This window comes from Diadema antillarum, unplaced genomic scaffold (assembly GCF_040938485.1).
Source record: "Diadema antillarum isolate AM-2024a unplaced genomic scaffold, OU_Dant_1.0 seq00001116_RagTag, whole genome shotgun sequence".
Lineage (NCBI taxonomy): Eukaryota > Metazoa > Echinodermata > Echinoidea > Diadematoida > Diadematidae > Diadema > Diadema antillarum.
Genome location: NW_027271930.1, coordinates 73,360 through 145,448, shown reverse-complemented (window position 1 = coordinate 145,448; position 72,089 = coordinate 73,360). Strand labels below are relative to the sequence as shown.

Genomic DNA, 72,089 nt, shown 5'->3' with positions numbered 1-72,089 from the left:
TGCTTCGGTATAAGTTCACGTATACCTTCGTAGTATTTTTCGCATTTTTCTTTGGATTAGTACTGGTACTCCCTTCGTTCATCTCTACCTTCCTCATTGCAGATACATGTGAAACATTCTGTATTTTGCAGCTTTTGATTGCATTTTCCTTTCCGATGCGTACATTTTGAATTTACTCACGAATGACAAGCAGACACAGTGATAATAGACAATGTCAGACAGTAATTTCAGGAGCCTCTCAATTCATAATGTAATAGGATGAACTAAGGAAGAAAATATCTGAGATGCCAGCACCCCGGCAATGTCAATTTGCTATCATTTCCATTATTAGGACATAACCTGACATTTAAACTACTAGCATTCACATTAAAGAAAACTGTTATTTCTCTCCCTCTCTACGTCTTCTATACACAATGTTTCTTAACCCGTTGTGTGCTTTGAATTCCGATTGGCACAGAAAATCATGGCGTTGTACACACTGTCCAAAGTCCGCGGCACAGAGAGGGTTAACTGTGTCATCCTGTTCTCGGGGCTGGAATGTAACCAATAAACTATTGCTCAAGGGAACACAGTATGTCATGTAATGATTCTATGAGGACAAAATATCTCGAGGCAAGAGGTGACTAATAGCTCAAGAATGATTATTTGAAGAGAATAATTATTTTGGGCATTATGTATTTTTGCTGACCTTCTGTCTTCATCAGCGGCGATGAAACTTCTAGAAGTCTCACACCTACAAATTCAATGGACAATCCCCATCCTCATCACTTTGTCGTGGCAAAGATACTGAAATGAATTGGGGTAAAATTTTGAGAAAAAAATACGTAGCAGCTTGATAAGAGGTTATTGGCTATGGTTGATAAGTATGAATTATACGAGCTGCATCTCATTTGGAGCCGCAACACGATTTCATTTGTTATTCGGCAGTGTTTGGCGTATCGAGATTCCCAAAGATGTCCACATTTTAAGCGATGAAACCGTAAGCTTTTTTTACGAACTCCTTACAACAGTCTAAAAGAGGATTGGGCTGCAGAAAGGCCTTTTCAAGAATGAGCGAGGTCGTTCACTTTGAAAGGAGACAGACATCGAATCCTTTGTATATTTTGCCGGATTTGTTGAAAGCTAGTTTCAATTCTCCTGTCTCTGTGGAGAATTATTTACCGGTGTGATACAAATTATGCCTGGGATAAGTCGGGCGGGTTTGCACTACTTCATCCATTTCACAGGGGCCAAGTGAAACAACGTGTATATATCATGTACCCCAGTAGCATGGGTCCTAAAGACGATAGTATCAGCTGTTGTGTCATTACGCCAGAGGCCTGATTTGAATTTCGCGTGCGACACGTACCACAGGAATTTTAGGGATATTAGGGGAGGGTCGATGTTATTGGATAGTAATGAGTAAATGGCGCTCGTTAGTTCATGGCATCCCGGGTGCACTCTGTGAACATTCCGTTCCTAAAGTCCTTCCTTCGATGGAATGGACCTCCCTTTTCAATCTCATGGATGTTTCGTGTTTTCATTAAGTTAGATCGCAGGGCGTGAACATTGTAGAGCAAAGGAAATTGATCTACTCCTGCAACGTTGAAGTTGTTTAATTGCGAATTCCCCTTCTCGTTTAGTGAGCAATGATTAATGAAGAAAAAAACCCGACATTACTCTGGTGCCGTTCCCAGCACTTCGGCTGAAAAGAATAAGAAGAAGAAGAAAAATATACATGTATAAGCTCAGTTTATCCACAATTTTCCAGGGAGTTTTTTTTTTGAGTAGGGGTAGTTGGCATTCACTCTAATCCCTCATTAGGAGTAGTAAGATGGTATTCCATTTAAAAGAAACTCCGTGGTACATGCTGGGAGTTTAAGAATGACATGGAGAAAGTACTGTCTGAAATCGGTCATGATGTTCCCAACAACGTTTTCCTTAAAGGAGGTCAATTTAATCACAAAGCTTGCAGGGGCAATTTTTCAGTACTCTGTGAACATAATCAGTGGATTTCATGTCATTCCAGACTAGTTCACCGTTTCCTGCAGGATCAGCAGGGTTCATCTGTTATTTAAATGGATATTTTCTTGATTACCCAACTTCGCATAAAACGTCGAACTGGTGGTTTATTGTGTTGGAGGAAGTACGGTTCATGAAAGTAGCTGTTATAAAATGGGCTTTAGAATCTCTGCAATCTGATTGGTCAATATTGTCATGCATTGATTTTTACCGATCCACATTGAGCCATGCGTCCGGTAAAATCCGAACGCATGGCTCAAGTCTTGTACAGTGTTGTAAGTATACCGGACGCGTTATGGGGAAAATGGTTGTATTTCATATATTGAAGAGCCCATTTTATAACACAAATGATGCACAGACCTATTTCGTGGATCAGTGAGAATTGGATGCTCTCGTTTAACTTTGGAACAGTCTGAAACCCACTCGCTGCGCTCGTGGGTTTAAACAGTTCCAAAGTTAAACTCGCGCATCCAATTCTCACCGATCTACTCTGTCCTGTGCATCATTTGTATAATACAACTTAGCAGCTAAAAGGCTCGGTCACAAATGCCTGTACGAACTGCTACGAACGCCGTACGAACGTTTTTAGACAACTTCGTAAGATCTTCTGAGGAAGGACGTACGAAACCAGCTTTCGTAGACCGTTCGTAGACCGTTCGTAAATTCGTAGTCTGGTCGATGGTCTTGTCCAAGATTTTTTTTTTAACTTCGTACGAAACCCTCTCTTCGTAAGGCGGGAGTAGGAACGTCGTACGAACATTGTAAGAACTACGCAAGATTTTGTAGGATCGAGAGACAATTCTAGAAGCCTTGAATTCTTACGATGATTGTAAGAACGTCTTAAGTTGTTCATAGAGGGTTCTTATGTCTTTCGTAAGATGGCCGTAAGTCTAACGAAAGAATAAAGCTACGGTCACAAAGCTTTGTACGAACGATGCGAATGTTACTGTTCTTACGAATTCTAGAATTCGTAGAGATTCGTAGATCGGATACAGATTCTTACGGCCTTCTTACGAATTTCGTACGAACGCTTTTTAATTCGCAAGAACAACTTAAGACCTTTTAGAGAAACGAAAGGATTTTCAGTTATACAATGGCCGTAGAATTCCAAAGTTTTTCGTAAGAATGCCTTGAGTTATTCTTTCGTCAGTCTTACGGGCATCTTACGATTTCTTTTTGTCGTAAATTGGTCGTACCTGCAACTCACGGCACTCTTAAGTCATTCGTAAGAAAATTTTGTGAGGTTGTTAAAAAGACGCTGCCATGTCCTGTCGAAAATTATGTAACATTTGAAAGAATTTAAGGCTTCTAGAATTGTCTCTCGATCCTAAAAAAATCTTGCGTTGTTCTTCCAATGTTTGTACGACGTTCATACGGCCGTCTTACGAAGAGAGGGTTTTGTACGAAGTTAAAAAAATCTTGGACAAGACCATCGCCCTTGCTACGAACTTACGAAAGGTCTACGAACGGTCTACGAACGCTGGCTTCGTACGGCCTTCTTAAGAAGATCTTACGAAATCGTCTAAAAATCGTTCGTACGGCGTTCAGAGCAGTTCGTAGAGCCATTTGTGACCAAGCCATTACAAAATTTTCGACAGGACGCAGCAGTGTCTTTTTAACAACCCGACAAAATATTTTAAAAATCGTAAATCTTCTTACGAATGACTTGAGAGTACCGTAAGTTGCACGTACGACCATCTTACGACAAAAAGAAATCGTAAGATGACCATAAGTCTGACGAAAGATTAACTCAAGGCATTCTTACGAAAAACGTACGAATTCTAGGGTCATAAATCATTTCATTTCTAAAGGTCTAAAGTTGTTCTTGCGAATTAAACAGCGTTCGTATGAAATTCGTAAGAAGGCCGTATAAGAATCTGTGCCCCATCTACGAATCTCTACGAACTCCAGAATTCGTACGAACAGTGACATTCGTACGAACGCATCGTTCGCACCAACCTTTGTGACCGTAGCTTAAAGGGAAGCAGTCCTGAGATTTTCACTGTAATGATAATTAAGAAGAGTAAAAAACATAACCTTTCACCAGTTTATACGCGTGGAAATGAAAAACTGTCTCCGTACGCAATTTTTGAAAAATAATTCCTGCAAGCGATCGTGTAAGAGCCGGCAAAAAGATGTTACGTAGTGCATGCCCTACTCAAGTTCAAGTTCAAGTTGATTTTATTTCACTTCCAACAAACAAATAAGAAATACAAAGAAACACTCATATACACAGACGTCATGAAATCAGTACCACAATGCGATGAACAGAATAACATTGTAAGAGAAATATAGGTAAATTATCAACAGAGATACAAATATCTCACCAAGTTGACAGCCGTGCCTCTAAAAACCAATTTAAGTGTTGAAATGATTAGTTGCAATTTTATCATATAATGTGAAAGTTTGTGGTTTTATTATTTCAAACAAAATATTTCAAGCTTAGATTTATATAATTCATAAAAAATTAATATTGTTAACATAAATCTATATGTATTTTCAAACCAAATATACCATGAACTTGACATCAAATAGGCACGGTCCTTTTCTAGCTGCCGTCCGTGTTGCATACTTCTTAGCGTAGAAACCACTCTCGCTCGCGAATTCTTACCATACTAATGTACACAGTACTCCGTCTAGCTGATTTTGCCGAAGATAACCTGTGCATGAGAGAGTCGAATTCTTCAAAGAAAATATTGTTTGTATCTCAATATTTCTGTAAGTAGTCACATATCGCCTTTCCTCTAAAAAACCCCCCAAAACTATGACGTGAGCCGGGAAGGGTTAACACAGGGGGTCGTAGGGATATGATTTCGCTCCACTTTGCCGTGCATGTCCAGTCGGCACTGGCAGCAGCTAGCTCAGTGGCACTGTACTGCAGTCCAACCCCGGCTGCAGCCCCACGGTAAATGAAACATAGCTAGCCACTTTCCTTACCTCTCTACGCTTTTTTCCCTCGGTTTTCTTCGAAGTCGGTGCTCGAGGTGTTTCTGTTTTATAACTCATGTGAGCAAATGGTCGGGATTGCATCTGGCTTCAGGAGTTTTCTCGGTTTATAACCGAGGGCCACAGCCTGCCGGTCCACGTAAAAACATCGTTTCTCAAATGGTCCACGCCCAGGTAGGTCACAACACGATATCGAGATTTTGCAGGCCCTAGGTTTCTTATGTTCGGCATCGTTGTACCGAGATTTCCCAGCTATATAGCTCACCTTTCACGATACTTTTGTGGGTCTGGACGGAAAAAGGATTTTCCTGGGAAATTTTCTGCACGATTCGAGCAAAACTACTGATGTAAGATAGCCTGACCAGACGACGCTGAATGCGGTCGCCCCTATTTACTAGCAGGCCTGTAGCTGTTGTAGCCGTTTCTACCTACAATCTGTACGTACTAGAACGTATGCATGAGCGGCGACAGGGCTGCAGCTGCGCTTGTGATACTAGTAGACTGGAAAAGTGTAAAGGGCAAACCGCGTACGGGGTATCTACCGTAGATCTAGTTGTACCGTCCACACGTGTACTGTGCGACTATAATACACAATACACACACACACACACACACACACACACACACACACACGTCACACACACACACACACAACGTAGAAACAATGTCAAATACTACTACACGTAGTAGCCACCGACGTATTCATGCATCCGGGTAACTAGGGAGCGTACGGATAACGAGCAGAACACGGCTGGAAGAGTTGTGCATCGATGACGTCTGACTCTCCGCCAGGATTTGCTCATTAGCATATTCACCATGCAGATTCACACTTTTTCAACCAAAATTTACGAGCTTATTTGGTGATTTGAAAGTTTGTTTTCGGTGAAAGTAGTTCATTGGAGGTACCAACAACAACATATTTTTTTAGTTTCGTGAGGACTGCTTCCTTTTAAGCAAGAAAAACGACAAGTGTGTTGCGACATATCCATGGACTTTGAAATGGGATATCGATTCTTTACGATACTGCATGGAGACACATGGATCTTGTCACGGACTTTAAGAGAATGGTGTTCTCGTGTTATGCCACATCTGACTTCCGGTTTTACAGCAACAGGAATAGAAAGAGTGATGCTCCATATACTTTGGACATAGGAATAGGGCTTTAACAAACAGTGTGTTATGAGAACTGCAAAGATATTCAGATTCGTAACATGGATGATAGGAGCTGAGAACGTCAAGGGAAATGAACCGAGGCAATGATCACAAATGGATGGCGTCCCCATACCATCCACGTTGGAGAGAGAAATTCTGGCGTCCTTGATCATAACGTATACTTAAGATGTAACTTTGGTAGTTGAGGAGTTAAGGCACATTTGGATGCAGACGTTCATAATTCTTCGCCTTCAGGGGATCGAAGGGGCGGTAGGTGCGGAGGATGCAGGGCAGCTGAGAGAAAAGAATTGATATCAAGGGGACAGCGAATGCCTCGGGCGGGCCGTGTGCGATTATTGTGAAAGAGTGAATCTGCGTCAGATGAAATAATAGACTGCACTGCATCTAACTCGTCTGTTATTCTATGTTCTTGTTTCGGGTTTTCTGCAGTGCTAGCATACTATGCGAGCTTGCACACAGTGTGATTTCATATTGTCACATTTATTGCGACGCACTTTTCATCTTGATTATTTCATTCTTCTTTTTTTTTTTTTGGGGGGGGGGGGCATTGATTAGCCATGGATTGCCTTGTGTCAATAATGAATCAATGTCGGAGCTTTAAGGGGGCTCTGAAATATTAGTTACCGACTGGATAAACATGATTACAACTGTACGTGATAGCTGATTTCGTGATAGTCGACTACTTGGAATATATTTCCTTGGGCCAAACATTCTGGAATATTCTCCTTCGGAGAGCATTTTCGTGTGACTAATTGGAAAACGATACCAAACCTAAGCGTTTGGTTTTTGCAATGAGGCGTACAAAGACAGTAATTAGGAGAAACAGCCGATAATAAAATAATTGTTTAAGCACTGCAGCCCTGAGCGTGATGTCGGCTTGGTGACGGTACTGTAGAAATGGCTATAAGAACCTAGGATTTTACCATAACGCTGACAATATTAAACTTAACTAATACAATGTAGCAGTTGATGTCTGCCGTCGGAAATGCACAAAATGATCTAACTTCAAGGTTTGGCAAGCTTTTGCGGTAAGATGATTGATCCAACGAAGAAGTTAAGACCCAGTGCATTTCCAACTTTCTGAATGTGAAATTCTACATGTTCCCCCTCACGCCAAGCATTATTTACTGATGAAGCTGTAGCGCGGATGTGACATGAACATAAAATATCTACAATATGTCACTAATTGTACATGTTGTACACATATACAATATGCCTTTCATTGTATACATGTGACTACCATAAAATGCCACCCATTGTACAAATAATACAATGACCACCATAATTTATACCATCCATTATGACCAAAGTTTGTCATTTATTGTATGACATATCAAATTCATCACTAGTACGTTACTAAATTCCTTATCAATAGTTGATAGTTATCAATGTAACTAAACAGTTGCAAAGCAAATTTCCTAATACTGTAATCACAGTTTCCATGATTATATTCCGGATTTCAACCCTGTATCTATGATGATAGGCTATTCAGCATGATACAAGATGCCTGCCTTACTTTAATTCTCTTTTCATACTAGGATAGATTGGTCGAAAGGATACAGTTAGTGCCCAAGGCATGTGTGTTCATAGTGCTAGACAGACCCAATTAAATGAACATTGTTCGAAGAGAGAAAAGTGTTACAGCCGACGTTTCTGTGTTTTCCTTTACCTGCTTTCCCTACGTAGAACTGGGAATAAGGGGGAGGGAAGGCAATGATCCAGCTTTAGGCGCCATCTCCCTCTTATCATTGTTACCCTGCTGTAGTCAATGACGTCACTACGAGGTACCTGTCTATTTGCGTGTTTCCGCACAAAATCACTGCCCTGGGAAGCCGAAAAAGACTCGTTTTCCTCATTGTAAAGAGAAGGAGGGGGAGGGGTGTAGCGAGTACCGTACCCAATAAGCGACGGTTTGCCCCAGATTGCGCTACATCGCACGCCAATTTTCTGCCAGACATCCGAATGTCCGACAGCTCCGTGCTCCTTCCTGATGTGTGTAAGTTCAGGTGCCTTGAATCGCTCCCCAGGGATTATATCACCCTCCTTTACAGTATGATTTTCATCCAGTCATTGCACTGATTTTTGCAGGCGATTCAATTTACAGACATGCACTCGCCGACGTTAAAAAAAGGGGAAAAAACAAGAACACCCCCCCAAAAAAAACACCTCGCACACACACAGGCACCACACACAGATGTAGCCTACACCAGCACACACACCCACACACACCCACACACCCACACCCACACACACACACACACACACACACTAAAAAACATAGAATAAATGTTAGTACCATTGGGTTTAAGGCGGCAGCAACAACCTCTCGCTGTATCTAAATTTCAACCTCTCTCTTTCTCTCTATCCACCTTAAACTTTCTCTTCAACGTTTCATCACGTGTTCATGTTCTATACGCCTTGAGCACTTTAGAGAGTAGATCTGGCTAATACAAGGGCTATATCATTATCATTATCATTATGTCTGCACAGAGACGCAAGGTCAATATTGAACGAGTGTGCATTATATGGAAGTATCCCCCTTCTCTGACATCTTGCTAATCGCACTTTGATGAGCAGCACTGCTAAACAATAAACTTAGTATGTTTGATTTTTACGTTTGAATGTTTGTTTGGTAACAGCCGACTGCTGGCGAAGTCATTATCAACATTTTTTTTTTTTTTTTGCCGAGATAGTTCTGATGTGTAGTGCATGCAGTGCGCAAACTATGTTTGTTTGCTTTGTCTTTCTCGTTTCTCAACAGGAGATGATAAAAGCTAATGGAAATCATAACTGATAAACGTACAATACATTGAAATCAAAAGGCCCATAAAGAGCACACTAAGAAGGATATACACACTACCAACGCGTGGGCGTATCACCGTCATTGAGTTAAGAAAAAAGCAGAAAAAAAATCGAATTCAATTCAATTTAACAACAGTCAACAACATGAAAAAACAACCACGAAAACACTATGTGATAGATGAACTAAGCCCCCACCATCCCTGCAGAAAGTAAAATGACAGCGTAAGATGGCAGTACCAGTCTACGTGATTGTGGTCGACGAAGACTAAGTGTGCAATTTCACACGGGGAGCCGTTAATAAAAACAGCGAAAAGAGTGCGGTATAGACTGCACTGCAGAAAAGGGTCAGGATAGTTCAATTTCAAAATAATCTCGAAGAGAGAGAGAGAGAGAGAGAGAGAGAGAGAGAGGGAGAGAAAGAGAGGGAGAGAGAGATTAAAATGGCAAGCCAGCTGATATTGGCTTTAAGCGAACCATAGGATTGATGCTGTCCCTGTTGGAATTGTTATTTTTGTGGGGATAAAAAGACAGCAGCCCGTGATGAATAGACGAATGATTATGAATTAGTAATTGTGTGAAAATGTTTGGATTGATGAGCAAACGGCCACAGTATTCGTTAGTCTCCCTCTCTATCTCTAATGGAAAACATTCCCCCAGTTCATGGAAAGCGTATAGTGTCCATATTCTCAGTGACTGAGCACGGTTTATGCATCAATGAAGGAAGCGACATTCACTCATGATGGTTTGGCAAACATTGACACTACGATGATTCAAGGAGTTGACAGGTTTATGAACTACATAATCCTGCTCTGTCTGTCAATCATAAATGATGCATGACATAAAGCTGTGATCAGTTTTAAAATAATTGTAGCACTAGAGAAGTCTGACTCACAATTGCGTTTCTTTTTTTTTTCTTGCTTGCGTATCCTCACAGCCACTCGTGAATTCTTAAATCGAAAACTGAAAAATCGATTCCCTCCGCTGATTCTGCTGATAATAATCATGTTGTGTGTGTGCTTTCTCGGACCAGTATAAGTGCATTTTCTGATTATATTTTGCACCTGATGTTTATTTGGGTGAATTAATCTTCATTGATTTCTCCTAAACATTGAATATATCAAAAACTTGCACTTGTTATTAATTTCACAGCATTTGTTAAATGAATGGTCAATGCCACTTTTTATTTGAGTGAAATAAAATAGTTGATAATCAAGTTTATAAGTCTCTACATTCTTGGCAATATACGACATGAGAGCTATCTCTGAGACTTAAACATTCCCTTTTGGCTATAATTATCATTTACAATATGTAATATATTTTGATATCAGTCATTGGAAGGAGATATCTAAATCATTTTAAAACGAAAGAGGAATGCGGCATCTTAACCAACAACTATCGCATCATTGAGTTAAGAGAGAGGGGGTACAGAAGAACGAAGAGATAGGAGAATTGACAACGATTTTTAAATGTAAAAAAAACCAACAACCCCAAACACAGACACAAAGACACACACATACACACACACACACACACACACACGCACTCACACACACTTACACACGCTGTGCCGCATTTATTCTTAAACCTGAAATGATAGAAGACTGTACAAGACAAAGTAGGTCATTGATGGAGAAGATGGTTGCTGATATGCCCCGTGGGATGAGGCGCCCTCTCGGCAAACCAAGGTAACTCCAGGGCACTGTTTCCGTCGAGAAGCGCAGCTGAATAATATTCTCTTCTGGCAGGCGTGGTCTAGTCCCTCCATATGACAGACGGGTTGAGAAAAAGAAAAAGAAAAACAACAAAACAACATCCCCAGTACAGTGGAGCATCAAAAACAATTAAACTTTGAACGAATAAACAAAACTTCATACTGAAATGAAATATTGAGAGGCTAATTCGGAGTATGGAAATGGAGAGCGAGCAAGGCTAGATCAATGTATATTGGGGTTTTCCCCCCTCTTTTTTAACCATGCATCTTTAATTACTGTATACTTACGATGCGACTACAATAGAGAATGAGGGCTTTATCCTAATGATGAATGATGTAATAACATAAACTTTCCATGCACAATTCATAAACAAACTTTAAACATAGAGAAGAGTTAATGAAAAAAATACTAGACCAATCCCCCTTCACACAAAACTAACAGGCAATCAAAAAGGACGTGGAAATCTTTACCTAACTTTTTTTTTTAAATTACTCTGTGTGTATGTGTGTGTTTTGATCTTTACCTATATAGACTTTACCTGAAACGGCAAATGAAGAAGAAGAAGATGGAGAAGAAGAAGAAGAAGAAGAAGAAGAAGAAGAAATAGATGAATAAGTAGAATTAGAAGTACAGAGGTGGGCACACTACGACTCAGTTCACGTTCGTTTTCAAGAGAATGATTTGAGAGAAAGATGTAATATGGAACACGGTAAAAGACTTGTTAGAATCAGCTGATTGATCTAGAGTCTGTACTTTGAATGGATCGAGGTGCTATTTGCACAGAGGTGACCTTCATTATACTCAGCCGCGTTCAGTAGCCGATTTCTCTGTAGAGTTAAATTCCAACAAAAACACCTGCTTTCGGCGTTGTAGCGCAAAACATGAGGCCAACTCGAGGATGGCATGCGAAGGCATGACACTGTATATCAGGTAGCGACAAAGCATGCTGGAGCCATGTTTGATAAATATACGTGGATAATAGGACGCGTTGCCAGGCAAGAAAAGGGCTCTTTCCTTGCTGCTTTGCCGCTGCCGAGAAAGCCTGCCGCTAGAGGGCCGTTGGAGCGCCGTGCATATTCATTGATTGCAGGAGTCTTCAAAATAATAGTGCGTGGGTCAGCGTTTAACGATTCTCAAGTATGCTACCGGTATGCTACCTAAAGGTTGCGAGCAAATTATTGCCTCTTTGTTAGCATTCTCTGGAAAGTGGACAATGAGATAAGGTCATGGCATTATAAGATTAATCTCGGTGAGTACGGGACGTGTGATGGGCTGTATGGAATGTCATTTCATTTCATTTTATTTATCTTTCCGTTACTGATGCCTAAGAACGATACTGGCACCTAAGAACGATAAACTTGGTCAAAACAGAGCGGTATACATTTCCCTAAAATACCCGGTACAAGAGAAGAAGGAACGCACACAAGAAACAAAAAATGACAAAACTCCTAAACAACGACAATAATTATTGTAACAGCCACGACAGTAGATTTACACAACGAGTATTTTATTAATGCTTCGTGAAATAAAGGAGTGAATATGCTTAAACTGTAAAAAGTGGGGATATATTTGTTTCAAAAGTTAAATCCTAATATCTGGGTAAGCGCCGGGGTGTCTTCCTAAACACTAAATTGTCACCAATCGTAATGGATCCATGTCTTGTGCAAGTTTCGACGCGAATGAAACACCATACGATAATCATTAGTTTCCTCTCAGTATGACGAAACGGCAGGGTTGGACTCACCAGTGAAAAAAAGTGAAGATTGAACATGTATCGAAAGTTATGGAAATCATATTCATTGCACGCCACTTACTTTGATTTGGAGATCTACCATGGCACTAGAAGTCGTGTCTATTATAAGCCAGGTTCTAAGCTGCGTGCTTATTAGAGATTACAAGATTCCTGAGGGATATGGTGGAGTCTAACCATAGATGTTTGTCACTCTTTGTGGCGTCGAAGAGAATATCAAATGAAAGATGAAGGCGTTTAACTCCCTTACTTCTTTAATCAGCATTCTGTCGTCTCGTCGTATAACACTCAGAATTCAACATCCGTTCTGTAATTACTAGTGAGGAAAGTATAGAAGGATACCTTGTGAAGACTGTTGTAGTATTATCATGAATACTGCTCCACCCCACTCGTCTCTTCCTAGAGCTATAAAGCATGATAAGGATGAACAAGGTTATAATCGTCTGCCACCATCAAGAGCACACCAATCGACGAAAATGGCAGTTTGGCCCAGAGAACACTACGGGACAGCTCTTGTTTGTCCATCCCTCTTGCTTTATTCCCCCTCTCATTCTTGTATTCGCTTGCTGAGACATCACCATGTAAATATCTCGCAATCACAGTTATGGACATGCCTTATAGAACAGTTATGTGCACAATAGACAAACATTTGCATATTTTGTAAAGAAGTGAGCAGCGAAACGCAGCGAAACATGACGCTATAAGTAAAGGTTTGTTGCACGATTTTCACACCCTTTTGTGTGTAACTAAAATAAGAGGAGGGGGTGATAAAAATATAATTTTGGTTAAATGTTTTTATTCCATGGACACAAAAGGCATAGTGAAAGACCGTGTTTTCAATGTCATTATCATGGCGCTGCAACACATAGCTCCACGGTAATATGTAGGTCACATTTTTCGCTGTTTTGCTCGATGTGAGGTTTGGGAGAATCCCTAGCGGTCGAGAGTTTACCGAGCCTAAGGAATTCAGACGCCATTTCCGCTCCATCATGCTCGCCTAAGCCCCGGGTCCACCTCCGACGAGGCTTTTAAAGCATGGGGGAAAAAGGGGGGAATCATCTGACAAAATTATTTCCGGTTAGTCTCTCGTCAATTTCCTGCCACTTGTATTTTTGGCACAAGTACTAGTATCACATCGATACATAGCCGTCGGTCAGGGAAGACCTTTGGTGTGTCTCCTCTCCAGCGGCTCTTGGGACACCCTCACAGCTGCATCATTTCCTTGCTGCTCAGCCGTGGACCATGAAACTTATGGGCTTGTTGTTAGCGACAAGCTTATCTAAACAAACTTGAGTTCATGTTCACCCTTTCGCCTATTAGGCCATCCTTCTACCGACTAATCACCAAATCCGGAAATGTGTAGCAGCGACGGTGATAAAAAAAGAGGCACGTACATCTGGGTATCATCGGAGAATGTGAGATCTACTGCACTTTCACTGGCAACAGTGGCGTAGCAAAACGTTTGGACGCATCTTTTTTATTCTCCACCCACATATTATTTGGGCTAATCTAGTGGAGCACACAATGTGCCATCTCCCCCTCCCCCGCTTTTTGCTGCACTTTACATTCTTTCAGATGTGTTAACACCATGGCCATCTCCATCTATTGGCTCTTACACATTGTTGCATGCTAAGTGTCCTACATTCAAAGACTAGGACGACTTTTCGTTTGTGGGACAAAAATTTTCACACGGACTAAGATGATAACGTGTTCTTTAAGCTGCAGTTGTGAATTGCGTACGTGCTACAAGTAATTTATAATCCCACGGGCGCTGTTGTCTTTGGATGGACATGCCGCGTGTGACGTAGGGGCTCAATGATGGATAGATGGGTGTCTCGGCCATATTGTCCTCATTCCGACATCCTCCCAGCAGTGATGATGGGTGATAATCGGCTCTTGAGAGCGCTCAAGATGCTGTCGACGTTTTCATGATTAATGTGATTGGAGGTAGGCCTACAGCGGGATCTGTGAAAAGAAGAAGAATGGGGTGGCAGGCACTTTTTAGATCGAGAGCTAAGCATGGGCAACGTTTGGACAGGTGAATGGTGAAATGGCGCCTTCGATAGTTTACCGGCAGGTACATGCTGCCTTTATCCATTTTCGCTATAAAATGGACATCAGATTGTTTTGACATGTCTGAAATCAATGCGTAGACCCGCTGTGTTGAATTTGATAAAATGTTTTGTAAATCTGATTTAAAAGACCGATTTATAAGTGGTTCTACTTTCCAGTACTGCAAAACGTTAGATGCAACTGGATTTATTTAGGACGAAATGATATGCTTAAAGATGGATAACTCATACAAAACCTATGTACCATTTTCCCGGAAAAGCGATTCACAGCAGCTGTCGTATATTGCAAGCCATGTGTATGGCTTAAATTCAATTTACAGATAACCTCGCCTGGTTCCCAGCCTCGAAATGCGAGAGAACATGTGAATCCTATATATAATACTTGCAGGTCATCTCAGACTTTCACCTATTCTTGTTTGTAGCAATATAGACGGACTGAGGCACTGTGAAAGATACGTCTTATTCAGGAACCCACGTCCTTATAAAACAGTTGGTCTATCGGCAAGGTTACCAATTCGACTTTGGTAACATTTTTTTTTGTATTTAAACCGTCTTTGTTTTCCTATGAAAAACAACAACCTGTACTGAAGGAAACACCATTAGGAAACACATTATTCGCTTTTCTGTTTTATCTTCTCAAACTTTAATACCTCATACGGGACATCCGAATTCCCGTTGCTTTGGCCTTCTCGTTCCACTCTTTAATCTGATCGTGCTAAACGTCGTAATTCAACTGCATTACAAATAAATCCACTCGGGGAGCAATTCATTTGTCATTACAGAGAGCATGTCCATTCAGACTGACGATACATCTTTCGTCACTCTACATCTCTGTCCCTATCTTCGTACCTTCCTCGGCTGACTGAGCCATAGGAATACTTGGTCATTTCTCATGTTGAGTCAAATTCCAAGTAGATGATCGTTAAGATCCAACGTCGTGCCCTTACCTTTCCAAACAAACATGTCCAAATTCTTGTTGTAATTATACAAGTATCTGGTTAAACTGGGCTTGTCTGTCTGTCCATGTTTGATAGTGTGTGTAGATGTGTGCACGTTGGTATGTGTTAATGTATGCTAAAACAGTAATTGCGTATCAAATTTTGAATGCGTTGCCCAGTCGCCAGTAGCTGCTAAAGCTCCGCGGTCTAAGCCATGTTCATCCTCGCTCGTCGATCTTTTACCTCCCTCTCTCGCTTGGTCGATGGCTGTCTGTCGGTTTGTTTGTCTCCCTCTCCTGCCCTACTTTACCCCTGCCTCCCCAAACTGTCCACGAGTGTGTTTACACACGGGGCAGATGGATGGGGGTAGTGAGTGACGTGCGAGAGTGAAGCTGTCAGTGTTTCTGTGCCTGCCGACGGTAAACTTACTGTTAATGGAAAAATCAGTGTCAGTCGTTTTCCCGCTTGTGATGACAGGATGAAACACGGTCATGCCATGTCGGGAATAAACCATCCTTTGAGGTCCCACTTTTCTTGACATACAGACATACAGGCCGCTCTCTGAGCCCATATTGTTATACAGTGGCTGTTCCTTCTTTTTATCAAACCCCTTTTTCCAGGTTTTTGTTTCCCCTTATGTATATAACTTGAATAGAGACATACTTCCACCCCCAGATGAGAGAAAGTTGTGAAGCTTTAACTTTTCATCTGGTAGCCAACCTCAATATGCTATTTTGATTAGTATCAATGGCGGGTTAAAATGTCTCAAATGTAAAAGTTTTAAAACGTCAACTTTGTCGTAACTCAGTGCACCTTTCATAGTTCCAAATACCTACATTTACAGATGATATCAATAAACAACAACACAATGGCCCGAATTCACGAAGGTGGTACAAGTGAAACCATGGAGCGCCATGTGTCGAACGGAATATTATGTTATGATATTGGTCAGTTCGTCGACAAAATGACCGTTTCGTTAAGGAAATGTTCATTTAGTTACAAAATGTCATTTCGTTACAAAATAATCATTTCATCGACGAAATGACTGATTCGTAACGAAATATTCCATGCGTCACTTGGCGCTCCATGGTTTTTGTCCATGGTTTAAACCATGGTTTCATTTGTATCACCTTCGTGAATTCGGGCCTATGTCTCCTTAAGATGCAGTGACACAATCCGTCAAGAGATATGGGTGATTGATTAACTATGTATTTCCGCTTATGTCTTGGTCTTAAAACCTCTTCTATCATTCTCTCACGCACTCATGTACACACTCACACTCACTCACTTGTACATACACGGACACACACACCCGCGCGCGCGCGCGCATACACACACTTACTATAAACTCATGGACATTGACCCACTAACTCACGCACACACACACTTACTCTTCTCTCACTCACTCAACCACACTCACACACACTCAATCACTCACTCACTCACTCACTCACTCACTCACTTTTTCATTCACTCACACTCAATTACTCACACACACTCACATATTTACGCACACACACACACACACTCTCTCTCTCTCTCCCTTTCTATCCCTCACTTGCTCCATACGCACGCACACACATACTCACTCAGAAATCACTCACTCAATCACACACACACACACAATCTCTCTCTACCCCACTCTCTCACTCACTCACACACTGACACATGCACTCATCCACTCTCTCTCTCTCTCTCTCACACACACACACACACACACTCCAGCCCTTCACATCTATTGGCAGCAGCAGCAGCAACAACAACAACAACAAACAAATCGCCACTCCATTTTGATATGTAAATATACACTGCTGTGAATTAGGTACGGCACTGACCAGATCACATCACATTAAAGTTTTTGCAGTTAATGGCCGACTTGAAGGAATGAATGAGTCGGGAAGGCATTTTTGACAATAAATTGCACACCTCTAGCTCCTGCTTACCGGCTTACTTTCGTTTTTCTAGAATGTGCCATAATCTCATCTGCTTTAGCAAAGGAATTTCTTGATTTTGTGAACCCATTGTCATATAGATATATCGCCACACTAGATTAGATTAATCATTCCTTTATAATCATATTCTCTATGTGCATGTGCTGTTTCCTTTGCGGTACAGTTACCATCTAATGAAGATTATCGGGGATGACCAAAACGTCCAGGGGTTTTAAAGCAAGTAATCTATATTCACCTACAATTTGTTGTCAAGGTCTCATGATACGTGATTAGACTTTTCTAACTCTTCTAACTTCTACAAAAGCTATTATGGATACATTTTAGTTATAATGATATATACAAACATACGTACATACATAACAGATAATCGATGCGTGTATTATGTACACACAACGTTAACGCAAAATAATACAACCATAAATTATGTGTTTTCGCTGCTTGCAGTGTGTAGACTTTCAGTTTTGTTTAAGTTCGCGTGATCAGCCACATTTAGTAAACAGTTCTTTAATTGATCTTTTCTGTTCTGGAAACTGTTCAGGATCTCAACTAAAGAATAAATAAAAAAAAAAACTTTGGTGAAATCAATGCAGTTGGATTATCACAAACGGTTGACTGATTAATCTTGTATATAAACTTTAAAAGTTCATGCACTAAACTACCTGGATTACATCACAGATTAGGTTGTTAGAATGATAACCGCATTTCCTGGTTATCTAAAACTGATTTTTTTTCTCTCTTTTTTTTCCTGATACCACTGCCCTAAAGCACTGCACTTAGAAACCATGTAGCATGGAGATACCATGAAAGGAAAAGGCTATAACCTGACTCGGTCTTATTGGGGAAACCCTGTAACGAACTGTGTACAGCTCTATCACCGACTGATCGTCATGTAAAGTAGGCACACACCTGAAAAATCTCGACTGGATTAGACTGTTACCGGTCAGCGCGCGCCAAGATGCACGATGCACATTTGTTCTCTGATCAGTGCTATTCGTGATTTTCGAATGTACCCCGGTGTGCAGCAAATGAATCGGGCCATCCACGAACCGGTTCTTTAAGTTGGATGATAAATCATACTTCAGGGCCCCGTTTCATGAAATAGTTGATATAATAGCAACTCTTGCTGGAATGGCAATCGTCGTGGTAACGACAAGAATCCAGCCTCCTGATTAGCTGCTGCTGCTATGGGAAATTGCCATTCCAGCAAGAGTTGCTATCCCTACATCTTTTTATGAAATAGGGCCCCGGTGTTGGTCTAATCCCGTTTGGGAGGCACACAGTGCCTGAAATGCTAATTCTCCAAACCCTAAATGTTCAAAATCAAACGATTCGCAGATCCCCATATCCAGAATGAACGAATGAACGAACTCAGAAGTATAACGATATTGTTGGAGGACTTTGAAGCTGGAACTACACACAAAGCAAAACAAAACTTAAACATTACAACATGCAATGCTATCGTTCACTCAATTCTTGTATGATGCCAGAACTATACTTCCTCAAGAAATTAATAACTTTGGAAGAAGAGATTACTAGATATACTTTACTACAAGTCATGTTGTACAGCAATTCAATTCAATTCAATTCAATTCAATCATAGTTTATTTCCAATCAACGAAAATCAAAACATAGTACAAAGTATACATGTCATGAAATGACATGTATTAGGATTTAGGCAGAATTAGGATTTAGGCAGAATAAGAAACACGATTAGGATTTAGGCAGAATAAGAAACACAGCAACACCATTCAGACACAAATTTATGCGTAAAAACATTCAATATGCAATATCATATTGTATAATGAGTGACTTTACATAAAAAGGGGGTAAGTAAGAATACGATATCCTCTACAACATTATAAGATCGCATAGTATCAATACAAAAATGAACACATAGTTAGTAGACCTTTCATAATGTCACACTGTCCGAAGTTCTGTCGTTTTGATGCAACTACCGATGCAATATTCAGCCACGACGGTCTCGGCAAGACGTATCAAAGAGGATACTTTCATGCCAGGGAGGTCTGCTGTCTGTAGATTTTAATAACCCTGTGTTTCATGCTGCTTGGTATGATTACGTGGGTGCGTCATATTTCAAATTTCAGGTTTGACATTCATACTGGTATCGGTTTGCATCAATATGAGCAATATATGAAATGTAAACTAATACTGGGAATATGGAATTGGATAGAGCATCCCGCCATTCATATCAATATTTGATAGGATTATTAAAAGAAGAAAAAAAAAGGAGTTTGTCGTTGTTCTTTGAAATGACTGCGAAGGTTTTCTTTAGAATAATGTACATTGAGAGCATTCAGGTAACTACTGGTTTGAAGGATATCATCACAAGACTGGCGATATCAAGCACACGAATGACTCATGATATCGTCAGATTGTCCGCTAGCAGACCATTCTCACATGACATGTCAGGGGTCGCGGTATGTGTTACAGTGTATGTGTGTGTGTGGGGGGGGGGGGGTGGGGGTGCAGCTCCCCCCCCCCCCCCGCTCTGCCGCCCCTTCAAGTTCTCATGATGTTTATTCAAGTCAGTTGCTGCAAGGTCCTGTTCAACTGCCAGTGTACATTCACTGGTAAAGTTCATACCACCTGGTGTTCCATTGATATCTGCTTCCCGTTTTAGTGACAGTAAATATCAATTCTCTTTTCCCGCTCGGTAAGTTTGTATTTTTTGTATGAAAATATAACGGCTTTAGGTTTGAATCTCAAATGTATTACAATTTAAAAGAAGCTAGACGCGGCGTTTGGACTTTAAAGTTGGAGACCTTGTAGCCGGCATTTTGACCCTTGTTCACAACAGTCTCGTGTCTGTGGAAATGATTGTTTAAAGAGTTAGAGTGTGGAATAACATTAAAAGACGTTTTTCATCCTGACAAACTTTCTTAGGAAGAGATACTCATAGAATCCTTATCTTCTTCCTTAAAATTGATTTTCATGATGACGCAATATATCTTCGTTCCTAACATTAGCGCAAATTTAATTAACCTCTTCACCAACAAACATCTCGTATTACATGCATCTTATGTGCTAACGAAAGTAATATTTGGTACCCCTGCACTTCTCTTTTTGTACCCTTATGTACATATGACACCAGACTTTGACTGTGACACAATATATACATACTGATATAAAACACATCACAGAGACACCGATGTGCCAATACTATGAAGTCATTAGTCATAAGAAGTCAAATATTGTAAGTTAAGCTTACATTAAGTTCATCTTACCATATACCTAATCAGTGTTGAGGTCATATTCGCATTCCAAAAGGAACACTAAGAGAACAGATTTTGATTTCTGTGTGTCTTACCTAGACATATTATACAATCTTGTCAAGCAGTGACTTACATCCCTGAAGTGATTTAGCTTTTATCATGCTTTGTCCCTTTGTCCCAGTTTGTTCAAGGAATAAGTATAGTTTTGGTTGAGATGGAGGGAATCCTTTTTTAAGTCTTTGAGGGATAATTACAAGCCAGTTGTGAAATATTAAAAATCATAGAATTCTGAGAGATACTCGAAGTTTATTTAATGAAATTCGGTTTTGAATTGGCTGAGACATTAAAAAAACAAAGAGGTCCTAATTGAAGGTGAGACCCACCTTTCTTTGGGACCACTTTGTTTTAGTATGTTTTTGGATATCTCAGCAATTTCAAAACAGATTTTCATCAAATAAACTTTGAATTTTATTGCAACTGGTTGACAAATTGCCCTACATCGACGTAAATGAGCACTGAATTGATCAGTGTTTTAGTAGTGGCCGTGATAAAAAAATCATGGGAATACGTACTCGAGCTTTGAATTCCTCTTAGAATTGTATGCTCTTTTATAATTTCATAGGTGGTTTCTAATTGTCTCGTAAAAGTTAAAATCTGAGACTTCCATTTCAACCAAAACTATACCATCCCATTAAAGAAAACCATATTTCCAAATTGACAATTAAACGTAAAAACGACTTGGCACGACAAGTCTTCGGCCATAATATTAGTCTTTTATATACAAAACAAAGGTTAGTAGGTCATGGCAGAAGAATTTACATTCTTATGATAGACAACAGTTGCCATGTTCAGGGAACAATGACTTTTACACAGGTTAATCAGCGATATTCTGCATACATATGCCGAAGCTGCATTAGGCAAACGTTCTTTTTTTTAAAAACAAACAATGTAGTATATTGTTAGGTTTTATGAACGACTAAAAACTATTACCAAACAGCGTAACTAGATGACACAGACCCGTATTCTGAGGTACGCAATTGCCTTTCTAATGAATGAAATGAAAGATGGGGAACCTTTTGTATAAAACAGATCCTTATGGAAATCCAATTTCATGAGAAGACTCCTTTTGATTTGATTACAAACATTTGCACAATCCGTGTAATTTTTTTTTCAAACATGATAACAAAGTAAGCGTATGCGATAAGTTTGAAATCTATGATTATGAAAGAAAATGTGACGTCCCTGTTTTATCCATGCATGTGGCAGCATAACGTGAACGTAAAAAAAAAAAAAAAATCTTTCGCTGTTTTAATGAAACTCCAGGTCAGAACACGGGCCAAACTTTCCTTTCTATGAGTTTCTCACGAGCGTGTTTAGCGCGAGCATACGGCACACTGGAGCTCGTTGCCATCCACGTATGGCCCGCACGGTAGTCCGCCGCCAGAGCCGCACACGCCCTCTACGGGGAAAAGGAGAGAGCTGTTTCCATCCTCGGTCATCGTGCCCGGTCGGGTGACGGCTTCCGAGTCCACACAGATGTAGGCCGTTCGCATCTGCAGTACGATAAACATGATAATAGTGTTTCTTCTTTGATAGACAGAACATGGTAATTTAAAGAGAAAACTGCCCTCATTCTTCCGTCAAAAATCAATCACAATTCTGATTAGCTATGAGTTGCTACTTGAGGACCCGCTCACACATAAGCGAAGACCGATCGCCGACTTTTCTACAACTTCTGAAACCACTGGGCCGTAGTTTATTGTCGAAGGTTGTTTTTAAGTCGATAAGATGGAGTAGTTGTCAGCTTTGCAAGCAGGTGTAGGGCTGCTTTAAGTTTTCAATGTTGCATCGAAAACTTTTAGTCGATCGGCATTTTTTTTGTTTTGTTTTTTGTCGTGAAACGGAAAGCAAGTTGCACAGATTGGTCGCCGATCTTTTAGGACTGAACTTTTTGCTGGCCCATGATCTGATGGGAAGAAGGCTTTCGGCCGACAACCAGATGTCGACCTATATCAAAGATTAATAGCCAGCCCTGTAATAACCACTGCACTTAACTACTCGTATCATATTTTGTACAGTGTCCGAGTGTCATACGTGCCGATACACTATAATATTGGTGCTTTCTGCAATCAATAATTTTCATGCTGGTTAAACTGGGTTAGATGTCCCCTTTACGACCTCTGAAACTTACGTTGTTGTGTCTACTAGCCATGAGAATTCCACCGTACTCCAACGTCCAGTTGGTCGGACAGCTAGCCTTCCCAGGGATCATAATGATGCCTTGTCGGCCGCTCGCCATGCAAGAAACACACGGAACATCCTATAGAGTGAGTAGAAATTGAAAAGTTATTACAGGTCTCCTCGTTCGCGCACCAGTGGATAAATGAAAGGTAGCCAATGTCTTTACCTTCTCTAGTATCACTGGCCTCTTTAGTCTTTATGACCATCGAATGTCTACTAATGGTAAAAGTTAATCTGACATCAAGATCTGGATATTGTGATGATTAAAGTGTTGCTATGGAGGTCCCATTTGTATTTGAGGGACCTAGTAGACTATTCAAAAATTATGAACTCTGCAATCTCCTGATCTTCAGAAGATTTTTTAAATCATTCAATTGCAACTGGGCTATCTATCATCTACCTATCTACCTGTCTATTTATTTATTTATTTATTTATTGATCTATCTATCTATCTATTCATATGTCTATCTATCTATCTATCTATCTATCTATTTACTATGTAATGGTATAACGACAAAGATAACCTTGAAAAACTTGCAATACTAATGTAATCATACATGAGAAAGAGGTGCCCTGTGTCTTTTTCTGCGCATGCGTTACGTCCCACACCTCGGTCCATGGACTATACACGGGGATAGGTAGGTTTTGATATCTTAACCATCTGGTCTCAATACCGGTCACCTCCCCAATATTACCCCTGACTTTATTTTACGATCCGTGCTTATTTCTGATTTCCAGAATGGCTCATTTCCTTTTCCCGTATCTCCTCTGGACTGGTTCCCCTGCAGTTAGCTACAAATAGCATCAATTCCTCCTTTCGTTTTGTTTTAAATCGTAAAATACTTTCAATAATGTATATTAACATGCAGTGGTTAAAGAATCCCGGCAAAAGGTAGCTCTCCTTCCTATATAAGGAGTGCTACTTCCATTTTGAATTTTCCTAAACAATAATTTTAGATTCTTGCTTCCAATACCTCAACCGCATATACGTATATACGATATATAACTTGAAACAATGAAGGAAAAACTGACCAGAAACAAATGATAAATAGTGAAAACTATGGAAAGCCCATTTTCTTTGTTCAAAGTTTTCATATATATATAATTATATTTCTTTGAGTGTACTGGTATCATTTTCATAATAAGATTTGATAGTGCTAGCGTTCTTAACTAGGAATAACGGTTGTGACCATTAAAAAGACAATAACACTATCATCCTCATCAAAGCTAAGCAGTTAGCATTAGAGTTAGACCTTGTCTTGAGGTGGATAACTTTTCAAAGTGCTGTGACAGTGTGAGTCCTTGAATGGCATACATACCACCATGTTGAACCCTCTTGATTGTGCGTTCAGCGTTTTCATTCACTCATGTTTTCAAGTCCCTGAATTATTCTTACATGCAGGTCAATTTTGCAGGGTAAGCTTTTGATATGTGGGGCGATGACAATCTTAAAAAAAATGGAATCTAAATTGGCACATGCTGCCCGATGAACTTAAAAAATATCCTCGTCTATGGATAATTGACAGTAGGCTTTGAAGTCCTTGCAAGTAAAACTGTACTCACGTGACCGTGTAAATCCGACTGGTCGCCGAAAGTGTTGCCGTTCCTATACTCCACGCTGTAGATCCTTGCTCGCGGCTCCTGGCGCCCAGGGACGACCATTCCGTATTCAGGGTCAGAGGTCATGCACAGGTAGTTGCTCCCACTTCCTTTAGCCAAGGAGAGACTGCTTCCAGAGGCCGCCACACCTATCCACCACGACAGATGCATGAAGGAAGACGTGGAGTTGATAGCCACATGTCAAAGAAAACAACAAAAACAAAACAAAACACAGTCATGATTTTATTTGTCAGATGTTGTTGTTGTTGTTGTTGCTTTTTTGTTGGGGGATGGTGGTGGTGGTGGTAGGGACTATATTATTAGAAGGAAAGCCATGTAAACGTGATGTACTTTAATATAAATATTATGTGAGATATAAAGCATGGAACAGTGATTCTTACTATCAAGTAATTTTATATGAGTATGACCTGAGTCTTCCTTTTGGATGTTAGAGGGATGTGCCACACACCAAATGACTAATTCGATTTCAGTAATCCTTATTATTATTTTTTTTTTCAGAAAGGAAAATGATCTCTTGTTATCCACAAGGTCTCTTGTCACTTTTTTTTAATTTGTCCTACTGAATTAGCTTTATCACAGGGATCAATAATTACCGGAATAGATGAGGGTCGAGGTATTGGGGCACTCCGTGACGCCCCAGCGAACGTAGGTGCTTCCTGGAGCAGACGAGTCTTTGTTGATCCCCGGAGCCACCGGCACGGTTCTACCACCGACCGACGACGCCATCCTACGTCCGGCACCAGGGCCCTGACAACAATATGCAAGAAAGACGAGTCTTTGCCAAGTGAGGAAACGCGTGAAGGGATCTAAGGAGCATGTGCTTCCTGATTATCGGATTTCGACAGATACACATGGCAGGATGTGAACTTGACCTTAGATTCAGGCATTGACCTGCCTTGCTGAGTAATTATTTGTCTTCGTCTTTTCCTCTCTATCTTTTGAGCATTATCACCATCATAGGCTCTACCTGCTATAATACAATCACAAATAAGGAGCATCTTTCATAAAAAGACAAAATGCGAAGAGGGGAATAAGCTCTGCTTTTTAGCTTCCCTTCCATTTTAAAAATCATTTAGTAAATACCATGGATCTTTGTTTCAAAATTCATCGTGTGTTTAAATAATATTTCGATACGTGAAGACGATATACAGTATATATGTATATATATATCTGCACGAATTTTTTTGTACACTAATACTTTTTGTTGAAAATGAAAAGGAATACATGGAAAATGCAACGAAATGAAATTGAAATAAGGTTGGTCGTGTAAATTTCATTTACGGAGAAGGCATGAGAACACAAGATATTTTTTGTTGTTTGTGTAAATGTTTGAATTAGTTTGAGTTCAAACTATTGCAAAATTTTGAAATTTGTAGAATTAAAAGAGAACAAGCAGTCACGATTGAATTACTAACATTCGGTTTAACCTTGAAATACGTTCATTGAATGAATGTGCTGTTTTGTCCGTTGGATTAGGTAAAAACAAAGATGGAAATTTGCTTTTGCTTTGATAAAATCACCTGATGATAAATTGTTTGTTAGTTTATAACTTTAACAACATCATTTAACTTTAACAACACACTAAGCAATGCGAAGGAAAGAATGTGTCACATCATGATCATTAAGATACAATCGAAGTTAGTGGAACTCACTCAGAGAAAAGCAAGACTTACACGAAATACTTTAACATAGTCACTGTTAATTGCTCATTGAAATGGGCACCTAAACTGTAATTCGTAGCTGTAGAATTCAATTTTGGTAGAAATGTCCTTCATCCCATTTAATAGGGGTGGTTGGCTGCATTTCAAAAAAAGTCTTGGGTAATCCACGGGCAATGCTGTTTGTTTCCGTTTCATTCCGTTTGATTATTTCCGTTAGTTTCAAAAGTTCAGATGACATCTGTGATAAGTCATCATGATGCTTATTGCAGTCTATGGGCGACTCCAGCGATGGAGAACTAATCGGAAGGAGCGAGAAGTCCATGTCGCCACCACGGAAATAGAAGTCCTGTTACACTTCAGGAGATAAATGCTCTCTCATTATCTACCAAGAACATCATGCCACCAATATTTAGCTTTCAAGGTCTGACCTGTATCTGTCAATCATCGGATATTGTTAGTCATGATTAGCCAACGCAGAGCGCCAACGCAGAGCGCCGCCGAAATACCAGATCAAAAATGTTCGAAGTTTGAATATCCAGTAACCTGATTGGATATCAGAGAAATACTTCGCGATCTAGGGGCGGACGTTGACAATCAGGCTTATGCATAGATCTAGCGGGGAAAAAAGTAATTATTTCATCCAAGGATTTGGGTTATGTGACATGTCCTTGTTCTCCATTACCGCGAATTAGAGGTGAATCTTTGTAGACAACCATTTGAATGGCGCCACAGTCCAAAGTGCACACAAATAATACAGCGGTCGCGGGATGGATAATAATGTATTTATTTTCCGCTGTTGAGAAGGATTGAACTTTCAATCATAGTTAGGGTTAGGTTTTTAGAGGGGCACATCATTGAAAATAAAATCCAAAACTGTATTTGTAAACAAAGAAAGTAAATACTAAAATATAAAAACATAGCAAGGAAAGACATATTGCAAACAACATAATAAAAATCATTATTATAATCATGATCGAAAATTTGCTTAATACGTATCATTTTGCAGCTGATTTACACCCAGACATAAAATTACTACAGACACATTACCTTTCATTCATTTTATTTAATTTCAATTATTTTATTTCCTAACAAAAATACAATTAAAGTTCAAGAATTTTTATATACAGTTATATGAAATCAGTGCAGTTCATTTCATATAATAAAAGGAAATTAAAATCTATTCCCTATCACGTGGCTAACTTTTCCTTATCATTCCACACCCCATTAGGTTTCATGTGTTTGTATGTATGGCAGACTAGACATTCATAATGAATTGTGTACTTCAGGACTGAAGGAAAACAGTTTTTTGTTTTTGTGATGTTTATACTGATTAGTCTAAATTATTGTTCTACACATCACAAACACTAGAGACTCGTGGGGTTGACAACTAACACCGCCAGGTTCCATCGTATTCCTCTTTAGCATTCTTTATTTTGAGTGAAAATGACGCATCGACCGCTATGTACTATGTTGTAATTCTTTTTGTATATATCCAAGCTGGACATTCTGTATTATTATATTTTGTGTATTTTCCATCGAGAAATACGAAAATAAAATTGAAATGGAAATGGAAAAATGCCATATGAAGAAAATGCCATGTGAATACAACTTCATCATAATCTGTTTTCAGCAAATCAAATAATGCGAAACATGTTTTTGCTCATCTTTGGTTTTATTCATTCTTACCTCTGACGAACGTTCGATGCATGTTTGCATCCTATCGTATACAGCTTGATAAAGTCATTCATTAGCACGCAATTTGAATGTATCTCAGAGAACTACATAATTGTTTGTATCACCTTGAGAAAAAATATGAATATGTTTTCGTCAATCGAAATAAGCTTTTGGGTTGATCATTATCTTTGTTACTTCCTGTAGACTCTGGAGAGTCGGCTCTTTAGTACTCTTATGTCGTGTTTCATTAAACTCATTGTTTCCATTGCTCTACTTTGACCTACTTCCATGACACCAAGGTCTTTTCTATCATTCTTTTGTTATTAACCGGCAATCTTTTGAAACAGTACTCTCACGGCCATTCACTAAAAACTTTGATAATGGTGTATCCTGTTCCCATTGTCATGTGGCGTTGTTTGCAGCACGTTTCCATTTTGATAACATAATTTACAATGATAGCCGCCTCGAAGAGTAATACACCGTGCAAAGAAAAAAAACCAACAACAACAAAAGAGAACTAAACAAGCAACGAGGTTATGATTTCTCAGTCGAAAAGTTTCTTATCTCAATTCTTTCATAGACCTGTGGCCCCGATTTATTAGGAGGCCAAACCTAATATCAAGCTACGATAATCATGATAATACAGCTACGACCAAATTGTGGGCTGCAGTTCTTGTTAATGCTCTGTAAATGAAGGGTATTGGTGATCAGGACACTTCTTGGCTAGGGGGAACAGACAGATGGACAGACAAGCACGCACACACACACACACACACAAACACACATAAACATAAATACATACAGGTGCATCAGGTTTGGTCGCCTTCTTCCATCAAATATTTCGACATCATTCTAGGGATGACCATTGGTCCACAACCGTCCGGATCTTCCTGACAAAATGACACATTATTTTAGTCATTGTCATCAGGAAATGAATAAGTTGATAGGTCAGTAGACGTGAGTTTGATTTTTTTCTCGTTTAACGCAACCAACACGAGTTTGTTTTTGGTCACCTCCATATAAAAACAGTTTCTGGAAGTTGAAGGAGAAACACCTGACAGTGTTGCCACTGACCATTACACATCATTGCTCATTCGGAAACGGGTATCGTTTTATTTGGGACAGCGATCGAGGGTTAACTCAAGAAAAAGTGCATACGTTGATCAGAAGAACAGGTGATTTTGGCTTAAGGTTTAGTTTTTATTGTTTTTTTTCTAACCTACTTTTTTGCTCAAAGAAAGATCTTATGAAGTAATACTTTTAGAGTGTATACTCTGACTAGATCTACTGTATTAATATTTTGATATCGATTCATCGACAGACAGTAGGTGTTGTCCATCATGCCATTGTTGGAAATCTTAGTATGTCTCAACAACGCCAATGTCATGCTAACTGGAATCTTTGATGTTAAAACTTTCCACGAAGGGCAGGAATGGGGGGGGGGGGGGAGGGAGTCATAAGTAACTAATCAAAATATAGACTCTGACTCATAGAGTTGGAAGCTGATTGGCTCACGTTGAAGCGACTTTGGATTCGCCCTTGGAACAATGTTCTGATCACATCGAGGATAAAAGAATTGCTGTGTAATGACCTCCTTCATCGGGGAAAGTGATTTGAACCCTTGAAATCCACACGCTCAAACACAAGCTTCCGGTGATGGTTGTTCCCTGTTTGCATTGACTGTCCTGTTGGGGTCAAATGACTCCAAGCTTAAAATGAACTTGTTTACCTCGTTAGAATGAATATAATGTACTTCGGCGCTACTCGCCGACTTTCCTGGGTATACGTACTAAACCTGATAGTGAGTCCCTGGATGAGCTAACCACGTGCACCTATTTTCCTGTGTTTTGCATCGACTGTGTGTTTTGATGTTTTGATGGATCTACTTTCATGGTTGAATAGAAACCACCCTCTTGATCGTTTTAAGGAAGTAGGGATACATTAAATTCTGCCCTAGCCTCTAGAAATTTATTTATTTTTATTCATTTATATATTTATTTATACTTTCGTGCGTAACGAAAGGCCAATCAACGTCGGTTTATTTGGTTCTACCCTAACATTGTAGAAACCCTAGAAAAATAGCCAATGCAGTGTTTGATTTGACTCGTTTTATGTGCAAAGCGCAGTACTTAGTGTGGTCATGATCCGCATTCACATGTGTTGGAAACGAAAGAAATCGGAGGACGAGGAGAAAAATGGACATAGAGAATCCAATGAATTTTACTTCGCTAGGACCAATTTCTCTTGACAACAGCATAAAAGAAGCTTTAAGTTTTAACACTTTTACCGTAAAAAGTTTTTTAATTCTGTTATTGTAGAAATATGACATTCTTGAAAGGCCTAGATTTATTTTTTTAAATTCATTTCAACATTTCTACATTTATCCCAATATAACAGTCTCCTTTATACCTGGGTGAGCTCTGTCTTCGCCTGAGTTGCTAATGACCTTTGAACTCCTCTTCCTTCGCCCCTTTTCGCTGTCTTCTTTTTCCTGCCCACTTTAGTCCCCTCAATTATTATTTTTTTCGACGCTTATCCTCGTTTGAGATCGGCTTCATGTATGTTTTGTGTATGTTTTGTTCATTTTTTTGTTTTGTTTTGTTTCCTCTATATTTTGATTTTCAGGCAATGTGTCCAGTTTCGTTAGTTCAGTGCATACATATAATTAATCATTGTTTATGAGGGGTATGCAAATTACAGGAAAAGCTTTTTAACAGTCTCCTCCATTCCAAAAAACTTTTCTTTCATTCAGTGAAATCACAGTAATATGATTGTATATTATCCTTACAAATTGTATTTTCCCTTATCATAAGAAATGATCTACATTGATTTTGTATACCTATATACATGCAAATGTTATGTTGTAATTACATTTTTGTTTTAAATGAAATAAAAAAAGATGATAAAAAAAAACCGTGAGTCCAGAAATGCATTTGTCTTGAAACAAGTAGTTAGGTACTTAGGACTTTAGATAAGAAGTGTTCGAGCCACTTTCAGCTGAGGACAAGGGTAAATTAGCATTCACTGAATTGTTTCGAATGGGACGTCATTTCTTTCAAACATTGACAAACGAGGTTGTTAAAGGGAAGATGCCCTCGAGTAGAAAAGGCATGCCTTTGGGATATGAATAGAGACGTATACATTGGCGCACGTTTTTCTTACATTGTGTATCATTACATAGGCGATTTCTGTGTGTGGTTATGTAGATGTGTATATAGGAGTATGATAGTAAATTGTTGATAGACGTCGAAAGACTTTTAATACACTCTTTTTTCTTCCTCTGACAGTCTTTCAAAAACCATGTGCATTACGGTTGATTCTGCGGTTAATGAAATAATTGTGGTCGACTGCAATATCCTTTCAGGACAGAAAACTCATTTAAGAAGTGACATTATAATGTTTCAAGTATTATTTTCAACAGTTACCAATTGTTTGTTGTGTTCATTATGTAAGACTGAGACATATTCAATTCAGTTAATGACTCTTACCAGTTCTGGGGGTGATTGATATCTTGTTGATGCAAACAACAACAACAACAACAACAACAACAACAACAGCCATGCGACAGCATCATTAAAGAAGAAATCCACGTCAAAAAATAAATAAACTTCCAAAGAAAGACAAAAAACATTCTCTACTGAACAATACAAAAAGGACAAAATTTGGATAAGAAATATGGAAGATATGACATTTTGAAGTTTCATGGTTTTTTTTTTCGGAAAACCTTTCTCTGACAAGTCCTTGTAAATATTCAAATGAGTGACTTGCTGATATCATACCCTCACAATTTTACATTTATGTAATATACATTGTATGAAATGCTAACAAATTGTTATTTTTAGCTAATATAAATAAAAACATGTTTCCATACCAATATATATCAGAATTAGCATCTGTTCTTTCTTTATTTTGGGTGGTTTCAAGGCAAGTTTTATATCTATACAGCCTAAAATATGAGATTTTTGTCATTTCTGTATACGAAATGAAAAAGAAATTGTGATAGCATGACATCGTCAACTAGCTGATTTGAATATTCATAACGACTGGTCAAGAAGTGTTTTTCCTAAAAAACTGTGAAAAGAAATTGCGAGTCCCACGTCGGAGGAAGATTTCACCGTTTTGCTGCCGTCTGCATTCAAACTCTGACGACCTACATTCACAACTGACAGTGAGCGACCATGTGGATGGGCACCTATTCTGTTTTTTTGTACTCTAAGGTGAAATACATTAGAACTCATCTACACAAAACATTTAACCAACATTGCACTATTACCCCTGGATTTGTCAGTTATTGTTTTGCGGTACACAGTTTAGCATGCGCTTTTGTAAAAACAGGTAGACCTTGGTTTCAATGCATTGTTTCACTTTGATTTCCAGTTCCCACGCCCATCTCTACAGAAATAAAAATTCGATGCGAACCGCCACCCATCTATAGGATGTACGACTCTTTTTGAACAATAAAGAGGTGTTTGTCTGAAATGTTTTATTTTGTTTTACGAAGATGTAAAGGACACACGCAAAGTTTCCATTAAAGAATCACTGAATTTTGGAGCACTTTCAAAACTATATCTTTTGAGATAAAACAATATCCATGAACAAAATTACATGATTTATCAGTGACACGTTGTAGTTACTGAAAATACTGTTTTTTTCTTAAATTCTAAAATATCAAAATATTTCCCCAACCAAATACCCATAAACGTGATCATGTAAGAGTTTGTTCCCCCAAAATAAACCGTTTGCATAACACGAAAGAACAAGAAAGCGAAAGAAATCGTACCGTTAATTCTGCCGTAATACAATTTGAGGTGTAGTTACATGGTACTTACCTTTAAAACTAGTCCCTATGGATACAAGAAAGGAAATAGGAACTATTCGACGTAAAGTTTGGAAAGGGCGGAAGAAAGAGAAGAATAATCTATGTACAGGATCAAGTGCTGGCTATTGGTCCTTTACAAAGTCTCAAGGATAGAATACACACTCCCCTGTTGTAAACTGGCCTTTTTATGCATTTCCTTGCAATATGCATTACTTGCGTGTACATGCATACATACATACATACTATACATACATACATTCATTCATTCATTCCTAAAATCATACATCCAACATACATATATACACCTAAACATACTCACATACGTATATACACACATGCAGTATAACTTGCGTATGCGTGTTTAAGGCTACCTCTGTTTAAACGTTACATTTAGACCTGAAATAGGCATAACATACAGCTAGCTACTTGATAAACATAGAAGATGTAGCCGAAAAAACCCAAATGTATAAGTTTCACTGTGATTTTTAGGTTTTCTCTTGAAAGCACAGTTATTTGAGACCCGTGATTCAGACGAAATGTGAATCAAGTAGCTCCCAAAGTTGAAGAAAAGTCATGACGGTGCTGTATTGCACGTAGACCTCGAAGATGTAGTAAAGTGCTGTGTCAAAATAAGGTCGGCCTGCCTTATAACTCCGGTCTCAGCAGTTTTGCCAAGTTAGTATCTTCACTATGGAAACCAGAGCCAAATGTTCTCAAGCGGGATTTGACTGGACCGGAGACGTCGGGAGGCTTCCGACAGCGAGGGGACGGTAGAGAAAGGGAACACTTGTATATTTCAAAATAAATAAAATAATGGCTATGTGTCCCACTGGCGCAAATTTATTAGACATGGTGATACTGATAGCTGCTTACACATCTCGTAACCGTCAGAAATATCATTGTGCTTCAATAATATGTAAACAAAAATGAAAATGTAGATGAGCCTAGTATCTATCTATTCACAGAAATATAGCCAATACTACAATTTAATAAGTAGATACGGTCACAGACTACTGCTAAAAAGAATGAAGTTACAATGGAGACAATGTTTTGGCGAAGGTGAGAGTATGAGCGTGTGAAAGCAACATGTTGGGAGCCTTAATTGTAACTAGCTACGACTACCTGGGACAGGTGCCTGTTCTTCCGGTAGCAAGGGACTTGCCCCAACGAAAATTCCCGCCATAATCCTCTTCATTTATAAAGTGATAGTAAATTAACCCAACCATAAATATGTTAATATAAGTAGAGTTCAGGAATTCATTCATCTGCAGTGATAGATTGTAGGCCGGTAGGTTTGGTGCCACAATGACAACAGTATCTCTCTTTTATTTGGGTTGAAATTAAAAACATAAGACTTGACGAGAGTGTACAAACCCTTCTCATCCACAGTTGCCAAGGTGTTGTTGTACTGGAAATGTATCCTTATCTATTTATTTATTTATTTCTAATTTTTACAGGAATTCCTTTGAAGGTTAAGTTAACAGTCCCTGACAGATACACACCCGAATATGGTGCCGTTAGATTCATGTATAATAATATGAAAATCAAGACCTCATATCTAAATGAAGTGAGGCTCTTTTTTTGAAACGTCACATGACCATGATGACCTTCCTCACCCACTGGTTGTTTGTTTCTCTTCCTTCGAGCTGCAACAATGAACCACGATACGATGGCACATCATGTGCCACTCCCTGAAATATTGCTATATTTTTGATCGTGTTTGGATTTGGGACAGGAATTGCAACCCAGTTCTCACGGAACCGGCTGTGATACCGTCAGCAAATAAATATCTACGTCCTCTTCAAATCATCAGGGCTCATCGATGACACCTTTCGTTTCCCGATAGATCCTGTACTTCAGTCAACAACGTTACGATTTTTTCTCTCTATCTTTTCTGATCCATGAAAAGGGCAGTCAGCTCTTTTTTTTGTTTTTTGTTTTTTGTTTTGTAAGAGTGGTCACGATGATTGATAAAACGATTCGGACCTCTGTATAGCTCAGAGCAATGTTTGTTTACATTGTTATAAATGTGTTTCATCGCGCTCGATCTGGTGACAGAAACCTCAACTCTTTTCAAAGCAACGCACAAACGAGGACACTTCCGATTATTTTCCGGGCATCGAAATAACAGTGGCTCATGAGAATATCAAAGCTCAACCTCTTATCGCACCATGAAAACATCATCACTGCGTTCAACACTCTTATATTAAGCTCACAGATGATAAAAATCCAAAGTGGAGGGTGAGGAATTTCGTTCTTTATAAACTTATCTCTTTCAGCCGATAAGACTGCAGCACTGTACAATAGTCTTGATTTGGGTAGCACAATTCGGACCGGCGTACGAGGCAAATGAGACATTCAGGAGCAATACTTTCCTATCACAGAAACAGCCCATGATTATGGTCAAAATCTTCGTGATTTATGACTGGTCACTCGTGACAGGACAACAACAGAATGCAACACAAGAATCGGAATTCAAATACAGTATTCTGGCAATTTCAATCCTGCAAAATATTTCCCATCAATGGGAAAACAGGCAAAGATGGAAGGGTTCGGTGTAAAAATGCTAGAGGTAAAAATGTCAGAGGTAATAATGCCAGAGATAATATTTCAGGGGTAAAATTTTCAGAGATAAAATGTCAGAGGTAACTTTTTCAAAGGCAAATGTGTTAGAGGTAATAATGTCATGACGACCGTTTGCACTACCGTGCTGCGTAAACAAATATTTAGCATGTTTCAGTTTCAAAATCATTAATATTTGCGCATTGATTGCATTGGACCTGATATCTTTAGTCCACATACAAAATTGAATCTAGATACCCCCTTTCTGATTTTCTCCAATTATTTCTTAACCTCTGCATTACTACCTCTGTCATTTTTACCCCTGACATTTTTATCTGGCACCGATGGAATTTGTGTACCCAAAGACGAGTCCATTGAGTACTACACACGATGATACTCAGTAACCGTTAGAAACAACAAAGCATTTGCTCCATGATAGGGTGAAAGAGAACTCTCCAATTTTCCCGGCTGACACGATACTGATACAAATCTTCATTTGTCTTCCTCGAAATAATCATAATGTAACTGCGCGGTGAGATTGAAGTTAGGAAATATAGTGCAAAATTAGTGCAGCTTAATGGTACAAGGTTTTATCGAAATCAGAGGTAATGGGAGATCAATAATTCTACATGCATGTAGTTTTCAACTCCTACATGTTTTGAATGACGGATGATATTGTTGCACATTTATAGAGCATTTCTAATTTGTGCCTGATTCTGATGAAAAACGTCCACCACTCTCTTTGTTTGAATACATACACTGTACTCTAATGATTGAAGCTGATTTGAAGATAACATGGCCATGCATTTTAAAATTACACAATGATTATGGTCGTGGTGAGAGTCGTGTGTTAGTACATGGAGAAAGCGTCTCCAATAACTAGTCCTTGATTCTATTCGAAGATTGGCCGGAGCCCTCCTGATGGAGCCGTGCCAGGCGCGTGTTTTTTACACAGATTACCAATCTGACCTCGGCATTCTGCTTATCTTTTCTCCGATGGGGTGGTTATCATTTCCCTACGAGCTTTGTCTCCTCCAGGTATAGGATAAAAGATATATGATAACCACGTGATTAAATGTGATGACAACAATGTCTATAATATACTTCAGTAAATCTCTGCTCACCTAGTTCGCCAACCTCAGTCGTTTTGTTAAATATTTATTACAATGCTAATAACTTGCTACTTCCACATCCTCTCTAAGTATCTAGCGTGAGTCCAAAGATTGACCACCATCTAAACGTATGCAGAAAGGGCTTATACATGAGAGAACACTCTCTTGCCGGCGAAACATTTTTTTTTTCTTCTGAATTTTATTGATATTAAAGAAGAAAGCACTCCCCTTTTTCACAATTTGCATGGCGTAAAGACGTCTGATCGATCATTGGATAAACATCGAAACAATTCAGAATCTGATACAACAGAAAATGAAGGAAGGAAAAGGAGAGAAAAACAAATTCTACCGTCGATCATTTTCGACGATAAAGGTGGTTCAAAGTATCATCCTCTACTCTATGGAAAATTAATGTTTCAAACCTTTACAATTTCATGTTTCTAACATTTGTCATTTTTAGTTTACTGTTGTAAAACACTAATTGTTAATTGATTTATTTAAAAGGTTATTGGGTATATGATAACTATTGATTTGGATAACTGATAAACCAAACTGATTCTAATCACGATTATCAAACTGCGTGGAAAAATTACAACCACCCCTAAATAATTGTAATCGATATTTATGCGAATTCTGTAGTCAATCGCCATTGATATAAACTTTGGAATGATTTTGCTCTATTATGTGTTGTGCTCTTTTCAGTCATGCACAGTGTGTGTGTGTGTGACAAGGTAAGCTGTGGATAAAAACGGGAACAAGGTTTGTTAGTCTCTGACGTAAACCTGAAGAATGGAGGTTGATATGCCATGTTGATCTTTGCAGAACTACTTCATCTTTAACTTGTGTACATCAACACTTAGAGCATTCTAGACAGATATTTTGTTATCATGATTCTGCGATAACTTCCGCAATCGTTGATTTCCAAGTTCGAACATCCTGTTTGGTAGCGAGTGCATCATGAATACTTATGACATCACACTGAATATCTACTCCGTGTTTTGTGTACCCTATTAATTGTTTGACGCCATCATTACGCAATAGCACCTATACTATCCGTCCAAGTGTTGTCGTAGAATAACACATAAAAAACAAGGAAATCGTTACTGTAGATGACCTTGAAATGGCTTGATTGTCTCTTCATTGGCCTCATCGTGACCCCGTTTCTCATGTTATACAAGGAAATAAAGTGGATCCTTCAGGCACGACAGAGCGAGACGTACCTACCACCCTAGCCGGTAAAAACAGATGTAATGGCGACATTATGTGCTGTGGTTCAGACGACCGAACAAAACGGAAGGGGAGATAACGGACGATGAGAAGATAAAGTCAAAAACAGGAAGTAATCAGCTTTAGGGCAGGATTTTTTGTGACGACGTTAAATAAGGAAAACCTTGACTTTCACGCAAGTTCAAATTGAAAGATATGGATTAATCAACATTTAAGTTAATTTGTCAAGCATAGTTGTACGTTTGAACACTATAATACATTCACAGAAAATAAGTTGAAACGATAAAATGAAATAAAAATATTTCGCGTTCTTTCGACGATTGAATCGAACTCATTCATATCTGTTAAGCATGCAACTCCAATACATATATAAATTAAAACACATGCACACACGAACGCTTCAACTACTTGACCTATACTTCTCCCGAAGAAGAAAGCTAATAATAATGAACTGAAAAGAAAAGGAAACGATTGGAATCTTCAAACTCAACTGTGAATGACTTCTTATGATAAGAATCATTCAACAGGCAGGACATTGATTACTCTGTTTGATACTGAAGGACAGGTCGTCTGAAAACAAAGTTATCAAGGCATATTTGGTTGTACTATTTATTCAAGACTACTTTTTTTATATACCCAAAACGAACGTCGTGTGTGTGTGTGTGTGTGAGAGAGAGAGAGAGAGAGAGAAAGAGAGAGAGAGAGAAAGAGAGAGAGAGAGAGAGAGAGAGCGCTGAAGCGAAATGTTTGTGTCTTTGTGTACTTTCCGATGTTTCCGTTGCTTTTGGAAGATTTGCTGGTGTTGTTTTTTGTTGCTGTTGTTCGTATTTGTATCTTTATCCATAGCTATATATATATACCTATATCTATATCTTTATCTGTATTCATATTCATATTCTCTCTCTCTCTCTGTCTCTCTTATAGATATAGATATAGATATAGATATATAGATAGATATATAGATAATTCTTAGTAAATTTATTCGTCATCAATTTATTTCGATTCCCTTCGTGGGATCCGCACATCACAAACACTGCGTTTTAGTGGGTCCCTCCATTTTTTCACCTAGCATGACTTGTCTTAAACTCAGCATTCATTGTTACGACAAGCATATTTGTTTAAAAAAAATGATAATAATTATTTGCCAATTGGTACCTTGTGAATTCGTATTTCATTAAACAATATTGAGTTAATTTTTAATTCAATCCATTGAATTGTTTCTCTGTTTCATATTCGTAACATTATTTTCACCTCTCTCATCCCACACTGTCTTTTCATTATCTTTCGATCTGCCACACTCACATCACATGTCTTGGTTTCTTCAACCCTTGATGTTTATTGTGTTTATTGTAAACATCGTCATGATGTCTACCTCATAATATTAATTTTGTTTATGTTTAGATGTACGTGTTGCCATATTATGTTATTGCATGCCATGGTTAGTCATGCATACAAACGCACACACAGTAGAAACAAAGCATTGTAAAAAAAAAAAAAAAAAACCCCGATCTGCATTACCTTCATTTGAATAATGCAGAAGTCACATTGGACTCATTTTTTTTCGTATGCAAATATCATTTGAATTGTAAACTTTTGTTGGAAATGAAAATAAAATGAAAATGAATATGAAAGTGTCATTATCGTATTTGCTAGGTCAGACCGCTGTCATGGTTTAAGGCATGATAATAGAACGGGATTCAATTAGCTTGTGTTTATACCTGCACATTGCTGAGTTCCATCCTGAACCGTTCCATGGCGATGGTCTGATTGAGAATCTTGAGGTCCTGAGCATGAATCAAATCTCGGTTTGACTCTAGTATAGAGTTTGCGTGACACAGCTCCACGTACACCGCTACCAGACCGAGTAGAGCGCCGCATGCAATGAGGACAGCTGCCACAGTGCAGTATGGGACCACCCACCTGTTAGGAGCAGAAAATTAAAAAAAAAGTCATATCAATAGCTTATCTACTACTTTGACCAACAGTGACAGATAATCATTATTAGCATCTTTGATCACGTATCAAGATCTGAGGTTTATGGAGGTAGCACTTACAAACATTACTTTAAGTGACCCGACCGCTTTTAATTCATTAAATCTATGATAAATGCAACATCTGTATGTGCTACTTACTACATCAGTAAATCAATCAACGCTTAGAGTAAAAGTGACGTGCATTGATTAAGTCTCTGTTCCTTTGTTTGATTATTGATCATATTCTATGAACTTCTGAGTCGGTGTGCAAAAAACTGTCTTATTTTGAAACATATACGGTTTTACCAACGCACTGCAGAATTAGCTCGAGAGTTAGCATTATAATTATGAACTTGTATTTCATTAAGGATGGGCTAAAGGAAATACCTCCATATGAAATACATAAGTGGACGCGGTGACAATGCTATATAACATTTTAAAAGGTACCACATGCAGCCATTATCATAAGTATTTTTTGTGCTGATAAGTCCTTTTTATTTAAGGATGGCAACAGATTATGACATCGGGTTCACAATTGTCGAGGACAATCCAATTTGTACATGCAGTACTTACTCGACATTCAATTTTCAGTCAAAGTGACTTACAGGTATACTGTAAGTTTGAAGCACTGACGATTAAAGTGACACTAACAATTTGCCGTTGACATCTGTATGAGACGCTGTGATATGGTTTTGAGTTAGAAAACGTATGAATCGCTCCCTGAACGCTTGTTTCTTTGCTTGTTTTTTGGTTTATTGTTAACAGAGTGCTAAGGTATCATAAATCAAGACTGATTATTAGTTTGCAAATTAGCAGGGACATTTATTACAAAATGTGATGTAATCAACTTTACATCAACGTTACTTCTGGGCCCTTTTTGTAAAACTTGTGATAGAAATCAATCAGTCACAACTCTCTTGAAAGCTGCAATCAGTCGCAACTTGTGATTGATTGAATGATTGCAGTTCTCCGTCTTAATTTCAATCATAACTTTTTTTTATAAGATGGATTTGCATTCAATCGTAAAGTTGCGATTGATTTGAATCAATCACGAGTCCTTATAAGACGGGCCCCTGGATTCATTTGATTTTTTTATACTGACAAATCCCATCTTGTTTCCATCGTATAAAATATTCAAATCTCAACAATATTTTACTATTTTTCAAGACATTGATTATTGGCTTCCAAATTAACAGGGACATAAATTACAAAAATGTTATAATGTAATCAACTTTGCATCAACGTCATTTTTCTGGATTCATTTGATTTAGTATGTTGACAAACTCCCATGTTATCACCATCGTATAAATTATTCAACTCTCAACAACACTTTGCGTAGCAAAAATCCCCCTCTTGGCAAATTTTGGTATATCAAGCATAATGATAAATTCAGTTAATGGGAAAGATGATATCAAAGACTTGAGCCAGACTTGTGAATAGATAGTTCCGATTGCTTCTGTTTGCTTTAAGAACATCTACGTGTTTGTAAGAAGGTCAAAGATGGTCAAAGTCTTAAAGTGACAGCAGGTTTTACTTGCTCATGCGCATGTTTTGTTTTGTTTTGATTTTTTAGGTGATCACGTACAAAGCGCATTTTGGGGGCATATTTTGCATATATAGGCCCTACTGATTTCTAATGACTGTTTCCAGTCGGTTTACAGCTACTTTTATAGCAGTGCTATCGATCGATGCAATCTCGTTGGAAATTTAATGTGATGATAATATATGAATGATGTCACTATAGTGACAAAGATGATGTTGATGTACTTGACTTCTGTTTCATGTTAAAGAAAGATACATTTGGATGGAGTGTTGTGGGGTTTTTTTTTCTGTCCCCGATAACCTGCCTATTTTACTCTAACCTCAAGCATTGCGGCATATGTATGTTGTAGCTAAGATTACGTAAATGCATGAACGTGAGTCACGATCTTTGTCTATTTAGCTCAAAGATATTGAGCAGGAAACATTATCGCTTGCCGATATATGATACCTGCGAGTTAGGAAGCGACAACTCCATGAGAGGAAGGTTATCATGAAGCCATCAGTTATAATCATGCATTCACTTCGCAAAGTACTTGTTAGCGGAATTTGTATTCCTGTCCCATTTATGCTTCCCTGCCCATTTCCCTATTTAGGCCTATCAAACTACCGAAATTTGATCTGTTGGACAAGATCAAATTGTTCAAAGTTGATTGCACTACAATGTACTATACCTCGATTGTAATTCCTCGTGGAACATTATGCAAATCTAAGTTGCCTTGTGATGTTCTCATTACATGAGTGGACAAAAATGATATTCATTACACGACATGTCCGGTATCTTCCTGTCTTTGGATTACTCTTTCACAAAACTATCCAATTTATCATATGCAAAGCATGTTGCTAATCATGCAGGCATCACGAGCCAGTCCCTGTAAGGTCCCTGCAATCCAAATAGATGCCTTTTGGTCGGTACATAACCTAATCACCTAGATACACAGTTATGTGCATTAAATACATTGGGCTTTAGAATCTCTGCTAACTGATTGGTCAATTGTCATGCATTGATTTTTACTGATCCACACTGAGCCATGCGTCCGGTGAAATCCGAACGCATGGCTCAAGTCTTGTATAGTGTCGTAGGTGTACCGGACGCATGATTGGCGAAAATGGTTGGATTTCATGAATTTACTGGCCCGTTTTATAACACGAATGATGCACAGGCCTATTTCGTGGATCAGTGAGAATTGGATGCTCTCGTTTAACTTTGGAACAGTCTATAAAAACCTAAGAGCGCAGTGAGTGGGTTTAAACAGTTCCAAAGTTAAACTCGCGCATCCAATTCTCACCGATCCACTCTGCCCTGTGCATCATTCGTATAATGTCCAACTGCTATGTCCAAAAATTGTCAGAAATATTTGCATAAAAAAGAACATGTTATGCTGTCTTGAGTTAGTGCCGGTAGTAGTTTCAGTGATAAGGCACATAACTGTGTCTATCGTTCAGCGCAAGTGTTACATGAGGATTATGTCACTGTGGGAATATGAAAAAAAAAATGTTCTAGAGGATTTTTCGGAGCTGGGGGCTAAACAGGGTGCAGAAAAAAAAAACAGTAAAAAGTGTTTACTACTATATGGCGCATATTTCTTGAGGTACTTAGTGATTAGCCTATGTACAACCAAAAGACCTGTATCAAAGAGAGGTACATTTGGATGGAATATATATATATTCTTTTGGTCACCCTATCAGTCTCTGGCTTACATTTTCGCGCCACTAGTAATTCATGTTATTGAAAGCATGTTCTAATCATGCCGGCACCACTATCAAGTTAGAATTGTAGCAGGCATATTATGTCTCTTTTTCAGAAGACCTATTAGTCAACTACCATGGTTACGTTAATGAATGTGACGCTTGAAAGACATTTCAGCTAGTTGCGTGGCCAAAACCATGCTACAGACCGTTCTCTGTGAAGAACAAAGGGCTATTCATCATGATTATTTTGATGTCTCTTGTAAACGCTCTAATTCCCCACCCCCTCCGCCCTTTTGAAAAGAGAATGAGACAAAAGCAGGTTCTTGTTGGAATAGAGACCCGCGGTGCCATTCCCTAAATTTTATACCTGCGTGATGTAAATGAGAACAAGTTCTAACAAGGCTTTCTTTGTGGAGCAGCAATGTTTACTTACGGTATTGGAGGGCAGCCAGCTCTGCTTCGTTAAACTTTATGAATAGTGCATAATATTACCAAATGAGAGTAATTTGTTTAACATAGGAAGTTCACAAGTGTCATTTCTAGAAGAAACAGGCCCCAAAACAAGTCTGTAAAGTATTGAAGTAGGGTTACTCAACGGTAATGTCATTTTTACATAATCATTTTTTTTTTCAAAATTCAACACTTGAATTTTGCTTTCAAGTCAAAAGTAAGAATAAAACTGCAATTTTCATTGTACCTATTTTGGTTCTAATGACACAAATGCTGGCTTAAATGGGTACGTAATGATTATGGAAGATTCCACTCAATAACTCTTGTCTTTTTGTTAGTCACTTTTTAAAATGTCTAATCAGATCAGCCTATCCTCTCATCTATCTTTCCTTACAAGAGAGCCGCCTTGTGTCTGTCAATGTGCATTGGTATGTGTGCATGTATGTGTGTATTTGTCTGTCTTTTTTTTTTCTTTTTTCCGCTTAGGGAAATTGTTGTTTTGTTGTTTTTGTTACTATGTGTGTGTGTGTGTGTTTTTTTTTTTATACGAGGGGACTGCACTCTACAAGCTCTGCTTTTTAGCAGTCCCCTCCATTTCCAGCAATATTGTGTATGCATTTACCACAGCGACACGAGTTATTTTTTGTATCTATGTTGGATATTTACCTGTAACTGTGTTACAATGTTATTTCTGTTGATCGCATTGTGGTACTGATTTTCTGACATCTGTTTATACGAATGTTTCATTGTACTTACAATTATTTTGTTTGTTGGAAATGAAAATAAATGAACTTGAACTTGAACTTGATCAGCCTATTAGATGTTTGATAGTTCTCCTCTCACGGCTCTGGTGAATATAACAGCAGGTATACGGGACCTATTGTATAAGCAGCGGTCACGAACTGCCAAACACACTGCCTTCGAGATACCGTGGTTCGATCCTGAGAAGAGTTAAAGGGTTTTAATCTGGCTCCAGTAAGCAATAGGTGAAAATGTTTGCAAGGTATCCCAGATGGAAATAGGAGCCCATTTCCTGTTCCTCCTTTCCAAAGGAGGTACACTGTGCCTCCATTATAACCTTCCTCTTGCCCTCTTCTCTTTTAAAAGCTCTCCCGTTTACAACCAAAGTTTACTCAAAGGTGATATTTGGTATCAGGAAGTACGTGTACCAAGCTCAAGATCAATTTTTATCGAGGTTATGGTTTGAAAAGTGACAGTATTTCTTTTGTTTCCTTTCACGATTTCAGGCACCTCGCATATCTCCTAGTAAGTCTTCGTCGAATCCGTTTGTACTTGTGTATTCTTGAATGTCTTTTATAGACCAATAAAGGTAGAGTAACAATACGTTAAAGAAGTTTGAAAGTGGATGATTTAGACACGTTAGATCCTTTACTTCTTCAGGTTGTTGAATGTGTTTACAAGCAGGGCACAAGGCACACGCTAGCGCATGGATCGTGACTGATCAATAATCACACATTGATTTTCAAGTACATGTACCTGGAAATGAAATATATGTCTTCTCATTCTATCTGATTGAAACCCACATAAACCAATACATTTTCGCCTTCTCTCTCTCACTCCCTCTTTCTCTCTTTACATCTGAGTCTCATAATGATAACTGCTAATAGTAGAATCTTTGAAGTGTAATACATTCTGCCTATCCCACCCAATTCTAATTCTACAGACACAGCGATAAAAAGAATACAAAAATGTACAACTGGTACTATCATTGTTTGTTTGGCAGATTCATTCTTTACATCGCTTATAAAAGACGTTTATATTTAACCTTTATACGGGTTTGATACATGATTATAAGCTTCCAAAATACAAACATAATTAAACTGCACGCTGAATAGTGGGATTAAATTCTGCAGAGGGGATCCATAATTGATTGATCACAGAAGGACACCAACGGAAAAATCGTGCTACGACAATGACATATATACTGATAGCATATCCCATCTTTTTTTTTTTTAATTCGTTGTAGTGATACTGGCGGGTGACCTCATAGGGACACACTAAACCGCATCCAAGTTTAGATTCATTCATTCACATTGCCCTCAACCACCGCGCACATTACATCCTGTCCCGAAACTAAAGCTAAAACCACGATGAAATGGGATTTGCTTTTTCCTGATCCTACTTTCGAGGTATCAAATCTTTTTTTTTTTTTACAAAGAAGCCCAAAACTGTACAAGATAGACAGTAAAGACAGTGCCACTCTTACGCTACATAACAATCGGGCTTTCTTTTGTCCCCCTTGGTTTTCTTTACATCTTAGGCGTTACATTGATATCAGTCAGCTGAGATGACGAAAGTAACAGTAACTTACATCGATAACAAGTTCTAATGGGTATTCCACTGTTTCGTTACGATACGAGAATTAAGTCTTATTTAGGGCATTATTTACTATTAGCTGATGAAACAAAAACCCAGCTTTAGTACTTCAAAATAGTTTTGAAATGTGAGTTAGGGGTAGAAACAACCAATGTAGAATTGTAAACGGTATAATCAATGTTGAGTATTGTAAAACATTCAAAATGTGAACAATAGTAATAATAAAATTGTAGAATAAACCGTCTACAGTGAGATTATGGTTTATCGAGAAAAAAATATTGATGTCTCCTTGTATTTTAGGCTTTATTGCGAAATCTTTATGGTAGGATGTTTTGCGGTACAACTGACCTACACATATACATCAAATGTGAAAACTCAAACATTTTTAAATCACTACTCCCAATAGTAGTTGACGTAGTGGCAAAATATACCCATTTCCGTATTTCAAAATTTTATAACATTACCGGAAGAAAGTAAGATTTTCTATATTTAAAGCGAGAGCTACACCTACCTGTGTTTGTTCAACATGTTGTTCTTCAGGTGCCTGGAGTGGGCTTTGGAGTCGAAGTGTCCGTATTCGAAAGAAACCTGCTCTCGGTCCTTTTCGCAGACGACAGCCGTAGAGGAAGAGGAACACTCGTCGAATTTCTTGTCCATTGAGCACATCGGATTTTCCATTCGTGTCAGGATCGCACGGATTTGGTCTTTCTTCACCAACTATGGACAATCTCAGAGCTGGCTAAGACTTTGGCAGCGAGACTGATTATTTTCTTTTTAATTTGTTTATTTATTGCTCTGCTCGCAGCAGCCGAAGGACTCTATAGGCTGAAAACGAAGAATGGCAAGAACCGGAAAACTGGAGAACTGCTTCTCAGGACGCCGTCGGATCGAAAGCTGCTGATCGTTGGCGCAACTATCGTTTTTATACCCACTCGCCAAGGTTTTACCCGTATCAGATCGAGGGGCTTCAGTCCATCGATTCATTTGTTTGAAAACTTTCTTGATACAATTGCAGTTGAAAGAAGCTAGTCTCCGTTACAGGAACCCCCATTGTAGGTTCGACATTCACAGCAGACACTGATTAGACTTTGCTTCAGACCTTTTTAAGCGACGGAAACATCCCCCATCCCCCCCCCCCAAAAAAAAAAATGCTTCAGGGCACATGTAATATCAGACTTAAGATTTGCACACTATCATGTTTTAATATCCTATAACTCGCCTTAGATAAGTCGTCATTTGATATCTCATTCGGGAAAAATGCTGGACTATGTTATTGACAAACTCAGATTGGTGAGTCTGCGAATAAAACTAAGTGCTTAGCATACAAGTCCAAGGCGGAAAACAATGGTTCCGTTATCCGGAACAGATACTTTTGTTCTTTTTTTTTACTTTATAGACATAATGATGAACATTAGTGACTGAATCCTGAAAATAACAAAAGTTATTTTTTTTAATTGTTATATCATTCTAGCTTGCAAACGGAGAGACATACTGTTTCAATCACTTTTTTTTTTTCAAAACAGCCAGTCGTTCTATTCAGAAGGGGGAATCACCGACCAGTATTATACATGATACGACTAACGTTAAGTTTCAGTATATTATGTTGGAACAATCACTGGGAGTTCGACTATCAGAGAGTCTTTTAAAGGTGGTATCCTTAGAAACCTCAACAGCAGTTGTCTATACTACATTTTTCTTGCATGCACATCATCATTTGCATATACAAAAGACGGACATTTCGAATTTTGTCAGTTGCTACCTTCCTTCTGATTCGGTCTTGACTTACGTACCGCACTGAAATTCCACCGCTTAGGAACGTCAATCCGACTTATGTGCTCAGGATTTCAGTCAGTTGCATTTTGGAGTAATTATGCGTTCTTAGAATATAATTTGTTCCACTGGTACAATGTCCTTCGATGGAAAACCCCCCCCCCCCCAGATATATCTACATCGTTTACTTTCTTTTTATGTCAAGCATGTGCACATTATTTTGATGAATGCCTTATCATGTGGAATCCTTTCCTGTCGTTCTGCGAGGTAGCCCTCCCCCATGTTAAAAAGAAAACTCAATAAAAGGAATTTACAGATTTCTTAGTCCCTGATATGACATCTGTACTACAGACGATTTATGGTATGTAGTATTTCCGTTTATGTCTGTCTAGTCTGGCCACGGTCAGTTATTTCAAAACATATTTATGGGTTTTCATTGAGGGGATAACTAAGTTTCGGAATCCTTCTCTTTGTCATGAGAAACATCAAGTAACCATTCCTACATTTACATGAAATATCGCATTTATTCACTCTCTGTTTTTAGATCTTTAGATCATTTTGTGCAGGCCTCGAGGAGCAGAGTATTTTGTAAAAGAGACGATGATAGTAAATAAATATGTATCTCATTTACACTCAGTGCCAAAGCGCAATGGGACATAAATCATGCAATCGGAAACGTGGGGACTGTCAGTGAATGGAAGCTTTGCCAGATGTGAAGTTCAATGACTGCTTAATGACGGCCGGACTGATTGGAGAGATATAGGCTGGTTCACCTTGACACTTGGCCCATACTGCACGTGTGCAAACAAGGAGACTCTCTCGTTCGGACGCCATGAGCTCGTTTCCGTTTTACCTTGTCACCTGTTATTTGATTCAGGTGAGGCAGCTTTTCATCGGAGTTTATTGCATTATGACGATCATCGTTGACGAAATGAATGAATAGAATGGTTTTGGATGATTTTTGGATCAAGTACACGTTGAGAGGTACGGAAGGAATATTGCTTTCAGGGGAATAGCAAAGTTTATTTTGACAGCGATAATGTGTCACACAACAAACATTCAAAAACATTTTGTACAATTCAACAGTTACATCATTTATAAGTGGAATTATGACTTAAATTTGAAAACAAAGCCATGTGCCAAATGCTTTAATCTCGAGATACCGCACACATCAATACAGTACTAGCTACTCATTTTATAACTATGAATTCAAGCATATAACTCGAAAGGAGTTGAGAAATGTTACAGAGAAGTTTGTACTTAACAAGGTGAAACGAGGAGTAATGCTTTCTCTTTACCGTCCCTTGCTCCGTAATCGGAAATCCTATAAGACAGAAGGAATTTTAAAATTCAAAAGGTGACAAGAAGTTTTGATGACCACTACTAGAGCCTCATAGAGGAAGCAACACTATCAATATCAAATCGTGTGAAAACACACTGAAACAATCGATTAAAATCGTTCGTCAAGAGATACTCGATTACTTGACCCCATGAAAGATTGTAACATAATATTACCAGTCATGTTTAAAAGTCCCTGCAATCAAAATGTATTAATGCCTTTTGCTGCCTTTGGATCTGTACATAACATACTCACTAGATACACAGTTATGTGCCTTACCATTCATTGCTTTGTCCAAAAAAAAAAATTGTCAGAAATATTTGCATGAAGAGAACATGTGATGCTATTGTGAGTGCAGGTAGTAACAGCAATGATTGGCAAGGCAGATAACTGTCTATTGTTCAGCTCAAGTGATATAGGAGGATGATCAATGTCACAGCAGGAATGTTTTGAGAGATTTTTGGGGGAGGTGGGGTAAATAGGGTGCAGAAAAAATAATGAAAAATGTTTAAAGATATATGATGCATTTTTTCGTGAAGTATTTTGTAATTTGGTTTCGTAAAGATCAAAGGGCATCAATAGAGGTCAACATACATTTGGATTGCAGGGACCTTTTAAAGGACTTGTATCGGTTTGTACAAACAGGGCATTGATGTGACTTTATAGTCGTCGGTTCGTCTGCCTTGCAATCAGATGGCTTCTACTTATGTGAAGTGTAGTTGAACAGTACTGTGTGTAACCACTGGTAACTATGCTATCTCCTATGTAGTAAAAGGTAAAACACTCTGTCCTTCCAATAAGACAATAATGACACAGAGGTTTCGTGTGTGATGGAGCCACGGCTCACTCACATATACATGGTCCCACTTCATTCAAAGAGCAGGGTGCTAGTCAACCATAACACTCACATCAGAAAATGGAAAATGATGCCAACCCTTCGGGGTTACCTTCAGGTAAATAGCAATAGTCAGCAAACGGTATCAACCAGGCACATTGCAATGCCATACGAAGAAGTTATGATACGATGAAGAAACACATTTTGGAAATCAGAGTCTTCCTATGTGGACTGAAAAATGTAGGAATTGTGACGCTGTATTCTGGCAAGATATAACATTTAAAATGAATTAACGCTCTCAATAAAGAAAAAAAAATAGTTATACAGCATGTTGACAATACATTTGATAAAAGATAGACCAAAAAAAAAAATCACTTACAATCTTTGCATTATTCTTTACACAAAGGGTAAAAAGAGGCTAGCTCCTTCTGCCTATAAATGTATATACCGTGAAATTCATAAAGTTTTAAAAATGTACCCATCTGTACTGTATCTATCTGTATTCATTCGAAAAAATGATAATGGACAATTCCATGTTCATGAATGCCATACAGTGAAGGAGCCACCCTCCTCCCTTAAACATAGACATATCGGTCACTGGTCACAAACAAGCAATATTGATAGATTTATTCCAACGAGCCATAGCCGTGTATTGCTCGAATGGAATACAGAAAGTTAAAACAATAATCACCCGTGTGACCATTGTTCCCCCGTGGTACTACCACCACCACACTAACCTGGACAGGAAGCGGGATTATTTTCCTGACATTCTGTCGTTATCTCCAGTTTGAAACATTTTGAAACCTTGTGCGCCCCGCTTGTAACTTGAACTTTGCTCTATAGAGAATTAATCGATATGCTGCTGTGAACATAGACCGGAATGTCTGCTGTTTGTGTTCCCTTAGGACAATAGAAGAATGCAATGACAATAGCAACGGACCTCGCCTAATTGACTTCTGAAAAAAGGAAGCAATCAGTAATGGCATTCATTATGTATACTAGTAGACGAAGGCCATGGCATTCCACCGCCGTTGCCAAGGTTTCTCCCTCCAACAAACTCAAGGCATCGTACAGCAATCAAGGTTAATTTAAAATTAACATAATTCTGTAATTATCTCGATGAACATTCTAACTGTCAGAAAACTTCTAAGCCCACAAGTTGACCAAGAGTGCATGCATGATTATTTCATGTCACTAGAAAATCACCCCGTGCATTTTGTGTGGTCTTTGAGATACACTGTAACAAATAACAGCAACAGATACATTGCATATGATGAATTCTTATCATAACTTCACCTTAATTGATGTAATATTCGAGACCATAGCTCCAACACGTAAAGTGATTTTTACACAGTGCACCTGCATTCAATATATGGGAGAGACGCCGAGCGCCGCTACAATGACCGCTCTTAACCGTTTGCATGTTTAACACTCTCTTTCGTATCCCCTCTTGTGTGTGCGTTTGCGTGTGTCTGTATTGAGTGCTTACCGTATGTGTCATTTGTATGAGTTTGTATTGGTGTGTGTGTGTGTGTGTGTGTGCAAGCACGTATCTGTGGATTAAACATTGACTCTATGATGACAGTGATTATTTGAATATCTCTCATCTTTTGTCTTTTGTTCTTTGGATACAGTAGAGTTTATTCATATTGATCTTTCCTTCTTTCTTATTTTTCCGCACCATCTTGACATACAAGCATAATGACATCAACAACGCTTTACAGGGTAACAGAAAACACTAAGAGAAAATGTAATAATAAACTGCAAGAATTACTTAGTAGCAACTAAATGACAGAAGGTATTAAATTACGTTGGATATATGCTACCTTAGCATGTTTATTATACATGTCATAAAATATCTGTAGTTTCTTTTTATCTCAATCATCTCAATCATGGTCCTTCATTCGTACGCAACTAAAGACCTTGCCAAATTGCTTAGCTGTAGTAACAACTAATTTGTTAATCCTTGAGTAGCATATAGTGAGGCATGCACTGTAAACGCAATAACAGTACGTTGAATAAAGTAGCTTTCACACATTCCACGCATCAAGACACTCAATGAATGATGACATACATTTTCATTCTGTATGTTTATTCACTCTCACTTCCAGACGAAATTCATAACCAACACAAGTCATGAAAATGTTGATGCATAATCAAGCTTTTTCAATTGATGATAATTATTTTTCTTTTTATCATTTTGACTCACTAAACATGCACATGATTAAAAGATGGAACAGCATGAGTTACCAGTAGATAATTAAAGGTAACTTTTTTTCTCTTAAATTGGTACTCTAACCTAGTGTCTAGGGGGATTTAAAAGACCAGAGCATTTATTTTCATGAAAGGAGATCGGTTGTATTTTTATTAAAGTCCCCTGTAATGAGACACACACGTGCACGTGCATACACAGATGGTGCATCTCTTTCCTTCTCTGTCTCTCCTATCTCACCCACCCTTTTGGATATATCTATAGTGGTTCATTATTTACTTTTTAGTACACATAATGATCAGGCACAGTACCTTTACAATGTCGTTAACAAGGGCACTGACCTGCATGTTGTTGTGCCGAATCTTTCATGGCGAACCGTGTGAGATATTCGGTGATTAAATACATCTGTGCTATCGTCGTTGGGCCCATTAAAATCAACTGGTGTATATTATTCATTAAAACCTTTCACATCTGAATAGGCAGCCTGCTGTCAACGATAGCTTAATCGAGGTGTTTTGTTTTACGGATGAGAGTATTACGAGTGTGGTCATGCAGGGAACACATAACAATAACACATCTATAAACGACCTTTATTACGTTTGACATTTTTTTTCTTTCTTTCATTATAAACTTTGCTAGGGCTCACATGCCACTGCTGGGTATAACGAGTGTGGATGGTGTGGTGGTGTTTTCTAGAGAATGTAGAATGTGGATGTTGGTAAGTAGTCTGAAAAGGAGACCCCTCTCCGATGTTAAAGCCAGAAGTGGAAGAACTGGAAGAATGGGATGTGAAGAAATGAAAGCTTTTTCTTTTTTCGTCGATTGCATGAGTTGGCAACAGTGTACGAGCTGTGCTCTTTAGTGAACCCCTAATAGTTTTCTTAGAGCATGGGCAATGTAACAAGTTGGGTTTGAAACTATATTATGCATACGTGATTTTAAATCGTTAGTTACCTCTAATTTTATCGTACAGTCAACTATTGTGCGCTCAAGATTTGTGCTTTTCCTGTGTGACGCTATATGTTACGTGAATAAAAATAAAGCGAACTGAATTGATGAAATGTCTATCAAGAATGACTACATGATCCTTCACTACGAATTACTAATGGTTACAGAATGATTAAAACAAAACCATCCGTCATTAAAAAGTACTCAAAAGGTAACTGTAGGAATGGAAGACGGAGTAAATTGAGACGAATGGAAGGTGTATTAATGTCAAATATATTCATTCTCTAGTCTGTGCATGGTATAATATTGCTCTTGTCAATTTTTTTTCTCTCCTCTCTTCACAGCTTTCTTTCTTTCTAATGCATTAAAAACCAAATCATTCCTTTCTCTCTCTCAAGTCTCCTCATATTCTCACATCTCTCTCCCTCTCTCTCTCTCTCTCTCTCTCCCTCCTCTACCTCCTCTACTCTTTCTCTCTTTCTTCCCGTCTCTGACTAATCGCCCTTGATCTTGGATCGGGTGTCTGTGTGGAGAAATTCGAGCGAAAGAGGTTGAGGTCAAAAAAAACAAAAAACCGACGGCGATGTGATGTCGGAGAGGATAAGGTCGAGAGGACACCGATTGGCGGGGCCGAGGAGGGGCGGGCGAGCAATCAGCAACGCATGGCCGACCTTTGGACGTGTCATTAATTTACCCATCCGCGTTATTCTGCGCTCCGTGTCACGCTGTTCTCCGTTAAATTTCTCGCATCGCACTGGTCTCTGGAAGGCGCCACATGCGACCGCAAGAAAACAAGTCATTAGTGCAAGTGGACAGTATAACCCTCCCAGGCTGCCATATATTATTTAATGAGTCGAAACGTAGTAACAATCTGCTTCTGTTATTGTGAATACTCAATCCTTTTGCCTTTGCTAACTTGATCGGTCAATATGGAATAGAGATTAAAGTCAGGCGCAAAGAGCTAATGACTTCCAAAGACCAAACTTGTGTATAGTAAAATGCAAGGACGAAATGGATATAAAAACCTGAGAAAAATAATTCTGTAGTTATTATTTTTGTAAAAAAGCTACGCGACCGTTCAGAAAACCAGTACACTGTTTGATTATCACCGCTATTTTTTTATGTCTTTACGATAAAGTATGTTCTTGTACCAAACATCGCTAGCGTGAAAATTACTGGTGTTCCGTCAATGTGAGCTTGGAAGGGCGCCCTTCTTTAATGACAGTACTGATGCATGACCTTAACTGCTTAAAATCTCACGTTTCCACCTTCCTTGGTAAAACTGCACTCCTCGGGTCGTCAGATTCTTGTCAGCTTACATTTCTTACATGTGGGTCAATCAAGCTAAGTCAAGGCAAAGCGAAATATTGGAAGCATTAAAGGAACAACCACGAATTCCTCGAGGTTTGAATTCGAAACGGTAGCATAGTTTTCACATCGGTCAAGACTGTGCATTTCACTACGAGAACGTAAGTACAGCTTTATATGCATAAACACACGATTATGAAGTGAAATGAATGATTATATTGTGCACTTCTTGTAATTTTTACGCGTCTGATCCTGTATGAGGTTATGTTTAATCCTCTGACCCTGAATGACCGTGTATGTACTATCAGGTTCCACTATTGCTGCATACTCTTCATTTCACACTGTCTTGCTTACCTTATTCTCTGTTTTAAGAAAAAAAAAGAGAAAGTATTATGTATCTGTGTTTGGCGACAAAAATGCAATAAATTTTAATCAAAATGGATTGAGTGAGTGTTGTGCTGTCAAAAAGTTATCAAACTTAAAAAGGTTGTAACAAAGATATCGTTGAGCGTGATATGAAAATAGTAAGACATATTTCCAAGGTTTCACTCTACCTAGCACAGCAGCAGCAAGAAGAAGAAGAAGAAGAAGAAGAAGAAGAAGAAGAAGAAGAAGAAGAAGAAGAACAACAACAACAACAACAAAAATAACAACAACAACAATGACAGCAACAACAATAACAACAACCATAGTTACAGATAGATATTATTTACAAAAGACTTGCTGTGATTACCCCGGCACGATCTAAACTTAGCAACGACTACTGCTACTGTTGTTTGGCCCATTGTGACGATTGTGAAAGTCTATTATTAGAGTACTTATTCTTATTTATATTAAATCAGTACTTCTGACAATCACTATTTCGAAGCATTTATATTGATCTGGTTGGCTTTTTTTTCTGTATAGAGCGTGATTGGTCAATGCTGAACGCACTCCTTCCACATCTACATGCGAGGGGACGTAGTTTCGAGACACTCTGCCATAGATGGCGCTGTTGAGGTATCGAATGAATGCCAAGATTGGCGTCTGCTTTGTTTCTTGCTTACACAGTCGAAGTAATCGTTAGTGACTTAAATTTCAACGTCGATCATTTCATATGAAATGGCACTGAATGCCATGATAATCTCTAATTGTAATTTGATTTTTAGTATTAAAGATTTTGGACCGCATTTGAATCCGAACATTATCCATGATATGAAAGAAGATATGTTACAGGCAATATAATGATAACAGTAAGGTATTATTTACCAGGCTAGCCTCTTCAGTGTTGGCACTGTTCTACCAGAGGGCCCTGCCATTATTATTACCCTAGCATTGCCAGGTACCCATTTATACACCTGGGTCGAGAGGGACATAGTGGGTAAAAACATCTTGTCCAAGGACGTCCGCACTGGGCGGGATTCGAACTCGGGTCTTCCGATCGGGAGTCGGGAGTCTTCTCCACGATGCCACAGCACCCCCATTACTCAAGCATTACTACTTGAGTATACGCTTTACTCAAGTAGATGGTATTGCTAAGAAAAGAAATCCGTTCGCTAAAAATAATTCCAAATCATTGTGAAAGAATAGTAATAAAAAACACATACAAAAACATTAATCTGTGACTATAGTATTATATTGTACAAAGTGCACGTGACCCGAATTAGCTTTCACCCAAATAATGATACAAAATATTGACAAACTGAGAGTAATAAGAGACGAGCTCAATTTCTTCTATTTGAGTGAATATTGTGGTCTGACATGGAAACAAAATCGAGTAACTCATCAAAAGTATTATCTTCTTTTCTTCCTCAGTACTATCTTATTCAATCTATCATGCCTATACTTACGTGAACCTGATAAACCTTGCACAAAACCCAATATCTATTTTAGAATTTTGTAGGAAACAGGTAAAATCCGCTTGCAATGTCATCTTCTCAGAAAATTTGACTAAAGTGGCGTAGCTTGTTTGCACTGACTTCACAGAGCCTTCCTAGGAATTTGTTTTCCAGGAAGTACCAAATCCAGTCGAGTGATTATGCTGTCAGTATATGTCAGGAGTTGAAGTCTTCTGGTATAACGAGATTTAATATCTTCTTGGTTTGTTTTCTTCTCTCTCTCGTGGTAACTTCAGTCAACTGTCGATGTCGCAGTCACACGCTGAGGAATAGTGAGTTCGTATATCTCCAGGAACTCGCTGATATGATGACATCAGGGGCAGAGAGAGAGAGAGAGAGAGAGGGGGGGGGGGTGAGATGATATATGTGGGCAATGATTGGCTCTTTGACAGACAGACTGACAGACAGACAGGGGGTGAAAAACAGCATCATTAGGAGAGCAGAAGAAAGCAGTTAGGAAGTATGCATACATAAGCAAACATATAGGCGTTTTCACATCAGTCCGATGTTTCGAAATAGCGCGATATTTTCTGATTTGGGAAATTAACTCGATCACGAAATAGCACGCTATTCGATGATGTGAACACAAATTAGCGCGCTAATTGTATCGCTCTGATTGAGAACATTTCTCGAGTCCAACTCGGGAAATTTCTGAAATAGCGGGATAACATAGCGAACTAGAGCGCTATTTGATAATGCGAAATCACCTCAAGAAATTAGCGCGATGCATCCCATCATGCCTAGCGTGTATGACCCGAAAGTGTGCGCTCTACTGGTATACCTGACACTGTTTGCGCATGCTCAGCTGTCGAATTAGCTCGAAAAAAATTCGGGCTAATTCTTTTAAGGCTGATGTGAATAGGAAATGAAATAGCGCGCTAATTTGCGATCGCGAAAAATATCTCGAGCTTGGATTGTCATCGGGCTGATGTGAAAACGCCTGAATATTTGGAGAGAAAAAATCGAGAGCTTCGAATCAACACCGTTAGGAAAGTGATGACAATCAAATACCTGAATTAATGCGTCACTTACAGTACAGTTCATAGATACGTATCTAGTTCTTCGCACCCTAATTTCCTTTTGCACAAAATCCTTTTACATCGTGAAGGTTTCTCAACAGTGCCCGATTTTAACATCAAAAGAGTTTGATCATGCAGTGATTTAGGATGTAGTCACGACGACTCTCTTCAAAGTGTATTTCAAAAGTAACCATGACCAATTATTGAGAATTATTCATTTACTAATAAGAAATTGCTAAAAGCGCTCCGTGGTATCCAAATTATAATAAACTCATTGGTGTTTCAAACAGTAAGTGAAGCATGATAGTTGCTAAAGTAGTTTTCTTATCCATGCTTGTGCTTCTAAGGATTATGTCTTCGTCAATATTGATCTAGCTGCGCTTAAAAAAAAAAAAAAAAAAAAAAAAAAAATATATATATATATATATATATATATATACATATGTTTTTAAGGGTGTGGTTTTCTGATGATACTTCACAATGTTTTGCACCTGAAATTGGAGTGTGAATTTAGATTTCAATTAGTTTGTATTCTTTTTGGTAGTAACAACTGAATACTTTAATACACCTTGTCTATAATAATGCCACATACTAGGATTTTGAGAATGAACACTTTGTCGCCATGGTCGGTGTCATTTATAAAGATTACGTCACGGATAATCGTTACATCAGAGATGCTTATCTCAGTACATTTAAAAACCAAAATGCCTGTCTTCTCAAATGACTCTATCTGCTCATACGCAAAGTGAAACTATGAACTGGCTCATTATCGTGGCTTCTACCTATTGTTAAAGAGGCGCCATCTACGTCTATGGCTTGGTTATGCTGTCCGGACGATTCGCAGTGTGACTTCTCCGCTGCCGAGACTTCCGAAAGGTCGCACGCCCACGACCCACCGGACATCAGCACTTAAGTTCCGGAGCCAGAACGAGGTGCGACGGGGATTATGTATGACCACGTTGCGGCACTGGCAGAATGCACGGTCGTCAACTGACAACAATAACATACGCAAAAATTTAATGCCATCTTATTTCCAGTGCATTACGTCTTCATTGAAACAAGAAGTAAACAACAACGTAACACACAAAATGGCGAGACACGAACAAATTCGCCCTAATTTCTTAATCATGTTGATAAGATCTCATTCTCCGTGAAACTGACAATGTGGAGCACTTTATTGAAAGCTTCGCTCAAGACTCACATTTTTTTTTCACCAGACATTTAATTACTAACTCCCTTGGCCCTTTGCCCCTTTTAGGGGCTTTTTGCGTGTTTTTTTTAAACAGATATACAAATGTTGGAAATCATCATAATCATCATAATTTATGTCCATACATACACACACACACATGATTATATAATATTTAGATATATATATATACATACGACTCAAAAGAAGTGCGTATGATCTCATTTCAAAGAATCTCAAAATACATCTGCAAAGGGATAAACTCTCGACTTGAAAAAAGAAAAAGTTACAGCTCGTTATTCCGAAGGTTCTTTAGTCCGAAGGTTCGTTATTCCGAAGGTTCGTTAATCCGAAAATGAAATAGGGTTCGCTATTCCGAAGGCTCGTTTATCCGAAAATGAAATAGGGTTCGTTATTCCGAAGGTTCATTGATCCGAAGTGATATAGGGTCCGTAACGAACCTTCGGAATAACGAGGTTTGTTTCATTTTCGGATTAACAAACCTTCGGAATAACGAACCTTATTTCATTTTCGGATTAATGAACCTTCGGAATAACAAACCTCATCACATTTTCGGATTAACGAACCTTCGGAATATCGAACCTTCGGACTAAAGAACCTTCGGAATAACGAACCTTCGGAATATCGTCACAAATGTTCGGATTAACGAACCCTTTTTCATGTTCGGATTAACGAACCTCTAGGTATAGGGAATTTGTGTGATTCGGATTAACGAACCTTCGGAATAACGAACAGCACCCCCCCCCCCCCCCCAAAAAAAAACAAAATCGCAAAAATCATGTATAGAACTATCAATCCTCGTATTTCTGGTCTTGTTTGCAAATATTAAGTAATCCATTCAGGAATGACAATATAAAAGTAAGCGGAACATGTGAAATCATGTGTAAACAAAGCTTTCGATAGTCTCCTCAGTGGATTATTGTCGACGATGTTTTTTATACCTTTTTATACTTTTTTATTATCTTCCACGCACTAGATCAGCTTAGATATGAAGGCAAATTGCGATCATCAAAGAGTTCTGCCAATGTCATCTGAAGGCCAAATGATGGTCACCTGCTCAGCAGAATTAAATACATTCATATCGCGTAGTCTTTGCCAAAGACAGCAAGCGAATAAAGCATTTCGTACCTGACTTGATCTGGATACGGTACCCCATGGGCTCACCGGGCCAGGATGCCGGGGGTTTCCACTTCAGGAGGAGACCGCTGGTTGCCTTTAGCCTCGTCTGGAAAGAACGTACGCCCTTCGCTCCGGCACCTGTTAGAAACCATCAGTTCCAAAGTCACGCTTCACTATTGTTGTCAATCCAGAAAACGATTATTTTCAGTTAGACGAACAATATGGTGCACCAGTGATTATAGCTTCTTGTTCTAAATGAAAATGCATTTTAAATGACCCTTTGCATTGAAAAGTAAAGTTGTAATTGAATGACGTTTGGGTGAGTTTATTTTTGGGGATATGTGTTTACAGGTAACTTTATTAGCCTTGTTGTGTCTTCACGATATGGGTAATGTTTGGTACCTTAGTATATGCCTACATCCCCTTAATTCAAATCTTAAATTTCAATTTCAATTTCATTCATTTATTGTCCATATCATGGATATTGTTTTGTTTACATGCTTTTTACAAAAAAAATAACATTATACAGTGCAGTAACACAAACAACATCCAAATGACATATAAGACATAAGAGAGACATCATTTTGCCAACATCATAAAACATGAAAAACAAATAATTATAACGTATCTTATATTAACATAAATACTCTAACAAATGAAACAATAGCTAAAATCCTACAGAATATCAGTACCTTCTCCTTTCGATACACAATAAACACAATTTGCCCCTTATCAAGGTTATGTATAAATATCAATAACAATAAGAAAGAAATGGAAATCATCCGGTAATGATGTTTGCCGTTTCTTTTTAACTTGCTCATATATTGTTATCATTACGATAGAAAAGCTAACGTCATCTTAGGAGATGTTTTTTCCTCACCTTGCAGAGGATTCGAGTCTGAATTGCCGCTATCTGTTGACAAACTGGCTAAGTGTGCATAAGACATGTCGTCATCAGTGACGTAAACAGTAACAGAATATGAGACATCAGGTGAGTCGTGGTTGATCATGTGATTACCGCGTTCGATGGGAACAGTAACCACACAATCGTTTCCATCGCTCGACCTCAACACTGACTTCGACCTAGGTAGAGGCTCTAAGTCCAGTAGGAAGCCTTCAGAGTTCGCACAGTCTGTGGTTATGAGGACGCGGGCTTCTGCGTTGCGGGTCTCGTCAGCAATTACGGGGACCGAGGTTCGACCAGTCACCCGCTGACTGTCTGCACTGACAGCCGTCAACGCCTGTCCGTTTTCGGCATGATGCAAAATGTAAACAGGCTTGTCGGATTCCACCACGTAGACGCTGCCGCCACGCGCGGTCTCTAGCGACGACTCGCCGCTGTTCAGCACCGTCGAGACTTCGGACCCTCCGCCGAGCAGACGGACTGTGGTGTCGTCGGAACTTGCATATATCTGGTAGATGCTGTCCTCAGAAGTTACGAATGACGTCACGACAAATCTCTGCCCCCATCTGTCGGAAGGGAGTAACTGATACGGCTGTCTGCATAGTGTACCCTCTTGCATGTTTGGCGAGCAAAAATCACCAACTATTACCGATACGGGATTGTCGGAGTTGATTTCAGTTCCCGTCAGATAGCCGGGACTTCGGACGACCAGTGTTTCAAACGCGCCAAGATTAATCTGCAAGACATCACCCTTGTGGTGATTTCTGCCGTCAAAATCTACCGACGAACTAGGCGCAAAGTCCAGACGAGCTCCAGCCTCACCGGCCGTAATCAACAGCTCCGTCGGTGACGCGACATTCCCGGGATCAACGACAAAGTAGTCGGTGCCGAGCATCGAGGTTGGAAAGGAAAGAAACGATGTCGGCATGTTCGGGCTCAGATGTTCCTGATGCATACGGACAGCAATTGGACTATCTGCTTCGATTTTGATGGCGCTCAGGGTCTTGCCAATGGACTTGGCAGATAACCTGCAGTTCATCAGGGCGGGTATTGTGCATCCCTCGCCGACCGAGAACGTTAGTCGCTCGTCATCATTTCCAGCGATGGTCAGGTTGATACTGGCAGACGACTCCAGACCGCTTATGTAGAGTTTAGGATTGTCGTCGTACTCGACGCCTTCGTTGTATGTCGTGTAAAAGGCGGGAATGACAAAGCTTGTGCCTGCATTATCAGGTCCTCCTGCCACAACATCTGAATTAGATAGAAAGCAGTAATTCAAAATGTATCTAAGAAATAGATAGATGGAGTATGTTAATTTAACAGGTAGTAGGCCTACAAATTACATACCATGTGTGTGTATTTGCATGCGTGTGTAAGTGAGAGAAACGACAGTTATTTGAATGCATTGAGAATATGGTTAGAAGGGTAAGATAAAACAGACGGAACGATAGAGTGTTTGCATCTCTTAAAGATTTAAAAAAAATTGTTTCCCTGTCAATATACTCAGAAATCGATGATTTACAATTCTCAGTCAAGTGGGTCCTCTGACATGTATACAGTTTGAAACGAAATGTTGGAAAGGAGATTCTTGACATTTCACTTCAGCTTCACAGAGATTGTGTGATAAAAGTAGTCATCCAAATGAATCAATATGATTATGCATGTAATATAGGAAGAATTTCTTACTGGATAACGTCAACTACCTTTGACAGAAAGAACGTTTCAGACCGTGTTTGAAAACGGATTAAGAAGATATCATAATGAATTATTTCAGAGAGAGAGAGAGAGAGAGAGAGAGAGAGATAAACAAAAATCAGTCAGAGGGAAGGATATAGAGTGATTAATCGAGACAAAATGCTAATGACAGAGATGGTAAAGTTAGGGAAAGAGGAAGGAAAAAGGTAGATAGAAGGTAAGAAAAAATCATACTCACTGCATATGAAAGTACACAAGACAACAGCGCAAAGAAGTGTTGACCTCGATGTAAATGTGGCCATGTTTTCCCTTTAGATTGACCGAGTCTCTTTCATATACCGGTTTGAACCTCTGCTCATCACACTGACCAAGGAGGTACTAGACACTGACACAGGGAATGTTTTACTATTAATTATATAGCCTAGACCTGCATTGGCTTTACGGGAGAACCTTGGAGCATTTCGCTGCTTCCACGTTGGTAACAAGGTGTTACGTGACGTCTATGGAAGAGGCGAGCGCGTGCCTCCTTTCAAAAAAGGAAATCCGCGCAGACGCAGTCTTTACCCACATCAACCGAACGACTTCCTGTTAGCTCGGATTGCCCATAAAAGTTGAATAATGAAAAGAAAAATCCCACCACGCAAAAACTTGGCCTTCCTTAGTCATAACTTATGTAAAACCTGTATTGTTCCGATCGGCAGCTATTTCTATTTCCTCTCTGATGATAATGAAATATGAATTGAGATATGTTAACATACCAATTTAAGCCAGCAAGAAATATTTGCCCGAGCACAATGCCGGCCGTACACTTCATTTTCATTCTACTTGTAACGTCACTTCCATACTACGTGAATTACTTGTAGCCGAGAAGACGGAAATCATATAATTGAGTGATCTTAAAGCAAGTTGTTGATGCTGTCGATCTCTTCATTTTTTTTTTTGTATATCACCAGTTAAGCGGGATTGGTAGACAGTGGTAAGCGCTTGAAAACTTCAGTAATTGACTGAATCTGTTTCACCTTTGTGCAAAATTCCTAAAACTGCTGTTATGTATCTCGCTCTTTATTGGCCTTGTTCATCCAGGTATGGAGACACTCCAGGCATGTAGATAATATCAACATGCCTTGATGTCTCTGTCCCCAACCTGTTATGTTCTCTATAATCCACGTTGTCCTAACGGACAGAACACATTACATTATGTTCTTAAGGTGGGGGCGGTAATATGTCCCAAAATACCATTAATGTGGATGATAAAGACCATTACAGGTTGAGAAAGAGTAGGTTTAAAAGGTTGACATGAATCAGTCAGTCATAATTAAGGTAGACAGATAACGGTAATCGGACGGAAGCATTGCAATAACAACGGACCGTCCCCAAGCCAACCCTATTCCTGTTCACCTGGCATTCTAGGTCATCCGTAGCAAACAAGGATGCTTGCAAAACTTTGCTACCTTGCCTCAAAAAATATCTTTTTTCCCATATTTGCTTGATGTGGATGTAAGTGCTTTGTTACGTACGACATGAAATTGGACAGGGCTTATACAAGATGTACGTGTTACACAAACAAAATATTGGACATGTTTGAAACTAGTATAAGTAGGTCAAATTCATGTTCAGTATGTAATCATTGAGAAACACGAAGCAACTGATGTAATTAGGGCCTACACAATACATTCATACACACATACACACACACACACTCAGACATTTGTTAATGATATACTTTATTTGAATTTCTTCGATATCAAGCTCATTTTCACAATAAACTTAGCATGAACAAAACTAAGCAGCTGTATTCTTCTCACTTGTGCTGCTGAATCATAAATCACGCAAATCAAGCCCTACTGTATTATATTGTAAAACGGGTATATTGCTGATACATTTCTGCTGTACATTGTGTAAAGGCAATGAAGAAAAAATATTTTGTGAACTGATGTTTATGTATATGTATGGCTCCAGCAAGATATGTATAATTATCATACATGTACATGTATGTTCATGTACAATGATAATGCAGGAATCAATAAATCAAATCAAATCAAATCAAATCAAATCAAATCAAATCACATTCTTTTTTAACATACGATAAAAAACAAATTCAATACAAATCATACCATGTATACGCACACGCGCTCACACACACACACACACAGACACACACACGCACCCCCCCCCACACACACATTTACAGTAAAAAACTGTCTACAGTAGTCCCCCAAGGGAGGCGAAAAAAGTGGCCGTTTGGGGCAGATGGTAGCCAAAGACAGGTGGCTGCTAAGGTAGGTTTGACTGTAAATATACATGAATGTACTCCTCAAAAAGTTTGGAAATCTGAGTTATCATTTCCCCCTTTCTCAATAATTACCAATACATTCGTGGTACCATCACAAAGACTACTTAGATATTCTCTCAATTGATACCCTACTTGTCATAATGCCATCGGGGAAAAGGCAGTGTTTCAAAATATAGGATAAGGTTAAATTAAAAAAGTTCCAAAACGAACACCAGTGGTCATAAATAAGCCATAAAAGAGTGAAGAACAAATTCTTTTCTATGGAGTAATATCTTCTTCTTCTTTTTTCTGAACTGGTCAGCCATGAATGCCAATTTCCACAAATTTCTGACTTTAGCATTCCAGCTTAGAGTAGTGCCATGCCAGGCAAGGTTGATGGCTTATTTCGTATTTGGTTGTTCATCATTCCGTCTGAGAGTAAATGTTGAAAAGGCCTGCGCCATAGGGCAAATCGAAGCTGGGATGCTTCAAAAAGATGTGGCTGAGAGACTAGGTGTCAGCCCTGGACCGTCACCAAATGGAAAAAAAAAAATCTAAGCAGAAGGAGATGTCAAGGACCGACCCAGGAGCGGACTTCCGAAGTTCACAACGGAACAGCAAGACTGTTTTTAATACATCAAGGTCCTTGGTCTATACAGAATTACAAGCAAACATCAAAAAGTATCCAACAAAGGAACAACAAGAGAGAGAGAGAGAAAGAAATAACATGAGTGACTTACCAAACTTGGGTCATTTTGCTTTTTTTTTTTAAATTTTCACCTCGCTCCGAATTTCAAACCTCTTAAAGGTTCCCTGAAATACAAATGTATGTTGATTTGTGTTAATTTATGATACCCTCAACATCACTTTTCTGTGATGTTAATGTGACTAACAAGAGACATGGCGAGGGAACATGCAAGTTATGCTGAGTCGAGGGGAAGGTGCATCCCAACCAATGTCTTTTGTTAAACATATTAGTACTTAAGCAATGATTGACAGATGAGGTCACAACAGGAATATTGGCGTGGAAGGATTTTTTTTTTTGTGGGCGTATCCAAGTAATATGAAGAATAATGGAAGAAAAATTAGTTAAAAATAAATGGAATGTTTCTAGATATTTGTTTCGCCGCAAATGTGATGTCGAGGATATCATAATCAACACAAATCAACATGCATTTGTACTTCAGGGAACCTTTAACCTCCATAAAAGCTAAAATCGTGACATGTAGGGTATCATTCAAAAGAATTCAACAATCTTTCTGTGTTTACCAAACATGCTTCGATTATTACTGAGAAACTGAGAGCAGTAATTGATAAAACTTACATTTCCAAACTTTTTAGGACTTTATCATCATACAGTCAAACATGTCCATAGTGGCTACTCAAGGGAGACGAAAAAGTTGACCGCTATTGACAGGTGGTCGCTGTAGACAGGATCTTTTACATGGCTTTTCTCTCGGAGGGAATTTTTATTGGCATGTGGCCGCTATAGACAGGCGGCCGCCAAGGCAGGTCTGTATATATAACGACATGTGTGCATAATTATACTGTTACTGCTTTGCTTTCATAGCGCGAGAGGTGAAAACCTGAACAAATCGTTTAGTGAGTTGTGGTGCTATGACACGCATGCCATCGTATCATTACTTTTACCATTTCTTTTAATCACGTGGAACTTATGGGACTCATGTGTTCCCGTTCAAGACTAGTCGCTCATATACTGTGCTTACTTTGAAAATATTGTGTAAAACCTCTGTAACATTGAATTTATAATACGATATGATATGATGACTATAATATTATGACGATTGTTATTACATTTCATACGTGTCACCATCAGAGGTTCAAAAAGATGCTGTACACAATGATAATGATATTGAAAAGGGTTTGTTTTGGTCTTTAGCAGGGCACACCTTATGTTTGAAGTCACTAGCTTCTTTTACTCAACAGTTATTGTTGATTAAGATGTAACAAGTCTACACGAGTACACACGTTTCGCAATGAGCAGCAGATACCATGGTCTTGATATCGTAAAAATAAATCACGTATCAATGAAGAAAGCAGATCAAGGATGGTACGCTTTGCTCAATTATCCTCTTTTCGAATGCATGAGACAAATTTTAACTTATGCAAGGTCTTTTAGTAATATGCAATTATTCCCTCTCTCACCGGTGACCGGGAAACGTTCAAATATGCACTAAAGAAGTTCAGGCCGTTCACAGTCCAGTCAATGACCTACAAAGACAAAAATTTATATAAATATCACAGGAAATAGCCAAATCATTTTTCTGATTAGTATGTAAATACCTGGATTGACCGGATACTGAAACTAATTTGTATGCTTAAAGCTGCTCATTTCTTCAAAGGCAATACAGTCCTCAATTCATCGATTCGCAAATACAGTTCGAGAGCGAGGACGTGGACTGTGTTAGTGGGTACACCTTTTCACAAAAATTGACAGAGATAGTTTTTCTTCAGTAAGCTGAAATATCGCCATCTATTGTGTGAAAGAGACAGGCTGTTTTAGGAAGCAGCCCTGTGAAAGCACCACGGAGTTTTACGCTAAGCATGGCAAGTACAGGTCGACGGTAACGATGAATTACTGCTAACGTGCTTGCCAGTGTTGCAACAACGACGTAGGACTTCTCACTCTCTGCTGGACGTTGTAAATATTAACTGTTGATCATGAATGATTATAGAAAGCCCCATCCGTCATGAAACAAAACACAGCGTTTTTTTAATTGTCAAAATGCTAATTTTACGTAAATATAAAACTTACTACGTGTAGTTTTTTTTTTTACTCAGGTAATTACTAAGGTATCGATTAGAGTGGCAGAAATAATATGCTTTGAACTCATCAGTGGAACTTTACTGAGGAAATCACGTTAATAAGATTTGCACAATATCACGTACTCTTCTAAGAATGACATTGATGTATTTGTAATGTGCTCTGTTGATATTCAACTTTTCAACTTTATTTTCACCTCCATCAAAATGAACAAAGAACTTTATGTACATTGCGTATACACGGGATATTTGTGATACAGAACAAAACTTGAAAAGGTACATAAGAAAATTATGAAAGTGAAAAGTAGATGTGATTACATCTTTGTTAAATACATAAAGCGTATAATACAAGTCAACTAAGGATGAGGATGGAAGTGGATATTGATGAAGTGGATGGATGAAGTGGATGGATGGAAGTGGATGGAAGTTGATATTGATCTACAGGAGCCACGGATTTGTGTGTGTGTGTGTGTTTTTTTTTGTGTGTTTTATTTTTCTTGTGCGTGTGTTGGAGGCGGGGGGGGGGGGAGGGGACGGCGAGCTGATGGGTGATCAATGGTCAACCGTACACACCCCCCCCCCTCCTTCTACTGGAAGAAATCATCTCTGGGCTGAACCTTCGTAGATTCCTTTTGTAAAGAGCCAAAAGAGGGTGGTGTTGCAGCCCTCTGTCCCCCTCCCACCCCCCCCCCCCTTCCGCTGTCCCCGATCTACATCGATACGGTTACGAGACGTTTGGCTATCAGGAGCAGATGTGAAATCTGAGTGAAAGCATTCATCTATCATGGTTAACCCGAACAGGATAAAACGTTTCACGTCAATAACGGGTATTTTTGATATGATAAACACAAAAACTCAGACTCTACAATCAGTCGAGGAAAACGAGCATATATACACTAACATTTGATGTTATTGCTGTTGTCGATTTCTCATCTCAAACCCGGAAAAAAAAAATCGAATATATTTACAGGAAGCAGAACTTCTGTCGCGAGAAGGCATGCAGGGGAATAAACGTTCATGTTTCCAATCCCACGTGATCAAAATATGAGGAAAGCAGCTTCAGTATGGGTGGAAATAAAAACTGCGGTTGTGACAAAGTACAGAAACCCACATCCCATGTTATTACATTGCCTATGCCTCACTGGTGCTACTTCCTGCTTCGAATAGTGATAAATGCTAGCTTGCCCTCGTACAGGGAAAAAAAAACCAACAACAGTGTCTCACACTGTTCATGAAACAGAATTAAAGTTCATCTTTTTGACCCATATCTGAAAACTTAACTCAATATGCGTCGTGTGCGTTGGGTGGTTTTCATAAGAATAAAGAAATTTAGTCATCTACATTCAATGAAAAAAAAATGAAATGAAAGGGCGACCTTTGCAGAACGCATTAATGATTTATTTTCCTGTTTACTCTGATTTTCTTTCGACCAGGTTCTAAATAACTTTATAAGAAAATGCGAATCTCCGATGTTGAAGGTTAACAATAGGAAAATGCGAATCTCCGATGTTGAAAGTTAACAATGCTAGCGGACGAAATGATTGTTGTTCGATACGTTAGGAATAGGCTCTTCACAATCTGGACATTCAGACAAAATGGTCACGACTTGTCAAAACTAGAGTTAACATATTACAATCATCATTTACTTGTGATCATCACATCTATTCATGAAGTTTTGTTGTTGTTGTTGTTGTTGTTGTTGTTGTTGTTGTTTTATAAAAACAAACAAAAACAAAGAAATCGTATGACAGGAATCGTATGATCGTATGATCAATCCAACGAATGCCACTAAGTAATGTGTTTATCTTTCCACGTACTATTCTAAGAACTGAAGGTAACGATAAAAACAAAAAACAAACAAACACAAACCAGTGGAGTGCTGTACTGTGGGCCCCTTTCAACAAATGTTATTCGAGAGCCTCTTTAAAGAAATTCTTCACCTTGTTACCAATAAACAAGCTCGCAAAGTGGTGGTCAAAGAGGTCCCTTAATAAGAAGCACGACGACCGATTGTTACAAGTGTACTTCTCATAAAGGCGCAACGCAAGTTCATTTGGAATACTGCTGTGAATTCATTTCACTGTCGTACTTAATACAACCGTGCATCTGTACTATCTTCTTGTTGCACAACGGGTTCGAGAGTAGAACGGATGTGTACCAGTCTTTTCATCGCGTTCATGAGCAGCTTGAAGGCGCAGCCTTAAACGATTGCTCTTCATAGAAACTCACGAGTGCACGTCGGTTTCAAGTGTCTCATCACATCCCGACATGAATTGTGTGCAACCATTAAATATCATTGTCTTAAAGGCAGAATGGCAGAAATCACGAGTCTGTTACTAAATCATGTGCCCTATGGTGATTGCTGTGTGATGAAACCAGCCAGTTTTCTGTTCAGAAACTGATGCCTTTTGGTATTTGATGAAACGTTCTCGATATTCTCAAAATATATATGAAGGAGACTTTAAGTTTATTTCAATTTCAAATTTTAATGTCAATATTTTCATATTTCTCACAAATAGCACAGAGAAATATAAGTATACAAGGCATAAATTCGATGAAACTTCACCGGAATGTACAACAGTTTGTCACAGCATAAACACAAAGGTTTGTATACATTAAAGTTGAGCTATGGTCATAATGCAAGAAATGAAATGGGGCGTGCGTAAAAGCAAGCTTGTACAGCCGCAGGTCCCGTGAAAAATCAGATAGGGGAATTATGAAATACAGATACATGTATCTATTTAGACCATACTATGACTAGGGGAACCGATTAAAACAAAGAAAAAAAAAAAACCAATCAAATAAATGATACTAAATAAAACACAGAAAAGCCACACGATGCAACAATATTAACAACATCAACCAGACGTCAACCAGACGTCAGCCTCATACACCGCAGTGTAAGTGAGATGTATGCATATTTTCGGCTCCCAAACTAAAGGCCCCAATGGTTATGTTTAAACAGTGTGAGGTCAAAAAGAGAAAACTCCATAGACACAAAATCAGATACACCTTATCCCGAGCACTTTCCATTAATAATTGAAGAGATATACCTGGGGTGAAATCCCAAGTCTGGCAAACGGAAGATCTCCTCTCGCGAAGAGTTCCTTTAATCCTCAAATAAAAGCTATAATTACTGTGAAATGGCCTCTTATCGCCGATGTGCGACGTTCTCTTCCTTCACCTTGCCTTGGGTAAGACATCCATCACAGGTAGATGAGTTATGAACTTTCTATCCCCGACAGTCTTACAATAATCAGCCTCATTTCACTCCCTCTCTGTCATTTTGGATGGATCTCTCTCCCCCTCTCTCTCTACTCTCCCCTCTACCCCTCAATACTTCTCTCTCTCATCTTAAAAAAAAAAAAAATCATTTCTCCGATTATGAAGCTGTCACTGACGTAAGAAGTTATTGTCAAAGGTTCAAAACGTTGTCATTCTTTCTCCCTTTATGTATTCATAATTAGTGTACATAATCGGTACGTATTATTCGTACACACACACACACACACTCACACACACACACACACACACACACACATATATATATATATATATATATATATACATATATACATACATATATAGATATATATAAGTATGCGTTTGTTTGTGTGTGAGTGTAAAAGGCATAAGATGTTTATCTATATACTGTATTAATAATGATACAAGAAAACTCGTTGTCCCATTACCAGCACAGAACAGCGATATTAATAAATCTTATGTCTTTACATAGCTCAAGCTTTTGCCTATATGTGAATGCTGCGGGGAGAGCAGAATAATACGAATAAGATTTTTTGTTTGTTTGTTCGTTTTGTTTTGTTTTTTGTTTTGTTTTTGTGTTTGCTGCTGCCGCGTATGCAGCACTCCTTTATCGCGGGGAGGCGGGAATGGATAATCGCCAAGCATGATACAAGGTTTCCAATTCTACCGATATTCAAGATTCGTCACGAGGTCACCGCTGGTATTCATCTCCTTTGAACTGGAGAATTCATACCGTAAAGCTGGGACCAATCGCTCCAGGGACTATACGGACTACATCTTTCCTTGTCCCATTATTAATGCAGTTTGGTGGACATCGGCCGCGCTGGTGCATGAGGATCCGTTAGAATTACGTTTCACACTCCAGCCAAGAGTATAATTCCTTGTCTCCGGACTGGATTAAGATGATATCCGGGACCAAATATATCGCTTACGGCGCCTCAGCACACTAAACTTGACATTCTGCTCAGAAATGGGACTGCCTTTAGTCCCACATGAGGTTGATCACGTTTCATTCAAGCCGCCATAAATGGGAATCACTATTGAGAGATTCCCAGTAAATCCAGCTGCGGAATACTGATGTAATACAAGGCAGACGGCACATTTTCATTTTGTCCGAGCAAGACCTCTGTTTTCCTGTTATTTCTGTTTTGCAAAGGAAACTATCATAGCTTGTAAGCAAACTTGATCATTATATGAACTGCCATATTGACAAAAAGTCAGACCTCACAAACAACGGATAAACATGGACGCTCCCGACTACCAAGTTTTAATTTTCAGTTTCTTTTATTGAAATTACTTTAGTAACCTGTATGAGTGTAGTACGATAACATGTTCAGATATTTCTTTCATCCATATTTTCTAGGTTGTTTTTTTTTTAAATCCATGACCTTCACTCAAGAAGACGCCCAGGATTCTTCAAATTGGCTATGCCACAGATCATCAAGAATGATAATAGACAATCAAATTTAATTGGACTTTATTTGTCTGAAGTCTGAGGATGAAAACAAATTATCTCTAGAGATCAACTGGGTTGTATTTCAGTATGTCTTTATGCCACAATTGACAACGTGATCTCACTTGTTTTTCTCATTTGAATTTTAATCTAAATTTGAACAAGTTCTTATACTGCCTTTAATCCTATGTTGTGTATTTCTTGACCTTATATAGGCCACAGGGCATGAATTACTAATATACATATTAAAGCAAAGAGGCATATTTAATAAGGCTATACTATAGGGGGTCTACGCCTGTGATGTTGACATGGCTAATAATCCCCTCCATTTACAACAGCTTTCTTTCGGTATTTGTCATGAAATAAACAACTTTGTATCTCAGTTTACAGTTTGTTTGTTTTATTACAGCGTTGTGGTCTTATGTATATTCAAATGCTATAATTATGTTTGTTGGAAATGAAATGAATTAAATAGCAAAATCTCGGTTTTTCTGTTCTTTTGATTTTTGCAAAGGAAAATATCACAAGTTGATGACCATTATATGAACCGAACTGCATATTGACAAATACACAAACCTTACAAACAACGGATAA

At 38.7% G+C, this 72,089-nt stretch overlaps 2 protein-coding genes across 2 annotated transcripts; both read right to left on the bottom strand.

Moving 5' to 3' along the window:
- Positions 1-21,952: 21,952 nt before the first annotated feature.
- LOC139743846 (uncharacterized) lies at positions 21,953-46,201 on the bottom strand. Its single transcript, XM_071654303.1, has 6 exons — positions 45,998-46,201; positions 39,214-39,415; positions 25,034-25,187; positions 24,384-24,568; positions 22,771-22,899; positions 21,953-22,132 (listed from the first exon to the last, which is right to left on the bottom strand). The coding sequence occupies exons 1-6, from the start codon at positions 46,162-46,164 to the stop codon at positions 21,953-21,955; spliced, it is 1,017 nt and encodes a 338-aa protein (XP_071510404.1). The 5' UTR covers positions 46,165-46,201.
- Positions 46,202-55,093: 8,892 nt separating this feature from the next.
- Positions 55,094-62,098, bottom strand: LOC139743845 (uncharacterized). The gene is made up of 5 exons (XM_071654302.1): positions 61,961-62,098; positions 60,004-61,278; positions 59,133-59,261; positions 57,577-57,784; positions 55,094-56,074 (listed from the first exon to the last, which is right to left on the bottom strand). Exons 1-4 carry the CDS (start codon positions 62,022-62,024, stop codon positions 57,615-57,617), a joined length of 1,638 nt encoding a protein of 545 aa, XP_071510403.1. The 5' UTR covers positions 62,025-62,098; the 3' UTR covers positions 55,094-56,074; positions 57,577-57,614.
- Positions 62,099-72,089: the final 9,991 nt, after the last annotated feature.

Coding starts and splice junctions, on each gene's coding strand:
- LOC139743846 (XM_071654303.1), bottom strand. CDS start 46,164: ATGGAAAATCCGATGTGCTCAATGGACAAGAAATTCGACGAGTGTTCC. Junction 24,569..25,033: donor CTCGACCCTCATCTATTCCG/GTAATTATTGAT, acceptor CGTGGTGGATAG/GTGTGGCGGCCTCTGGAAGC. Junction 22,133..22,770: donor TGGCTAGTAGACACAACAAC/GTAAGTTTCAGA, acceptor ATCGTACTGCAG/ATGCGAACGGCCTACATCTG.
- LOC139743845 (XM_071654302.1), bottom strand. CDS start 62,024: ATGGCCACATTTACATCGAGGTCAACACTTCTTTGCGCTGTTGTCTTG. Junction 61,279..61,960: donor CTTGTGTACTTTCATATGCA/GTGAGTATGATT, acceptor TATCTAATTCAG/ATGTTGTGGCAGGAGGACCT. Junction 59,262..60,003: donor AGACTCGAATCCTCTGCAAG/GTGAGGAAAAAA, acceptor GGTTTCTAACAG/GTGCCGGAGCGAAGGGCGTA.